The sequence below is a fragment of the Ambystoma mexicanum genome, unplaced genomic scaffold (assembly GCF_040938575.1).
Source record: "Ambystoma mexicanum isolate Mex_15411 unplaced genomic scaffold, UKY_AmexF1_1 Mex_scaf5, whole genome shotgun sequence".
NCBI lineage: Eukaryota > Metazoa > Chordata > Amphibia > Caudata > Ambystomatidae > Ambystoma > Ambystoma mexicanum.
The window spans coordinates 9,749,668-9,821,756 of NW_027182466.1; positions in this window are offsets into that span (position 1 = coordinate 9,749,668).

Below are 72,089 nucleotides of genomic sequence, written 5' to 3' on the forward strand. Positions count from 1 at the left end.
TACCAAACCTGAGATCCTACCTCTAACATGAAATGTGATATCCAACTCTTTCCCCTTCCAAACCTGAGAGCCTTACTATAGCATGAGATGTGATATCCAAGTCCTTTCCATTCCAATCCTGAGACCCTTCCTATAGCTTGAGATGTGATATCCAACTCCTTCCCATTCCAATTCTGAGACCCTTCCTATACTATGAGACTTGATATCTCAATGCTTCTAATACCAAACCTGAGACCCGTAATATAACATGAGATGTGATATCCAAATCCTTCCCCTTCCAAACCTTAGACCCTTCCTTTATCATGAGATGTGATATCCAACTCCTTCCCATTCCAATCCTGAGACCCTTCCGATATCATGAGATGTGATATCTCAAAGCTTCTAATATCAAACTTGAGACCCTCCCTATAGCATGAGATGTGATATCCAAGTCCTTCCCATTCCAATCCTGAGACCCTTCCTATAGCATGAGATGTGATATCTCAATGCTTCTAATACCAAACCTGAGACCCTTCTTATAACATGAGATGGGAATATCCAACTCCTTCCCATTCCAATCCTGAGACCCTTCCGATAGCAGAGATGTGATATCTCAATGCTTATACCAAACCTGAGATCCTTCCTATAACATGAGATGTGATATCCAACTCCTTCCCATTCCAATCCTGAGACACTTCCTATAGCATGAGATGTGATATCTCACTGCTTATACCAAACCTGAGACCCTTCCCATAGCATGAGATGTGATATACAAGTCCTTCCCATTCCAATCCTGAGACACTTCCTATAGCATGAGATGTGATATCTCAATGCTTCTAATACCAAACCTGAGACTCTTCCTATAACATGAGATGGGATATCCAACTCCTTCCCATTCCAATCCTGAGACCCTTTTGATAGCAGAGATGTGATATCTCAATGTTTATACCAAACCTGAGACCCTTCCTACGGCATGAGATGTCATATTCAACTCCTTCCCATTCCAATCCTGAGACCCTTCCTATAGCATGAGATGTGATATCCAACTCCTTCCCATTCCAATCCTGAGACCCTTCCTATAGCATGAGATGTGATGGCTCAATGCTTCTAATACCAAACCTGAGATCCTTCCTATAACATGAGATGTGATATCCAACTCCTTCCATTCCAATCCTGGACCCTTCCTATAGCATGAGATGTGATATCTCAATGCTTATACCAAACCTGAGAGCCTATCTATAGCATGAGATGTGATATCCAAGTCCTTCCCATTCCAATCCTTAGACCCTTCCTACAGCATGCAATATGATATCTCAATGATTCTAATAAAAAACCTGAGACCCGTCCTATAACATGAGATGGGATATCCAACTCCTTCCCATTCCAATCCTGAGACACTTCCGATAGCAGAGATGTGATATCTCAATGTTTATACCAAACCTGAGACCCTTCCTATAACATGAGATGTGATATCCAACTCCTTCCCGTTCCAAACCTGAGACCCTTCCTTTAGCATGAGATGTGATATCCAGCTCCTTCCCATTCCAATCCTGAGACACTTCCGATAGCATGAGATGTGATATCTCAATGCTTCTAATATCAAAACTGAGACCCTCCCTATAGCATGATATGTGATATCTAAGTCCTTCCCATTCCAATCCTGAGACCCTTCCTATAGCATGAGATGTGATATCTCAATGCTTCTACCAAACCTGAGACCCTTCCTTTAGCATGAGATGTGATATCCAACTCCTTCCCATTCCAATCCTGAGACCCTTCCTATAGCATGAGAGGTGATATCTCAATACTTCTAATACCAAACCTGAGATCCTTCCGATAACATGAGATGTGATATCTCAATACTTCTAATACCAAACCTGAGATCCATCCTATAACATGAGATGTGATATCCAAATCCTTCCCCTTCCAAACCTGAGACCCTCCCTTTAGCATGAGATGTGATATCCAAATCCTTCCCATTCCAATCCTGAGACCCTTCTGATAGCATAAGATATGATATCTCAATGCTTCTATACCAAACCTGAGATCCTTTTCCGATAGCATGAGATGTGATATCTCAATACTTCTAATACCAAACCTGAGATCCTTCCTATAACATGAGATGTGATATCCAAATCCTTATCTTCCAAACCTGAGACCCTCCCTTTAGCATGAGATGTGATATCCAACTCCTTCCCATTCCAATCCTGAGACTCTTCTGATAGCATAAGATATGATATCTCAATGCTTCTATACCAAACCTGAGATCCTTCTGATAGCATGAGATGTGATATCTCAATACTTCTAATACCAAACCTGAGATCCTACCTCTAACATGAAATGTGATATCCAACTCTTTCCCCTTGCAAACCTGAGAGCCTTCCTATAGCATGAGATGTGATATCCAAGTCCTTCCCATTCCAATCCTGAGACCCTTCCTATAACATGAGATGTGATATCCAACTCCTTCCCATTCCAACCTGAGACCCTTCCTATAGCATGAGATGGGATATCCAACTCCTTCCAAATCCAATCCCGATACCCTTCCGATAGCATGAGATCTGATATCCCAATGCTTCTACCAAACCTGAGACCCATACTATGGCATGAGATGTGATATCAAACTCCTTCCCATTCTAATCCTGAGACCCTTCCTATAGCTTGAGATGTGATATCCAACTCCTTCCCATTCCAATTCTGAGACCCTTCCTATACCATGAGACTTGATATCTCAATGCTTCTAATACCAAACCTGAGACCCGTCCTATAACATGAGATGTGATATCCAAATCCTTCCCCTTCCAAACCTTAGACCCTTCCGATAGCAGAGATGTGATATCTCAATGCTTATACCAAACCTGAGATCCTTCCTATAACATGAGATGTGATATCCAACTCCTTCCCATTCCAATCCTGAGACACTTCCTATAGCATGAGATGTGATATCTCACTGCTTATACCAAACCTGAGACCCTTCCTATAGCATGAGATGTGATATCCAACTCCTTCCCATTCCAATCCTGAGACCCTTCCTATAGCATGAGATGTGATATCTCAATGCTTCTAATATCAAACTTGAGACCCTCCCTATAGCATGAGATGTGATACCCAAGTCCTTCCCATTCCAATCCTGAGACACTTCCTATAGCATGAGATGTGATATCCAACTGCTTCCCATTCCAATCCTGAGACCCTTCCTATAGCATGAGATGTGATATCTCTATGCTTCTAATACCAAACCTGAGATCCTTCCTCTAACATGAAATGTGATATCCAACTCCTTCCCTTTCCAAACCTAAGAGCCTATCTATAGCATGAGATGTGATATCCAAGTCCTTCACATTCCAACCCTTAGACCCTTCCTACAGCATGCAATATGATATCTCAATGATTCTAATAACAAACCTGAGACCCGTCCTATAACATGAGATGGGATATTCAACTCCTTCCCATTCCAATCCTGAGACTCTTCCGATAGCAGAGATGTGATATCTCAATGCTTATACCAAACCTGAGACCCTTCCTATAACATGAGATGTGATATCCAAATCCTTCCCGTTCCAAACCTGAGACCCTTCCTTTAGCATGAGATGTGATATCCAGCTCCTTCCCATTCCAATCCTGAGACACTTCCGATAGCATGAGATGTGATATCTCAATGCTTCTAATATCAAAACTGAGACCCTCCCTATAGCATGATATGTGATATCTAAGTCCTTCCCATTCCAATCCTGAGACCCTCCCTATAGCATGAGATGTGATATCCAAGTCCTTCCCATTCCAATCCTGAGACCCTTCCTATAGCATGAGATATGATATCTCAATACTTCTAATACCAAACGTGAGATCCTTCCGATAACATGAGATGTGATATCCAAATCCTTCCCCTTCCAAACCTGAGACCCTCCCTTTAGCATGAGATGTGATATCCAACTCCTTCCTATTCCAATCCTGAGACTCTTCTGATAGCATGAGATGTGATATCTCAATGCTTCTAATACCAAACCTGAGATCCTTCCGATAGCATGAGATGTGATATCTCAATGCTTCTAATACCAAACCTGAGATCCTTCCTATAACATGAGATGTGATATCCAAATCCTTCCCCTTCCAAACCTGAGACCCTCCCTTTAGCATGAGATGTGATATCCAACTCCTTCCCATTCCATTCCTGAGACCCTTCTGATAGCATGAGATGTGATATCTCAATGCCTCTAATACCAAACCTGAGATCCTACCTCTAACATGAAATGTGATATCCAACTCTTTCCCCTTCCAAACCTGAGAGCCTTCCTATAGCATGAGATGTGATATCCAAGTCCTTCCCATTCCAATCCTGAGACCCTTCCTATAGCTTGAGATGTGATATCCAACTCCTTCCCATTCCAATTCTGAGACCCTTCCTATACTATGAGACTTGATATCTCAATGCTTCTACCAAACCTGAGACCCTTCCTTTAGCATGAGATGTGATATCCAACTCCTTCCCATTCCAATCCTGAGACCCTTCCTATAGCATGAGAGGTGATATCTCAATACTTCTAATACCAAACCTGAGATCCTTCCGATAACATGAGATGTGATATCTCAATACTTCTAATACCAAACCTGAGATCCATCCTATAACATGAGATGTGATATCCAAATCCTTCCCCTTCCAAACCTGAGACCCGCCCTTTAGCATGAGATGTGATATCCAACTCCTTCCCATTCCAATCCTGAGACCCTTCTGATAGCATAAGATATGATATCTCAATGCTTCTATACCAAACCTGAGATCCTTCCGATAGCATGAGATGTGATATCTCAATACTTCTAATACCAAACCTGAGATCCTTCCTATAACATGAGATGTGATATCCAAATCCTTATCTTCCAAACCTGAGACCCTCCCTTTAGCATGAGATGTGATATCCAACTCCTTCCCATTCCAATCCTGAGACTCTTCTGATAGCATAAGATATGATATCTCAATGCTTCTATACCAAACCTGAGATCCTTCTGATAGCATGAGATGTGATATCTCAATACTTCTAATACCAAACCTGAGATCCTACCTCTAACATGAAATGTGATATCCAACTCTTTCCCCTTGCAAACCTGAGAGCCTTCCTATAGCATGAGATGTGATATCCAAGTCCTTCCCATTCCAATCCTGAGACCCTTCCTATAACATGAGATGTGATACCCAACTCCTTCCCATTCCAACCTGAGACCCTTCCTATAGCATGAGATGGGATATCCAACTCCTTCCAAATCCAATCCCGATACCCTTCCGATAGCATGAGATCTGATATCCCAATGCTTCTACCAAACCTGAGACCCATACTATGGCATGAGATGTGATATCAAACTCCTTCCCATTCTAATCCTGAGACCCTTCCTATAGCTTGAGATGTGATATCCAACTCCTTCCCATTCCAATTCTGAGACCCTTCCTATACCATGAGACTTGATATCTCAATGCTTCTAATACCAAACCTGAGACCCGTCCTATAACATGAGATGTGATATCCAAATGCTTCCCCTTCCAAACCTTAGACCCTTCCTTTATCATGAGATGTGATAGCCAACTCCTTCCCATTCCAATCTTGAGACCCTTCCGATATCATGAAATGTGATATCTCAATGCTTCTAATATCAAACTTGAGACCCTCCCTATAACATGAGATGGGAATATCCAACTCCTTCCCATTCCAATCCTGAGACCCTTCCGATAGCAGAGATGTGATATCTCAATGCTTATACCAAACCTGAGATCCTTCCTATAACATGAGATGTGATATCCAACTCCTTCCCATTCCAATCCTGAGACACTTCCTATAGCATGAGATGTGATATCTCACTGCTTATACCAAACCTGAGACCCTTCCTATAGCATGAGATGTGATATCCAACTCCTTCCCATTCCAATCCTGAGACCCTTCCTATAGCATGAGATGTGATATCTCAATGCTTCTAATATCAAACTTGAGACCCTCCCTATAGCATGAGATGTAATTCCCAAGTCCTTCCCATTCCAATACTGAGACACTTCCTATAGCATGAGATGTGATATCCAACTGCTTCCCATTCCAATCCTGAGACCCTTCCTATAGCATGAGATGTGATATCTCTATGCTTCTAATACCAAACCTGAGATCCTTCCTCTAACATGAAATGTGATATCCAACTCCTTCCCTTTCCAAACCTAAGAGCCTATCTATAGCATGAGATGTGATATCCAAGTCCTTCACATTCCAACCCTTAGACCCTTCCTACAGCATGCAATATGATATCTCAATGATTCTAATAACAAACCTGAGACCCGTCCTATAACATGAGATGGGATATTCAACTCCTTCCCATTCCAATCCTGAGACTCTTCCGATAGCAGAGATGTGATATCTCAATGCTTATACCAAACCTGAGACCCTTCCTATAACATGAGATGTGATATCCAAATCCTTCCCGTTCCAAACCTGAGACCCTTCGTTTAGCATGAGATGTGATATCCAGCTCCTTCCCATTCCAATCCTGAGACACTTCCGATAGCATGAGATGTGATATCTCAATGCTTCTAATATCAAAACTGAGACCCTCCCTATAGCATGATATGTGATATCTAAGTCCTTCCCATTCCAATCCTGAGACCCTCCCTATAGCATGAGATGTGATATCCAACTCCTTCCCATTCCAATCCTGAGACCCTTCCTATAGCATGAGATATGATATCTCAATACTTCTAATACCAAACGTGAGATCCTTCCGATAACATGAGAAGTGATATCCAAATCCTTCCCCTTCCAAACCTGAGACCCTCCCTTTAGCATGAGATGTGATATCCAACTCCTTCCTATTCCAATCCTGAGACTCTTCTGATAGCATGAGATGTGATATCTCAATGCTTCTAATACCAAACCTGAGATCCTTCCGATAGCATGAGATGTGATATCTCAATGCTTCTAATACCAAACCTGAGATCCTTCCTATAACATGAGATGTGATATCCAAATCCTTCCCCTTCCAAACCTGAGACCCTCCCTTTAGCATGAGATGTGATATCCAACTCCTTCCCATTCCATTCCTGAGACCCTTCTGATAGCATGAGATGTGATATCTCAATGCCTCTAATACCAAACCTGAGATCCTACCTCTAACATGAAATGTGATATCCAACTCTTTCCCCTTCCAAACCTGAGAGCCTTCCTATAGCATGAGATGTGATATCCAAGTCCTTCCCATTCCAATCCTGAGACCCTTCCTATAGCTTGAGATGTGATATCCAACTCCTTCCCATTCCAATTCTGAGACCCTTCCTATACTATGAGACTTGATATCTCAATGCTTCTAATACCAAACCTGAGACCCGTAATATAACATGAGATGTGATATCCAAATCCTTCCCCTTCCAAACCTTAGACCCTTCCTTTATCATGAGATGTGATATCCAACTCCTTCCCATTCCAATCCTGAGACCCTTCCGATATCATGAGATGTGATATCTCAAAGCTTCTAATATCAAACTTGAGACCCTCCCTATAGCATGAGATGTGATATCCAAGTCCTTCCCATTCCAATCCTGAGACCCTTCCTATAGCATGAGATGTGATATCTCAATGCTTATACCAAACCTGAGACCCTTCCTATAGCATGAGATGTGATATCCAACTGCTTCCCATTCCAATCCTGAGACCCTTCCTATAGCATGAGATGTGATATCTCTATGCTTCTAATACCAAACCTGAGATCCTTCCTCTAACATGAAATGTGATATCCAACTCCTTCCCTTTCCAAACCTAAGAGCCTATCTATAGCATGAGATGTGATATCCAAGTCCTTCACATTCCAACCCTTAGACCCTTCCTACAGCATGCAATATGATATCTCAATGATTCTAATAACAAACCTGAGACCCGTCCTATAACATGAGATGGGATATCCAACTCCTTCCCATTCCAATCCTGAGACTCTTCCGATAGCAGAGATGTGATATCTCAATGCTTATACCAAACCTGAGACCCTTCCTATAACATGAGATGTGATATCCAAATCCTTCCCGTTCCAAACCTGAGACCCTTCCTTTAGCATGAGATGTGATATCCAGCTCCTTCCCATTCCAATCCTGAGACACTTCCGATAGCATGAGATGTGATATCTCAATGCTTCTAATATCAAAACTGAGACCGTCCCTATAGCATGATATGTGATATCTAAGTCCTTCCCATTCCAATCCTGAGACCCTCCCTATAGCATGAGATGTGATATCCAACTCCTTCCCATTCCAATCCTGAGACCCTTCCTATAGCATGAGATATGATATCTCAATACTTCTAATACCAAACGTGAGATCCTTCCGATAACATGAGATGTGATATCCAAATCCTTCCCCTTCCAAACCTGAGACCCTCCCTTTAGCATGAGATGTGATATACAACTCCTTCCTATTCCAATCCTGAGACTCTTCTGATAGCATGAGATGTGATATCTCAATGCTTCTAATACCAAAACTGAGATCCTTCCGATAGCATGAGATGTGATATCTCAATGCTTCTAATACCAAACCTGAGATCCTTCCTATAACATGAGATGTGATATCCAAATCCTTCCCCTTCCAAACCTGAGACCCTCCCTTTAGCATGAGATGTGATATCCAACTCCTTCCCATTCCATTCCTGAGACCCTTCTGATAGCATGAGATGTGATATCTCAATGCCTCTAATACCAAACCTGAGATCCTACCTCTAACATGAAATGTGATATCCAACTCTTTCCCCTTCCAAACCTGAGAGCCTTCCTATAGCATGAGATGTGATATCCAAGTCCTTCCCATTCCAATCCTGAGACCCTTCCTATAGCTTGAGATGTGATATCCAACTCCTTCCCATTCCAATTCTGAGACCCTTCCTATACTATGAGACTTGATATCTCAATGCTTCTAATACCAAACCTGAGACCCGTAATATAACATGAGATGTGATATCCAAATCCTTCCCCTTCCAAACCTTAGACCCTTCCTTTATCATGAGATGTGATATCCAACTCCTTCCCATTCCAATCCTGAGACCCTTCCGATATCATGAGATGTGATATCTCAAAGCTTCTAATATCAAACTTGAGACCCTCCCTATAGCATGAGATGTGATATCCAAGTCCTTCCCGTTCCAATCCTGAGACCCTTCCTATAGCATGAGATGTGATATCTCAATGCTTCTAATACCAAACCTGAGACCCTTCCTATAACATGAGATGGGAATATCCAACTCCTTCCCATTCCAATCCTGAGACCCTTCCGATAGCAGAGATGTGATATCTCAATGCTTATACCAAACCTGAGATCCTTCCTATAAAATGAGATGTGATATCCAACTCCTTCCCATTCCAATCCTGAGACACTTCCTATAGCATGAGATGTGATATCTCACTGCTTATACCAAACCTGAGACCCTTCCCATAGCATGAGATGTGATATCCAACTCCTTCCCATTCCAATCCTGAGACACTTCCTATAGCATGAGATGTGATATCTCAATGCTTCTAATACCAAACCTGAGACTCTTCCTATAACATGAGATGGGATATCCAACTCCTTCCCATTCCAATCCTGAGACCCTTTTGATAGCAGAAATGTGATATCTCAATGTTTATACCAAACCTGAGACCCTTCCTACGGCATGAGATGTCATATTCAACTCCTTCCCATTCCAATCCTGAGACCCTTCCTATAGCATGAGATGTGATATCCAACTCCTTCCCATTCCAATCCTGAGACCCTTCCTATAGCATGAGATGTGATGTCTCAATGCTTCTAATACCAAACCTGAGATCCTTCCTATAACATGAGATGTGATATCCAACTCCTTCCATTCCAATCCTGGACCCTTCCTATAGCATGAGATGTGATATCTCAATGCTTATACCAAACCTGAGACCCTTCCTATAGCATGAGATGTGATATCCAACTCCTTCCCATTCCAATCCTGAGACCCTTCCTATAGCCTGAGATGTGATATCTCAATGCCTCTAATACCAAACCTGAGATCCTTCCTCTAACATGAAATGTGATATCCAACTCCTTCACTTTCCAAACCTGAGAGCCTATCTATAGCATGAGATGTGATATCCAAGTCCTTCCCATTCCAATCCTTAGACCCTTCCTACAGCATGCAATATGATATCTCAATGATTCTAATAAAAAACCTGAGACCCGTCCTATAACATGAGATGGGATATCCAACTCCTTCCCATTCCAATCCTGAGACACTTCCGATAGCAGAGATGTGATATCTCAATGTTTATACCAAACCTGAGACCCTTCCTATAACATGAGATGTGATATCCAACTCCTTCCCGTTCCAAACCTGAGACCCTTCCTTTAGCATGAGATGTGATATCCAGCTCCTTCCCATTCCAATCCTGAGACACTACCGATAGCATGAGATGTGATATCTCAATGCTTCTAATATCAAAACTGAGACCCTCCCTATAGCATGATATGTGATATCTAAGTCCTTCCCATTCCAATCCTGAGACCCTTCCTATAGCATGAGATGTGATATCTCAATGCTTCTACCAAACCTGAGACCCTTCCTTTAGCATGAGATGTGATATCCAACTCCTTCCCATTCCAATCCTGAGACCCTTCCTATAGCATGAGAGGTGATATCTCAATACTTCTAATACCAAACCTGAGATCCTTCCGATAACATGAGATGTGATATCTCAAAACTTCTAATACCAAACCTGAGATCCATCCTATAACATGAGATGTGATATCCAAATCCTTCCCCTTCCAAACCTGAGACCCTCCCTTTAGCATGAGATGTGATATCCAACTCCTTCCCATTCCAATCCTGAGACCCTTCTGATAGCATAAGATATGATATCTCAATGCTTCTATACCAAACCTGAGATCCTTCCGATAGCATGAGATGTGATATCTCAATACTTCTAATACCAAACCTGAGATCCTTCCTATAACATGAGATGTGATATCCAAATCCTTATCTTCCAAACCTGAGACCCTCCCTTTAGCATGATATGTGATATCCAACTCCTTCCCATTCCAATCCTGAGACTCTTCTGATAGCATAAGATATGATATCTCAATGCTTCTATACCAAATCTGAGATCCTTCTGATAGCATGAGATGTGATATCTCAATACTTCTAATACCAAACCTGAGATCCTACCTCTAACATGAAATGTGATATCCAACTCTTTCCCCTTGCAAACCTGAGAGCCTTCCTATAGCATGAGATGTGATATCCAAGTCCTTCCCATTCCAATCCTGAGACCCTTCCTATAACATGAGATGTGATATCCAACTCCTTCCCATTCCAACCTGAGACCCTTCCTATAGCATGAGATGGGATATCCAACTCCTTCCAAATCCAATCCCGATACCCTTCCGATAGCATGAGATCTGATATCCCAATGCTTCTACCAAACCTGAGACCCATACTATGGCATGAGATGTGATATCAAACTCCTTCCCATTCTAATCCTGAGACCCTTCCTATAGCTTGAGATGTGATATCCAACTCCTTCCCATTCCAATTCTGTGACCCTTCCTATACCATGAGACTTGATATCTCAATGCTTCTAATACCAAACCTGAGACCCGTCCTATAACATGAGATGTGATATCCAAATCCTTCCCCTTCCAAACCTTAGACCCTTCCTTTATCATGAGATGTGATAGCCAACTCCTTCCCATTCCAATCTTGAGACCCTTCCGATATCATGAAATGTGATATCTCAATGCTTCTAATATCAAACTTGAGACCCTCCATATAACATGAGATGGGAATATCCAACTCCTTCCCATTCCAATCCTGAGACCCTTCTGATAGCAGAGATGTGATATCTCAATGCTTATACCAAACCTGAGATCCTTCCTATAACATAAGATGTGATATCCAACTCCTTCCCATTCCAATCCTGAGACACTTCCTATAGCATGAGATGTGATATCTCACTGCTTATACCAAACCTGAGACCCTTCCTATAGCATGAGATGTGATATCCAACTCCTTCCCATTCCAATCCTGAGACCCTTCTTATAGCATGAGATGTGATATCTCAATGCTTCTAATATCAAACTTGAGACCCTCCCTATAGCATGAGATGTGATACCCAAGTCCTTCCCATTCCAATCCTGAGACACTTCCTATAGCATGAGATGTGATATCCAACTGCTTCCCATTCCAATCCTGAGACCCTTCCTATAGCATGAGATGTGATATCTCTATGCTTCTAATACCAAACCTGAGATCCTTCCTCTAACATGAAATGTGATATCCAACTCCTTCCCTTTCCAAACCTAAGAGCCTATCTATAGCATGAGATGTGATATCCAAGTCCTTCACATTCCAACCCTTAGACCCTTCCTACAGCATGCAATATGATATCTCAATGATTCTAATAACAAACCTGAGACCCGTCCTATAACATGAGATGGGATATTCAACTCCTTCCCATTCCAATCCTGAGACTCTTCCGATACCAGAGATGTGATATCTCAATGCTTATACCAAACCTGAGACCCTTCCTATAATATGAGATGTGATATCCAAATCCTTCCCGTTCCAAACCTGAGACCCTTCCTTTAGCATGAGATGTGATATCCAGCTCCTTCCCATTCCAATCCTGAGACACTTCCGATAGCATGAGATGTGATATCTCAATGCTTCTAATACCAAACCTGAGACCCTTCCTATAACATGAGATGGGAATATCCAACTCCTTCCCATTCCAATCCTGAGACCCTTCCGATAGCAGAGATGTGATATCTCAATGCTTATACCAAACCTGAGATCCTTCCTATAAAATGAGATGTGATATCCAACTCCTTCCCATTCCAATCCTGAGACACTTCCTATAGCATGAGATGTGATATCTCACTGCTTATACCAAACCTGAGACCCTTCCCATAGCATGAGATGTGATATCCAACTCCTTCCCATTCCAATCCTGAGACACTTCCTATAGCATGAGATGTGATATCTCAATGCTTCTAATACCAAACCTGAGACTCTTCCTATAACATGAGATGGGATATCCAACTCCTTCCCATTCCAATCCTGAGACCCTTTTGATAGCAGAAATGTGATATCTCAATGTTTATACCAAACCTGAGACCCTTCCTACGGCATGAGATGTCATATTCAACTCCTTCCCATTCCAATCCTGAGACCCTTCCTATAGCATGAGATGTGATATCCAACTCCTTCCCATTCCAATCCTGAGACCCTTCCTATAGCATGAGATGTGATGTCTCAATGCTTCTAATACCAAACCTGAGATCCTTCCTATAACATGAGATGTGATATCCAACTCCTTCCATTCCAATCCTGGACCCTTCCTATAGCATGAGATGTGATATCTCAATGCTTATACCAAACCTGAGACCCTTCCTATAGCATGAGATGTGATATCCAACTCCTTCCCATTCCAATCCTGAGACCCTTCCTATAGCCTGAGATGTGATATCTCAATGCCTCTAATACCAAACCTGAGATCCTTCCTCTAACATGAAATGTGATATCCAACTCCTTCACTTTCCAAACCTGAGAGCCTATCTATAGCATGAGATGTGATATCCAAGTCCTTCCCATTCCAATCCTTAGACCCTTCCTACAGCATGCAATATGATATCTCAATGATTCTAATAAAAAACCTGAGACCCGTCCTATAACATGAGATGGGATATCCAACTCCTTCCCATTCCAATCCTGAGACACTTCCGATAGCAGAGATGTGATATCTCAATGTTTATACCAAACCTGAGACCCTTCCTATAACATGAGATGTGATATCCAACTCCTTCCCGTTCCAAACCTGAGACCCTTCCTTTAGCATGAGATGTGATATCCAGCTCCTTCCCATTCCAATCCTGAGACACTTCCGATAGCATGAGATGTGATATCTCAATGCTTCTAATATCAAAACTGAGACCCTCCCTATAGCATGATATGTGATATCTAAGTCCTTCCCATTCCAATCCTGAGACCCTTCCTATAGCATGAGATGTGATATCTCAATGCTTCTACCAAACCTGAGACCCTTCCTTTAGCATGAGATGTGATATCCAACTCCTTCCCATTCCAATCCTGAGACCCTTCCTATAGCATGAGAGGTGATATCTCAATACTTCTAATACCAAACCTGAGATCCTTCCGATAACATGAGATGTGATATCTCAATACTTCTAATACCAAACCTGAGATCCATCCTATAACATGAGATGTGATATCCAAATCCTTCCCCTTCCAAACCTGAGACCCTCCCTTTAGCATGAGATGTGATATCCAACTCCTTCCCATTCCAATCCTGAGACCCTTCTGATAGCATAAGATATGATATCTCAATGCTTCTATACCAAACCTGAGATCCTTCCGATAGCATGAGATGTGATATCTCAATACTTCTAATACCAAACCTGAGATCCTTCCTATAACATGAGATGTGATATCCAAATCCTTATCTTCCAAACCTGAGACCCTCCCTTTAGCATGATATGTGATATCCAACTCCTTCCCATTCCAATCCTGAGACTCTTCTGATAGCATAAGATATGATATCTCAATGCTTCTATACCAAACCTGAGATCCTTCTGATAGCATGAGATGTGATATCTCAATACTTCTAATACCAAACCTGAGATCCTACCTCTAACATGAAATGTGATATCCAACTCTTTCCCCTTGCAAACCTGAGAGCCTTCCTATAGCATGAGATGTGATATCCAAGTCCTTCCCATTCCAATCCTGAGACCCTTCCTATAACATGAGATGTGATATCCAACTCCTTCCCATTCCAACCTGAGACCCTTCCTATAGCATGAGATGGGATATCCAACTCCTTCCAAATCCAATCCCGATACCCTTCCGATAGCATGAGATCTGATATCCCAATGCTTCTACCAAACCTGAGACCCATACTATGGCATGAGATGTGATATCAAACTCCTTCCCATTCTAATCCTGAGACCCTTCCTATAGCTTGAGATGTGATATCCAACTCCTTCCCATTCCAATTCTGTGACCCTTCCTATACCATGAGACTTGATATCTCAATGCTTCTAATACCAAACCTGAGACCCGTCCTATAACATGAGATGTGATATCCAAATCCTTCCCCTTCCAAACCTTAGACCCTTCCTTTATCATGAGATGTGATAGCCAACTCCTTCCCATTCCAATCTTGAGACCCTTCCGATATCATGAAATGTGATATCTCAATGCTTCTAATATCAAACTTGAGACCCTCCCTATAACATGAGATTGGAATATCCAACTCCTTCCCATTCCAATCCTGAGACCCTTCTGATAGCAGAGATGTGATATCTCAATGCTTATACCAAACCTGAGATCCTTCCTATAACATGAGATGTGATATCCAACTCCTTCCCATTCCAATCCTGAGACACTTCCTATAGCATGAGATGTGATATCTCACTGCTTATACCAAACCTGAGACCCTTCCTATAGCATGAGATGTGATATCCAACTCCTTCCCATTCCAATCCTGAGACCCTTCTTATAGCATGAGATGTGATATCTCAATGCTTCTAATATCAAACTTGAGACCCTCCCTATAGCATGAGATGTGATACCCAAGTCCTTCCCATTCCAATCCTGAGACACTTCCTATAGCATGAGATGTGATATCCAACTGCTTCCCATTCCAATCCTGAGACCCTTCCTATAGCATGAGATGTGATATCTCTATGCTTCTAATACCAAACCTGAGATCCTTCCTCTAACATGAAATGTGATATCCAACTCCTTCCCTTTCCAAACCTAAGAGCCTATCTATAGCATGAGATGTGATATCCAAGTCCTTCACATTCCAACCCTTAGACCCTTCCTACAGCATGCAATATGATATCTCAATGATTCTAATAACAAACCTGAGACCCGTCCTATAACATGAGATGGGATATTCAACTCCTTCCCATTCCAATCCTGAGACTCTTCCGATACCAGAGATGTGATATCTCAATGCTTATACCAAACCTGAGACCCTTCCTATAACATGAGATGTGATATCCAAATCCTTCCCGTTCCAAACCTGAGACCCTTCCTTTAGCATGAGATGTGATATCCAGCTCCTTCCCATTCCAATCCTGAGACACTTCCGATAGCATGAGATGTGATATCTCAATGCTTCTAATATCAAAACTGAGACCCTCCCTATAGCATGATATGTGATATCTAAGTCCTTCCCATTCCAATCCTGAGACCCTCCCTATAGCATGAGATGTGATATCCAACTCCTTCCCATTCCAATCCTGAGACCCTTCCTATAGCATGAGATATGATATCTCAATACTTCTAATACCAAACGTGAGATCCTTCCGATAACATGAGATGTGATATCCAAATCCTTCCCCTTCCAAACCTGAGACCCTCCATTTAGCATGAGATGTGATATCCAACTCCTTCCTATTCCAATCCTGAGACTCTTCTGATAGCATGAGATGTGATATCTCAATGCTTCTAATACCAAACCTGAGATCCTTCCGATAGCATGAGATGTGATATCTCAATGCTTCTAATACCAAACCTGAGATCCTTCCTATAACATGAGATGTGATATCCAACTCCTTCCCATTCCAATTCTGAGACCCTTCTTATACCATGAGACTTGATATCTCAATGCTTCTAATACCAAACCTGAGACCCGTCCTATAACATGAGATGTGATATCCAAATCCTTCCCCTTCCAAACCTTAGACCCTTCCTTTATCATGAGATATGATATCCAACTCCTTCCCATTCCAATCCTGAGACCCTTCCGATATCATGAGATTTGTTATCTCAATGCTTCTAATATCAAACTTGAGACCCTCCCTATAGCATGAGATGTGACATCCAAGTCCTTCCCATTCCAATCCTGAGACCCTTCCTATAGCATGAGATGTGATATCTCTATGCTTCTAATACCAAACCTGAGACCCTTCCTATAACATGAGATGGGATATCCAACTCCTTCCCATTCCAATCCTGAGACCTTTCCGATAGCAGAGATGTGATATCTCAATGCTTATACCAAACCTGAGAACCTTCCTATGGCCTGAGATGTGATATCTCAATGCTTATACCAAATCTGAGACCCTTCCTATAGCATGAGATGTGATATCCAATTCCTTCCCATTCCAATCCTGAGACCCTTCCTATAGCATGAGATGTGATATCTCAATGCTTATACCAAACCTGAGAGCCTACCTATAGCATGAGATCTGATATCCAAGTCCATCCCATTCCAATCCTTAGACCCTTCCTACAGCATGCGATGTGATATCTCAATGATTCTAATACCAAACCAGAGACTCTTCCTATAACATGAGATGGGATATCCAACTCCTTCCCATTCCAATCCTGAGCCGCTTCCGATAGCAGAGATGTGATATCTCAATGCTTATACCAAACCTGAGACCCTTCCTATAACATGAGATGTGATATCCAACTCCTTCCCGTTCCAAACCTGAGACACTAACTATAGCATATGTGATATCCAACTCCTTCCCATTCCAAACATGAGACCCTTCCTATAGCAAGAAAGTAATATCCAACTCCTACCCATTCCAATCCTGAGACCCTTCCTATAGCAAGAGATGTGATATCCAAATCCTTCCCATTCCAATCCTGAGACCCTTCCTATAACATGAGATGTGATATCCAACTCCTTCCCATTCCAACCTGAGACACTTCCTATAGCATGAGAAGGGATATCCAACTCCTTCCCAATCCAATCCTGAGACCCTTCCGATAGCAGAGATGTGATATCTCAATGCTTATACCAAACCTGAGACCCTTCCTATGGCATGAGATGTGATATCCAACTCCTTGCCATTCAAATCCTGAGACCCTTCCTATAGAATGAGAAGGGATATCCAACTCCTTCCCAATCCAATCCTGAGACCCTTCCGATAGCAGAGACGTGATATCTCAATGCTTCTACCAAACCTGAGACCCTTCCTTTAGCATGAGATGTGATATCCAAATCCTTCACATTCCAATCCTGAGACCCTTCCTATAGCATGAGATGTGATATCTCAATGCTTCTAATACCAAACCTGAGATCCTTCCTATAACATGAGATGTGATATCCAATTCCTTCCTATTCCAAACCTGAGACCCTTCCTATTGGATGAGATTTGATATCCAACTCCTTCCCATTCCAACCCTGAGACCCTTCCTATAGCATGAGATGTGATGTCTCAATGCTTCTAATACCAATCCTGAGATCCTTCCTATAACATGAGATGTGATATCCAACTCCTTCCATTCCAATCCTGAGACCCGTCCTATAGCATGAGATGTGATATCTCAATGCTTTTACCAAACCTGAGACCCTTCCTATAGCATGAGATGTGATATCCAACTGCTTCCCATTCCAATCCTGAGACCCTTCCTTTAGCATGAGATGTGATATCTCAATGCTTCTAATACCAAACCTGAGATCCTTCCTATAACATGAGATGTGATATCCAATTCCTTCATATTCCAAACCTGAGACCCTTCCTATTGGATGAGATGTGATATCCAACTCCTTCCCATTCCAACCCTGAGACCCTTCCTATAGCATGAGATGTGATGTCTCAATGCTTCTAATACCAAACCTGAGATCCTTCCTATAACATGAGATGTGATATCCAACTCCTTCCATTCCAATCCTGAGACCCTTCCTATAGCATGAGATGTGATATCTCAATGCTTCTAATACCAAACCTGAGATCCTTCCTATAACATGAGATGTGATATCCAACTCCTTCCCGTTCCAAACCTGAGACACTAACTATAGCATATGTGATATCCAACTCCTTCCCATTCCAAACATGAGACACTTCCTATAGCAAGAAAGTAATATCCAACTCCTACCCATTCCAATCCTGAGACCCTTCCTATAGCAAGAGATGTGATATCCAAATCCTTCCCATTGCAATCCTGAGACCCGTCCTATAACATGAGATGTGATATCCAAATCCTTCCCCTTCCAAACCTTAGACCCTTCCTTTATCATGAGATATGATATCCAACTCCTTCCCATTCCAATCCTGAGACCCTTCCGATATCATGAGATTTGTTATCTCAATGCTTCTAATATCAAACTTGAGACCCTCCCTATAGCATGAGATGTGACATCCAAGTCCTTCCCATTCCAATCCTGAGACCCTTCCTATAGCATGAGATGTGATATCTCTATGCTTCTAATACCAAACCTGAGACCCTTCCTATAACATGAGATGGGATATCCAACTCCTTCCCATTCCAATCCTGAGACCTTTCCGATAGCAGAGATGTGATATCTCAATGCTTATACCAAACCTGAGAACCTTCCTATGGCCTGAGATGTGATATACAACTCCTTCCCATTCCAATCCTGAGACCCTTCCTTTAGCATGAGATGTGATATCTCAATGCTTATACCAAATCTGAGACCCTTCCTATAGCATGAGATGTGATATCCAATTCCTTCCCATTCCAATCCTGAGACCCTTCCTATAGCATGAGATGTGATATCTCAATGCTTATACCAAACCTGAGAGCCTACCTATAGCATGAGATGTGATATCCAAGTCCATCCCATTCCAATCCTTAGACCCTTCCTACAGCATGCGATGTGATATCTCAATGATTCTAATACCAAACCAGAGACTCTTCCTATAACATGAGATGGGATATCCAACTCCTTCCCATTCCAATCCTGAGCCGCTTCCGATAGCAGAGATGTGATATCTCAATGCTTATACCAAACCTGAGACCCTTCCTATAACATGAGATGTGATATCCAACTCCTTCCCGTTCCAAACCTGAGACACTAACTATAGCATATGTGATATCCAACTCCTTCCCATTCCAAACATGAGACCCTTCCTATAGCAAGAAAGTAATATCCAACTCCTACCCATTCCAATCCTGAGACCCTTCCTATAGCAAGAGATGTGATATCCAAATCCTTCCCATTCCAATCCTGAGACCCTTCCTATAACATGAGATGTGATATCCAACTCCTTCCCATTCCAACCTGAGACACTTCCTATAGCATGAGAAGGGATATCCAACTCCTTCCCAATCCAATCCTGAGACCCTTCCGATAGCAGAGATGTGATATCTCAATGCTTATACCAAACCTGAGACCCTTCCTATGGCATGAGATGTGATATCCAACTCCTTGCCATTCAAATCCTGAGACCCTTCCTATAGCATGAGAAGGGATATCCAACTCCTTCCCAATCCAATCCTGAGACCCTTCTGATAGCAGAGACGTGATATCTCAATGCTTCTACCAAACCTGAGACCCTTCCTTTAGCATGAGATGTGATATCCAAATCCTTCACATTCCAATCCTGAGACCCTTCCTATAGCATGAGATGTGATATCTCAATGCTTCTAATACCAAACCTGAGATCCTTCCTATAACATGAGATGTGATATCCAATTCCTTCCTATTCCAAACCAGAGACCCTTCCTATTGGATGAGATGTGATATCCAACTCCTTCCCATTCCAACCCTGAGACCCTTCCTATAGCATGAGATGTGATGTCTCAATGCTTCTAATACCAAACCTGAGATCCTTCCTATAACATGAGATGTGATATCCAACTCCTTCCATTCCAATCCTGAGACCCGTCCTATAGCATGAGATGTGATATCTCAATGCTTATACCAAACCTGAGACCCTTCCTATAGCATGAGATGTGATATCCAACTGCTTCCCATTCCAATCCTGAGACCCTTCCTATAGCATGAGATGTGATATCTCAATGCTTCTAATACCAAACCTGAGATCCTTCCTATAACATGAGATGTGATATCCAATTCCTTCCTATTCCAAACCTGAGAACCTTCCAATTGGATGAGATGTGATATCCAACTCCTTCCCATTCCAACCCTGAGACCCTTCCTATAGCATGAGATGTGATGTCTCAATGCTTCTAATACCAAACCTGAGATCCTTCCTATAACATGAGATGTGATATCCAACTCCTTCCATTCCAATCCTGAGACCCTTCCTATAGCATGAGATGTGATATCTCAATGCTTCTAATACCAAACCTGAGATCCTTCCTATAACATGAGATGTGATATCCAATTCCTTCCCGTTCCAAACCTGAGACACTAACTATAGCATATGTGATATCCAACTCCTTCCCATTCCAAACATGAGACCCTTCCTATAGCAAGAAAGTAATATCCAACTCCTACCCATTCCAATCCTGAGACCCTTCCTATAGCAAGAGATGTGATATCCAAATCCTTCCCATTCCAATCCTGAGACCCTTCCTATAACATGAGATGTGATATCCAACTCCTTCCCATTCCAACCTGAGACACTTCCTATAGCATGAGAAGGGATATCCAACTCCTTCCCAATCCAATCCTGAGACCCTTCCGATAGCAGAGATGTGATATCTCAATGCTTATACCAAACCTGAGACCCTTCCTATGGCATGAGATGTGATATCCAACTCCTTGCCATTCAAATCCTGAGACCCTTCCTATAGCATGAGAAGGGATATCCAACTCCTTCCCAATCCAATCCTGAGACCCTTCCGATAGCAGAGACGTGATATCTCAATGCTTCTACCAAACCTGAGACCCTTCCTTTAGCATGAGATGTGATATCCAAATCCTTCACATTCCAATCCTGAGACCCTTCCTATAGCATGAGATGTGATATCTCAATGCTTCTAATACCAAACCTGAGATCCTTCCTATAACATGAGATGTGATATCCAATTCCTTCCTATTACAAACCTGAGACCCTTCCTATTGGATGAGATGTGATATCCAACTCCTTCCCATTCCAACCCTGAGACCCTGCCTATAGCATGAGATGTGATGTCTCAATGCTTCTAATACCAAACCTGAGATCCTTCCTATAACATGAGATGTGATATCCAACTCCTTCCATTCCAATCCTGAGACCCGTCCTATAGCATGAGATGTGATATCTCAATGCTTATACCAAACCTGAGACCCTTCCTATAGCATGAGATGTGATATCCAACTGCTTCCCATTCCAATCCTGAGACCCTTCCTATAGCATGAGATGTGATATCTCAATGCTTCTAATACCAAACCTGAGATCCTTCCTATAACATGAGATGTGATATCCAAATCCTTCCCCTTCCAAACCTGAGACCCTCCCTTTAGCATGAGATGTGATATCCAACTCCTTCCCATTCCATTCCTGAGACCCTTCTGATAGCATGAGATGTGATATCTCAATGCCTCTAATACCAAACCTGAGATCCTACCTCTAACATGAAATGTGATATCCAACTCTTTCCCCTTCCAAACCTGAGAGCCTTCCTATAGCATGAGATGTGATATCCAAGTCCTTCCCATTCCAATCCTGAGACCCTTCCTATACTATGAGACTTGATATCTCAATGCTTCTAATACCAAACCTGAGACCCGTAATATAACATGAGATGTGATATCCAAATCCTTCACATTCCAATCCTGAGACCCTTCCTATAGCATGAGATGTGATATCTCAAAGCTTCTAATATCAAACTTGAGACCCTCCCTATAGCATGAGATGTGATATCCAAGTCCTTCCCATTCCAATCCTGAGACCCTTCCTATAGCATGAGATGTGATATCTCAATGCTTATACCAAACCTGAGACCCTTCCTATAGCATGAGATGTGATATCCAACTGCTTCCCATTCCAATCCTGAGACCCTTCGTATAGCATGAGATGTGATATCTCTATGCTTCTAATACCAAACCTGAGATCCTTCCTCTAACATGAAATGTGATATCCAACTCCTTCCCTTTCCAAACCTAAGAGCCTATCTATAGCATGAGATGTGATATCCAAGTCCTTCACATTCCAACCCTTAGACCCTTCCTACAGCATGCAATATGATATCGCAATGATTCTAATAACAAACCTGAGACCCGTCCTATAACATGAGATGGGATATCCAACTCCTTCCCATTCCAATCCTGAGACTCTTCCGATAGCATGAGATGTGATATCTCAATGCTTATACCAAACCTGAGACCCTTCCTATAACATGAGATGTGATATCCAAATCCTTCCCGTTCCAAACCTGAGACCCTTCCTTTAGCATGAGATGTGATATCCAGCTCCTTCCCATTCCAATCCTGAGACACTTCCGATAGCATGAGATGTGATATCTCAATGCTTCTAATATCAAAACTGAGACCCTCCCTATAGCATGATATGTGATATCTAAGTCCTTCCCATTCCAATCCTGAGACCCTCCCTATAGCATGAGATGTGATATCCAACTCCTTCCCATTCCAATCCTGAGACCCTTCCTATAGCATGAGATATGATATCTCAATACTTCTAATACCAAACGTGAGATCCTTCCGATAACATGAGATGTGATATCCAAATCCTTCCCCTTCCAAACCTGAGACCCTCCCTTTAGCATGAGATGTGATATCCAACTCCTTCCTATTCCAATCCTGAGACTCTTCTGATAGCATGAGATGTGATATCTCAATGCTTCTAATACCAAACCTGAGATCCTTCCGATAGCATGAGATGTGATATCTCAATGCTTCTAATACCAAACCTGAGATCCTTCCTATAACATGAGATGTGATATCCAAATCCTTCCCCTTCCAAACCTGAGACCCTCCCTTTAGCATGAGATGTGATATCCAACTCCTTCCCATTCCATTCCTGAGACCCTTCTGATAGCATGAGATGTGATATCTCAATGCCTCTAATACCAAACCTGAGATCCTACCTCTAACATGAAATGTGATATCCAACTCTTTCCCCTTCCAAACCTGAGAGCCTTCCTATAGCATGAGATGTGATATCCAAGTCCTTCCCATTCCAATCCTGAGACCCTTCCTATAGCTTGAGATGTGATATCCAACTCCTTCCCATTCCAATTCTGAGACCCTTCCTATACTATGAGACTTGATATCTCAATGCTTCTAATACCAAACCTGAGACCCGTAATATAACATGAGATGTGATATCCAAATCCTTCCCCTTCCAAACCTTAGACCCTTCCTTTATCATGAGATGTGATATCCAACTCCTTCCCATTCCAATCCTGAGACCCTTCCGATATCATGAGATGTGATATCTCAAAGCTTCTAATATCAAACTTGAGACCCTCCCTATAGCATGAGATGTGATATCCAAGTCCTTCCCATTCCAATCCTGAGACCCTTCCTATAGCATGAGATGTGATATCTCAATGCTTCTAATACCAAACCTGAGACCCTTCCTATAACATGAGATGGGAATATCCAACTCCTTCCCATTCCAATCCTGAGACCCTTCCGATAGCAGAGATGTGATATCTCAATGCTTATACCAAACCTGAGATCCTTCCTATAACATGAGATGTGATATCCAACTCCTTCCCATTCCAATCCTGAGACACTTCCTATAGCATGAGATGTGATATCTCACTGCTTATACCAAACCTGAGACCCTTCCCATAGCATGAGATGTGATATCCAACTCCTTCCCATTCCAATCCTCAGACCCTTCCTATAGCATGAGATGTGATATCTCAATGCTTCTAATATCAAACTTGAGACCCTACCTATAGCATGAGATGTGATATCCAAGTCCTTCCCATTCCAATCCTGAGACACTTCCTATAGCATGAGATGTGATATCTCAATGCTTCTAATACCAAACCTGAGACTCTTCCTATAACATGAGATGGGATATCCAACTCCTTCCCATTCCAATCCTGAGACCCTTTTGATAGCAGAGATGTGATATCTCAATGTTTATACCAAACCTGAGACCCTTCCTACGGCATGAGATGTCATATTCAACTCCTTCCCATTCCAATCCTGAGACCCTTCCTATAGCATGAGATGTGATATCCAACTCCTTCCCATTCCAATCCTGAGACCCTTCCTATAGCATGAGATGTGATGTCTCAATGCTTCTAATACCAAACCTGAGATCCTTCCTATAACATGAGATGTGATATCCAACTCCTTCCATTCCAATCCTGGACCCTTCCTATAGCATGAGATGTGATATCTCAATGCTTATACCAAACCTGAGACCCTTCCTATAGCATGAGATAAGATATCCAACTCCTTCCCATTCCAATCCTGAGACCCTTCCTATAGCCTGAGATGTGATATCTCAATGCCTCTAATACCAAACCTGAGATCCTTCCTCTAACATGTAATGTGATATCCAACTCCTTCACTTTCCAAACCTGAGAGCCTATCTATAGCATGAGATGTGATATCCAAGTCCTTCCCATTCCAATCCTTAGACCCTTCCTACAGCATGCAATATGATATCTCAATGATTCTAATAAAAAACCTGAGACCCGTCCTATAACATGAGATGGGATATCCAACTCCTTCCCATTCCAATCCTGAGACACTTCCGATAGCAGAGATGTGATATCTCAATGTTTATACCAAACCTGAGACCCTTCCTATAACATGAGATGTGATATCCAACTCCTTCCCGTTCCAAACCTGAGACCCTTCCTTTAGCATGAGATGTGATATCCAGCTCCTTCCCATTCCAATCCTGAGACACTTCCGATAGCATGAGATGTGATATCTCAATGCTTCTAATATCAAAACTGAGACCCTCCCTATAGCATGATATGTGATATCTAAGTCCTTCCCATTCCAATCCTGAGACCCTTCCTATAGCATGAGATGTGATATCTCAATGCTTCTACCAAACCTGAGACCCTTCCTTTAGCATGAGATGTGATATCCAACTCCTTCCCATTCCAATCCTGAGACCCTTCCTATAGCATGAGAGGTGATATCTCAATACTTCTAATACCAAACCTGAGATCCTTCCGATAACATGAGATGTGATATCTCAATACTTCTAATACCAAACCTGAGATCCATCCTATAACATGAGATGTGATATCCAAATCCTTCCCCTTCCAAACCTGAGACCCGCCCTTTAGCATGAGATGTGATATCCAACTCCTTCCCATTCCAATCCTGAGACCCTTCTGATAGCATAAGATATGATATCTCAATGCTTCTATACCAAACCTGAGATCCTTCCGATAGCATGAGATGTGATATCTCAATACTTCTAATACCAAACCTGAGATCCTTCCTATAACATGAGATGTGATATCCAAATCCTTATCTTCCAAACCTGAGACCCTCCCTTTAGCATGAGATGTGATATCCAACTCCTTCCCATTCCAATCCTGAGACTCTTCTGATAGCATAAGATATGATATCTCAATGCTTCTATACCAAACCTGAGATCCTTCTGATAGCATGAGATGTGATATCTCAATACTTCTAATACCAAACCTGAGATCCTACCTCTAACATGAAATGTGATATCCAACTCTTTCCCCTTGCAAACCTGAGAGCCTTCCTATAGCATGAGATGTGATATCCAAGTCCTTCCCATTCCAATCCTGAGACCCTTCCTATAACATGAGATGTGATACCCAACTCCTTCCCATTCCAACCTGAGACCCTTCCTATAGCATGAGATGGGATATCCAACTCCTTCCAAATCCAATCCCGATACCCTTCCGATAGCATGAGATCTGATATCCCAATGCTTCTACCAAACCTGAGACCCATACTATGGCATGAGATGTGATATCAAACTCCTTCCCATTCTAATCCTGAGACCCTTCCTATAGCTTGAGATGTGATATCCAACTCCTTCCCATTCCAATTCTGAGACCCTTCCTATACCATGAGACTTGATATCTCAATGCTTCTAATAACAAACCTGAGACCCGTCCTATAACATGAGATGTGATATCCAAATGCTTCCCCTTCCAAACCTTAGACCCTTCCTTTATCATGAGATGTGATAGCCAACTCCTTCCCATTCCAATCTTGAGACCCTTCCGATATCATGAAATGTGATATCTCAATGCTTCTAATATCAAACTTGAGACCCTCCCTATAACATGAGATGGGAATATCCAACTCCTTCCCATTCCAATCCTGAGACCCTTCCGATAGCAGAGATGTGATATCTCAATGCTTATACCAAACCTGAGATCCTTCCTATAACATGAGATGTGATATCCAACTCCTTCCCATTCCAATCCTGAGACACTTCCTATAGCATGAGATGTGATATCTCACTGCTTATACCAAACCTGAGACCCTTCCTATAGCATGAGATGTGATATCCAACTCCTTCCCATTCCAATCCTGAGACCCTTCCTATAGCATGAGATGTGATATATCAATGCTTCTAATATCAAACTTGAGACCCTCCCTATAGCATGAGATGTAATACCCAAGTCCTTCCCATTCCAATACTGAGACACTTCCTATAGCATGAGATGTGATATCCAACTGCTTCCCATTCCAATCCTGAGACCCTTCCTATAGCATGATATGTGATATCTCTATGCTTCTAATACCAAACCTGAGATCCTTCCTCTAACATGAAATGTGATATCCAACTCCTTCCCTTTCCAAACCTAAGAGCCTATCTATAGCATGAGATGTGATATCCAAGTCCTTCACATTCCAACCCTTAGACTACAGCATGCAATATTAACTACAGCATGCAATATGATATCTCAATGATTCTAATAACAAACCTGAGACCCGTCCTATAACATGAGATGGGATATTCAACTCCTTCCCATTCCAATCCTGAGACTCTTCCGATAGCAGAGATGTGATATCTCAATGCTTATACCAAACCTGAGACCCTTCCTATAACATGAGATGTGATATCCAAATCCTTCCCATTCCAAACCTGAGACCCTTCCTTTAGCATGAGATGTGATATCCAGCTCCTTCCCATTCCAATCCTGAGACACTTCCGATAGCATGAGATGTGATATCTCAATGCTTCTAATATCAAAACTGAGACCCTCCCAATAGCATGATATGTGATATCTAAGTCCTTCCCATTCCAATCCTGAGACCCTCCCTATAGCATGAGATGTGATATCCAACTCCTTCCCATTCCAATCCTGAGACCCTTCCTATAGCATGAGATATGATATCTCAATACTTCTAATACCAAACGTGAGATCCTTCCGATAACATGAGATGTGATATCCAAATCCTTCCCCTTCCAAACCTGAGACCCTCCCTTTAGCATGAGATGTGATATCCAACTCCTTCCTATTCCAATCCTGAGACTCTTCTGATAGCATGAGATGTGATATCTCAATGCTTCTAATACCAAACCTGAGATCCTTCCGATAGCATGAGATGTGATATCTCAATGCTTCTAATACCAAACCTGAGATCCTTCCTATAACATGAGATGTGATATCCAAATCCTTCCCCTTCCAAACCTGAGACCCTCCCTTTAGCATGAGATGTGATATCCAACTCCTTCCCATTCCATTCCTGAGACCCTTCTGATAGCATGAGATGTGATATCTCAATGCCTCTAATACCAAACCTGAGATCCTACCTCTAACATGAAATGTGATATCCAACTCTTTCCCCTTCCAAACCTGAGAGCCTTCCTATAGCATGAGATGTGATATCCAAGTCCTTCCCATTCCAATCCTGAGACCCTTCCTATAGCTTGAGATGTGATATCCAACTCCTTCCCATTCCAATTCTGAGACCCTTCCTATACTATGAGACTTGATATCTCAATGCTTCTAATACCAAACCTGAGACCCGTAATATAACATGAGATGTGATATCCAAATCCTTCCCCTTCCAAACCTTAGACCCTTCCTTTATCATGAGATGTGATATCCAACTCCTTCCCATTCCAATCCTGAGACCCTTCCGATATCATGAGATGTGATATCTCAAAGCTTCTAATATCAAACTTGAGACCCTCCCTATAGCATGAGATGTGATATCCAAGTCCTTCCCATTCCAATCCGGAGACCCTTCCTATAGCATGAGATGTGATATCTCAATGCTTATACCAAACCTGAGACCCTTCCTATAGCATGAGATGTGATATCCAACTGCTTCCCATTCCAATCCTGAGACCCTTCCTATAGCATGAGATGTGATATCTCTATGCTTCTAATACCAAACCTGAGATCCTTCCTCTAACATGAAATGTGATATCCAACTCCTTCCCTTTCCAAACCTAAGAGCCTATCTATAGCATGAGATGTGATATCCAAGTCCTTCACATTCCAACCCTTAGACCCTTCCTACAGCATGCAATATGATATCTCAATGATTCTAATAACAAACCTGAGACCCGTCCTATAACATGAGATGGGATATCCAAATCCTTCCCGTTCCAAACCTGAGACCCTTCCTTTAGCATGAGATGTGATATCCAGCTCCTTCCCATTCCAATCCTGAGACACTTCCGATAGCATGAGGTGTGATATCTCAATGCTTCTAATATCAAAACTGAGACCCTCCCTATAGCATATGTGATATCTAAGTCCTTCCCATTCCAATCCTGAGACCCTCCCTATAGCATGAGATGTGATATCCAACTCCTTCCCATTCCAATCCTGAGACCCTTCCTATAGCATGAGATATGATATCTCAATACTTCTAATACCAAACGTGAGATCCTTCCGATAACATGAGATGTGATATCCAAATCCTTCCTCTTGCAAACCTGAGACCTTCCCTTTAGCATGAGATGTGATATCCAACTCCTTCCTATTCCAATCCTGAGACTCTTCTGATAGCATGAGATGTGATATCTCAATGCTTCTAATACCAAACCTGAGATCCTTCCGATAGCATGAGATGTGATATCTCAATGCTTCTAATACCAAACCTGAGATCCTTCCTATAACATGAGATGTGATATCCAAATCCTTCCCCTTCCAAACCTGAGACCCTCCCTTTAGCATGAGATGTGATATCCAACTCCTTCCCATTCCATTCCTGAGACCCTTCTGATAGCATGAGATGTGATATCTCAATGCCTCTAATACCAAACCTGAGATCCTACCTCTAACATGAAATGTGATATCCAACTCTTTCCCCTTCCAAACCTGAGAGTCTTCCTATAGCATGAGATGTGATATCCAAGTCCTTCCCATTCCAATCCTGAGACCCTTCCTATAGCTTGAGATGTGATATCCAACTCCTTCCCATTCCAATTCTGAGACCCTTCCTATACTATGAGACTTGATATCTCAATGCTTCTAATACCAAACCTGAGACCCGTAATATAACATGAGATGTGATATCCAAATCCTTCCCCTTCCAAACCTTAGACCCTTCCTTTATCATGAGATGTGATATCCAACTCCTTCCCATTCCAATCCTGAGACCCTTCCGATATCATGAGATGTGATATCTCAAAGCTTCTAATATCAAACTTGAGACCCTCCCTATAGCATGAGATGTGATATCCAAGTCCTTCCCATTCCAATCCTGAGAACCTTCCTATAGCATGAGATGTGATATCTCAATGCTTCTAATACCAAACCTGAGACCCTTCCTATAACATGAGATGGGAATATCCAACTCCTTCCCATTCCAATCCTGAGACCCTTCCGATAGCAGAGATGTGATATCTCAATGCTTATACCAAACCTGAGACTCTTCCTATAACATGAGATGCGATATTCAACTCCTTCCCATTCCAATCCTGAGACCCTTTTGATAGCAGAAATGTGATATCTCAATGTTTATACCAAACCTGAGACCCTTCCTACGGCATGAGATGTCATATTCAACTCCTTCCCATTCCAATCCTGAGACCCTTCCTATAGCATGAGATGTGATATCCAACTCCTTCCCATTCCAATCCTGAGACCCTTCCTATAGCATGAGATGTGATGTCTCAATGCTTCTAATACCAAACCTGAGATCCTTCCTATAACATGAGATGTGATATCCAACTCCTTCCATTCCAATCCTGGACCCTTCCTATAGCATGAGATGTGATATCTCAATGCTTCTAATACCAAACCTGAGACCCTTCTTATAACATGAGATGGGAATATCCAACTCCTTCCCATTCCAATCCTGAGACCCTTCCGATAGCAGAGATGTGATATCTCAATGCTTATACCAAACCTGAGATCCTTCCTATAACATGAGATGTGATATCCAACTCCTTCCAATTCCAATCCTGAGACACTTCCTATAGCATGAGATGTGATATCTCACTGCTTATACCAAACCTGAGACCCTTCCCATAGCATGAAATGTGATATCCAACTCCTTCCCATTCCAATCCTCAGACCCTTCCTATAGCATGAGATGTGATATCTCAATGCTTCTAATATCAAACTTGAGACCCTACCTATAGCATGAGATGTGATATCCAAGTCCTTCCCATTCCAATCCTGAGACACTTCCTATAGCATGAGATGTGATATCTCAATGCTTCTAATACCAAACCTGAGACTCTTCCTATAACATGAGATGGGATATCCAACTCCTTCCCATTCCAATCCTGAGACCCTTTTGATAGCAGAGATGTGATATCTCAATGTTTATACCAAACCTGAGACCCTTCCTACGGCATGAGATGTCATATTCAACTCCTTCCCATTCCAATCCTGAGACCCTTCCTATAGCATGAGATGTGATATCCAACTCCTTCCCATTCCAATCCTGAGACCCTTCCTATAGCATGAGATGTGATGTCTCAATGCTTCTAATACCAAACCTGAGATCCTTCCTATAACATGAGATGTGATATCCAACTCCTTCCATTCCAATCCTGGACCCTTCCTATAGCATGAGATGTGATATCTCAATGCTTATACCAAACCTGAGACCCTTCCTATAGCATGAGATGTGATATTCAACTCCTTCCCATTCCAATCCTGAGACCCTTCCTATAGCCTGAGATGTGATATCTGAATGCCTCTAATACCAAACCTGAGATCCTTCCTCTAACATGAAATGTGATATCCAACTCCTTCACTTTCCAAACCTGAGAGCCTATCTATAGCATGAGATGTGATATCCAAGTCCTTCCCATTCCAATCCTTAGACCCTTCCTACAGCATGCAATATGATATCTCAATGATTCTAATAAAAAACCTGAGACCCGTCCTATAACATGAGATGGGATATCCAACTCCTTCCCATTCCAATCCTGAGACACTTCCGAAAGCAGAGATGTGATATCTCAATGTTTATACCAAACCTGAGACCCTTCCTATCACATGAGATGTGATATCCAACTCCTTCCCGTTCCAAACCTGAGACCCTTCCTTTAGCATGAGATGTGATATCCAGCTCCTTCCCATTCCAATCCTGAGACACTTCCGATAGCATGAGATGTGATATCTCAATGCTTCTAATATCAAAACTGAGACCCTCCCTATAGCATGATATGTGATATCTAAGTCCTTCCCATTCCAATCCTGAGACCCTTCCTATAGCATGAGATGTGATATCTCAATGCTTCTACCAAACCTGAGACCCTTCCTTTAGCATGAGATGTGATATCCAACTCCTTCCCATTCCAATCCTGAGACCCTTCCTATAGCATGAGAGGTGATATCTCAATACTTCTAATACCAAACCTGAGATCCTTCCGATAACATGAGATGTGATATCTCAATACTTCTAATACCAATCCTGAGATCCATCCTATAACATGAGATGTGATATCCAAATCCTTCCCCTTCCAAACCTGAGACCCTCCCTTTAGCATGAGATGTGATATCCAAATCCTTCCCATTCCAATCCTGAGACCCTTCTGATAGCATAAGATATGATATCTCAATGCTTCTATACCAAACCTGAGATCCTTCCGATAGCATGAGATGTGATATCTCAATACTTCTAATACCAAACCTGAGATCCTTCCTATAACATGAGATGTGATATCCAAATCCTTATCTTCCAAACCTGAGACCCTCCCTTTAGCATGAGATGTGATATCCAACTCCTTCCCATTCCAATCCTGAGACTCTTCTGATAGCATAAGATATGATATCTCAATGCTTCTATACCAAACCTGAGATCCTTCTGATAGCATGAGATGTGATATCTCAATACTTCTAATACCAAACCTGAGATCCAACCTCTAACATGAAATGTGATATCCAACTCTTTCCCCTTGCAAACCTGAGAGCCTTCCTATAGCATGAGATGTGATATCCAAGTCCTTCCCATTCCAATCCTGAGACCCTTCCTATAACATGAGATGTGATATCCAACTCCTTCCCATTCCAACCTGAGACCCTTCCTATAGCATGAGATGGGATATCCAACTCCTTCCAAATCCAATCCCGATACCCTTCCAATAGCATGAGATCTGATATCCCAATGCTTCTACCAAACCTGAGACCCATACTATGGCATGAGATGTGATATCAAACTCCTTCCCATTCTAATCCTGAGACCCTTCCTATAGCTTGAGATGTGATATCCAACTCCTTCCCATTCCAATTCTGAGACCCTTCCTATACCATGAGACTTGATATCTCAATGCTTCTAATACCAAACCTGAGACCCGTCCTATAACATGAGATGTGATATCCAAATCCTTCCCCTTCCAAACCTTAGACCCTTCCGATAGCAGAGATGTGATATCTCAATGCTTATACCAAACCTGAGATCCTTCCTATAACATGAGATGTGATATCCAACTCCTTCCCATTCCAATCCTGAGACACTTCCTATAGCATGAGATGTGATATCTCACTGCTTATACCAAACCTGAGACCCTTCCTATAGCATGAGATGTGATATCCAACTCCTTCCCATTCCAATCCTGAGACCCTTCCTATAGCATGAGATGTGATATCTCAATGCTTCTAATATCAAACTTGAGACCCTCCCTATAGCATGAGATGTGATACCCAAGTCCTTCCCATTCCAATCCTGAGACACTTCCTATAGCATGAGATGTGATATCTCAATGCTTCTAATACCAAACCTGAGACTCTTCCTATAACATGAGATGGGATATCCAACTCCTTTCCATTCCAATCCTGAGACCCTTTCGATAGCAGAGATGTGATATCTCAATGTTTATACCAAACCTGAGACCCTTCCTACGGCATGAGATGTCATATTCAACTCCTTCCCATTCCAATCCTGAGACCCTTCCTATAGCATGAGATGTGATATCCAACTCCTTCCCATTCCAATCATGAGACCCTTCCTATAGCATGAGATGTGATGTCTCAATGCTTCTAATACCAAACCTGAGATCCTTCCTATAACATGAGATGTGATATCCAACTCCTTCCATTCCAATCCTGGACCCTTCCTATAGCATGAGATGTGATATCTCAATGCTTATACCAAACCTGAGACCCTTCCTATAGCATGAGATGTGATATCCAACTCCTTCCCATTCCAATCCTGAGACCCTTCCTATAGCCTGAGATGTGATATCTCAATGCCTCTAATACCAAACCTGAGATCCTTCCTCTAACATGAGATGTGATATCCAACTCCTTCCCATTCCAACCTGAGACCCTTCCTATAGCATGAGATGGGATATCCAACTCCTTCCAAATCCAATCCCGATACCCTTCCGATAGCATGAGATCTGATATCCCAATGCTTCTACCAAACCTGAGACCCATACTATGGCATGAGATGTGATATCAAACTCCTTCCCATTCTAATCCTGAGACCCTTCCTATAGCTTGAGATGTGATATCCAACTCCTTCCCATTCCAATTCTGAGACCCTTCCTATACCATGAGACTTGATATCTCAATGCTTCTAATACCAAACCTGAGACCCGTCCTATAACATGAGATGTGATATCCAAATCCTTCCCCTTCCAAACCTTAGACCCTTCCTTTATCATGAGATGTGATAGCCAACTCCTTCCCATTCCAATCTTGAGACCCTTCCGATATCATGAAATGTGATATCTCAATGCTTCTAATATCAAACTTGAGACCCTCCCTATAACATGAGATGGGAATATCCAACTCCTTCCCATTCCAATCCTGAGACCCTTCCGATAGCACAGATGTGATGTCTCAATCCTTATACCAAACCTGAGATCCTTCCTATAACATGAGATGTGATATCCAACTCCTTCCCATTCCAATCCTGAGACACTTCCTATAGCATGAGATGTGATATCTCACTGCTTATACCAAACCTGAGACCCTTCCTATAGCATGAGATGTGATATCCAACTCCTTCCCATTCCAATCCTGAGACCCTTCCTATAGCATGAGATGTGATATCTCAATGCTTCTAATATCAAACTTGAGACCCTTCCTATAGCTTGAGATGTGATATCCAACTCCTTCCCATTCCAATTCTGAGACCCTTCCTATACTATGAGACTTGATATCTCAATGCTTCTAATACCAAACCTGAGACCCGTAATATAACATGAGATGTGATATCCAAATCCTTCCCCTTCCAAACCTTAGACCCTTCCTTTATCATGAGATGTGATATCCAACTCCTTCCCATTCCAATCCTGAGACCCTTCCGATATCATGAGATGTGATATCTCAAAGCTTCTAATATCAAACTTGAGACCCTCCCTATAGCATGAGATGTGATATCCAAGTCCTTCCCATTCCAATCCGGAGACCCTTCCTATAGCATGAGATGTGATATCTCAATGCTTATACCAAACCTGAGACCCTTCCTATAGCATGAGATGTGATATCCAACTGCTTCCCATTCCAATCCTGAGACCCTTCCTATAGCATGAGATGTGATATCTCTATGCTTCTAATACCAAACCTGAGATCCTTCCTCTAACATGAAATGTGATATCCAACTCCTTCCCTTTCCAAACCTAAGAGCCTATCTATAGCATGAGATGTGATATCCAAGTCCTTCACATTCCAACCCTTAGACCCTTCCTACAGCATGCAATATGATATCTCAATGATTCTAATAACAAACCTGAGACCCGTCCTATAACATGAGATGGGATATCCAACTCCTTCCCATTCCAATCCTGAGACTCTTCCGATAGCAGAGATGTGATATCTCAATGCTTATACCAAACCTGAGACCCTTCCTATAACATGAGATGTGATATCCAAATCCTTCCCGTTCCAAACCTGAGACCCTTCCTTTAGCATGAGATGTGATATCCAGCTCCTTCCCATTCCAATCCTGAGACACTTCCGATAGCATGAGGTGTGATATCTCAATGCTTCTAATATCAAAACTGAGACCCTCCCTATAGCATATGTGATATCTAAGTCCTTCCCATTCCAATCCTGAGACCCTCCCTATAGCATGAGATGTGATATCCAACTCCTTCCCATTCCAATCCTGAGACCCTTCCTATAGCATGAGATATGATATCTCAATACTTCTAATACCAAACGTGAGATCCTTCCGATAACATGAGATGTGATATCCAAATCCTTCCTCTTGCAAACCTGAGACCTTCCCTTTAGCATGAGATGTGATATCCAACTCCTTCCTATTCCAATCCTGAGACTCTTCTGATAGCATGAGATGTGATATCTCAATGCTTCTAATACCAAACCTGAGATCCTTCCGATAGCATGAGATGTGATATCTCAATGCTTCTAATACCAAACCTGAGATCCTTCCTATAACATGAGATGTGATATCCAAATCCTTCCCCTTCCAAACCTGAGACCCTCCCTTTAGCATGAGATGTGATATCCAACTCCTTCCCATTCCATTCCTGAGACCCTTCTGATAGCATGAGATGTGATATCTCAATGCCTCTAATACCAAACCTGAGATCCTACCTCTAACATGAAATGTGATATCCAACTCTTTCCCCTTCCAAACCTGAGAGTCTTCCTATAGCATGAGATGTGATATCCAAGTCCTTCCCATTCCAATCCTGAGACCCTTCCTATAGCTTGAGATGTGATATCCAACTCCTTCCCATTCCAATTCTGAGACCCTTCCTATACTATGAGACTTGATATCTCAATGCTTCTAATACCAAACCTGAGACCCGTAATATAACATGAGATGTGATATCCAAATCCTTCCCCTTCCAAACCTTAGACCCTTCCTTTATCATGAGATGTGATATCCAACTCCTTCCCATTCCAATCCTGAGACCCTTCCGATATCATGAGATGTGATATCTCAAAGCTTCTAATATCAAACTTGAGACCCTCCCTATAGCATGAGATGTGATATCCAAGTCCTTCCCATTCCAATCCTGAGAACCTTCCTATAGCATGAGATGTGATATCTCAATGCTTCTAATACCAAACCTGAGACCCTTCCTATAACATGAGATGGGAATATCCAACTCCTTCCCATTCCAATCCTGAGACCCTTCCGATAGCAGAGATGTGATATCTCAATGCTTATACCAAACCTGAGACTCTTCCTATAACATGAGATGCGATATTCAACTCCTTCCCATTCCAATCCTGAGACCCTTTTGATAGCAGAAATGTGATATCTCAATGTTTATACCAAACCTGAGACCCTTCCTACGGCATGAGATGTCATATTCAACTCCTTCCCATTCCAATCCTGAGACCCTTCCTATAGCATGAGATGTGATATCCAACTCCTTCCCATTCCAATCCTGAGACCCTTCCTATAGCATGAGATGTGATGTCTCAATGCTTCTAATACCAAACCTGAGATCCTTCCTATAACATGAGATGTGATATCCAACTCCTTCCATTCCAATCCTGGACCCTTCCTATAGCATGAGATGTGATATCTCAATGCTTCTAATACCAAACCTGAGACCCTTCTTATAACATGAGATGGGAATATCCAACTCCTTCCCATTCCAATCCTGAGACCCTTCCGATAGCAGAGATGTGATATCTCAATGCTTATACCAAACCTGAGATCCTTCCTATAACATGAGATGTGATATCCAACTCCTTCCAATTCCAATCCTGAGACACTTCCTATAGCATGAGATGTGATATCTCACTGCTTATACCAAACCTGAGACCCTTCCCATAGCATGAAATGTGATATCCAACTCCTTCCCATTCCAATCCTCAGACCCTTCCTATAGCATGAGATGTGATATCTCAATGCTTCTAATATCAAACTTGAGACCCTACCTATAGCATGAGATGTGATATCCAAGTCCTTCCCATTCCAATCCTGAGACACTTCCTATAGCATGAGATGTGATATCTCAATGCTTCTAATACCAAACCTGAGACTCTTCCTATAACATGAGATGGGATATCCAACTCCTTCCCATTCCAATCCTGAGACCCTTTTGATAGCAGAGATGTGATATCTCAATGTTTATACCAAACCTGAGACCCTTCCTACGGCATGAGATGTCATATTCAACTCCTTCCCATTCCAATCCTGAGACCCTTCCTATAGCATGAGATGTGATATCCAACTCCTTCCCATTCCAATCCTGAGACCCTTCCTATAGCATGAGATGTGATGTCTCAATGCTTCTAATACCAAACCTGAGATCCTTCCTATAACATGAGATGTGATATCCAACTCCTTCCATTCCAATCCTGGACCCTTCCTATAGCATGAGATGTGATATCTCAATGCTTATACCAAACCTGAGACCCTTCCTATAGCATGAGATGTGATATCCAACTCCTTCCCATTCCAATCCTGAGACCCTTCCTATAGCCTGAGATGTGATATCTGAATGCCTCTAATACCAAACCTGAGATCCTTCCTCTAACATGAAATGTGATATCCAACTCCTTCACTTTCCAAACCTGAGAGCCTATCTATAGCATGAGATGTGATATCCAAGTCCTTCCCATTCCAATCCTTAGACCCTTCCTACAGCATGCAATATGATATCTCAATGATTCTAATAAAAAACCTGAGACCCGTCCTATAACATGAGATGGGATATCCAACTCCTTCCCATTCCAATCCTGAGACACTTCCGAAAGCAGAGATGTGATATCTCAATGTTTATACCAAACCTGAGACCCTTCCTATCACATGAGATGTGATATCCAACTCCTTCCCGTTCCAAACCTGAGACCCTTCCTTTAGCATGAGATGTGATATCCAGCTCCTTCCCATTCCAATCCTGAGACACTTCCGATAGCATGAGATGTGATATCTCAATGCTTCTAATATCAAAACTGAGACCCTCCCTATAGCATGATATGTGATATCTAAGTCCTTCCCATTCCAATCCTGAGACCCTTCCTATAGCATGAGATGTGATATCTCAATGCTTCTACCAAACCTGAGACCCTTCCTTTAGCATGAGATGTGATATCCAACTCCTTCCCATTCCAATCCTGAGACCCTTCCTATAGCATGAGAGGTGATATCTCAATACTTCTAATACCAAACCTGAGATCCTTCCGATAACATGAGATGTGATATCTCAATACTTCTAATACCAATCCTGAGATCCATCCTATAACATGAGATGTGATATCCAAATCCTTCCCCTTCCAAACCTGAGACCCTCCCTTTAGCATGAGATGTGATATCCAAATCCTTCCCATTCCAATCCTGAGACCCTTCTGATAGCATAAGATATGATATCTCAATGCTTCTATACCAAACCTGAGATCCTTCCGATAGCATGAGATGTGATATCTCAATACTTCTAATACCAAACCTGAGATCCTTCCTATAACATGAGATGTGATATCCAAATCCTTATCTTCCAAACCTGAGACCCTCCCTTTAGCATGAGATGTGATATCCAACTCCTTCCCATTCCAATCCTGAGACTCTTCTGATAGCATAAGATATGATATCTCAATGCTTCTATACCAAACCTGAGATCCTTCTGATAGCATGAGATGTGATATCTCAATACTTCTAATACCAAACCTGAGATCCAACCTCTAACATGAAATGTGATATCCAACTCTTTCCCCTTGCAAACCTGAGAGCCTTCCTATAGCATGAGATGTGATATCCAAGTCCTTCCCATTCCAATCCTGAGACCCTTCCTATAACATGAGATGTGATATCCAACTCCTTCCCATTCCAACCTGAGACCCTTCCTATAGCATGAGATGGGATATCCAACTCCTTCCAAATCCAATCCCGATACCCTTCCAATAGCATGAGATCTGATATCCCAATGCTTCTACCAAACCTGAGACCCATACTATGGCATGAGATGTGATATCAAACTCCTTCCCATTCTAATCCTGAGACCCTTCCTATAGCTTGAGATGTGATATCCAACTCCTTCCCATTCCAATTCTGAGACCCTTCCTATACCATGAGACTTGATATCTCAATGCTTCTAATACCAAACCTGAGACCCGTCCTATAACATGAGATGTGATATCCAAATCCTTCCCCTTCCAAACCTTAGACCCTTCCGATAGCAGAGATGTGATATCTCAATGCTTATACCAAACCTGAGATCCTTCCTATAACATGAGATGTGATATCCAACTCCTTCCCATTCCAATCCTGAGACACTTCCTATAGCATGAGATGTGATATCTCACTGCTTATACCAAACCTGAGACCCTTCCTATAGCATGAGATGTGATATCCAACTCCTTCCCATTCCAATCCTGAGACCCTTCCTATAGCATGAGATGTGATATCTCAATGCTTCTAATATCAAACTTGAGACCCTCCCTATAGCATGAGATGTGATACCCAAGTCCTTCCCATTCCAATCCTGAGACACTTCCTATAGCATGAGATGTGATATCTCAATGCTTCTAATACCAAACCTGAGACTCTTCCTATAACATGAGATGGGATATCCAACTCCTTTCCATTCCAATCCTGAGACCCTTTCGATAGCAGAGATGTGATATCTCAATGTTTATACCAAACCTGAGACCCTTCCTACGGCATGAGATGTCATATTCAACTCCTTCCCATTCCAATCCTGAGACCCTTCCTATAGCATGAGATGTGATATCCAACTCCTTCCCATTCCAATCATGAGACCCTTCCTATAGCATGAGATGTGATGTCTCAATGCTTCTAATACCAAACCTGAGATCCTTCCTATAACATGAGATGTGATATCCAACTCCTTCCATTCCAATCCTGGACCCTTCCTATAGCATGAGATGTGATATCTCAATGCTTATACCAAACCTGAGACCCTTCCTATAGCATGAGATGTGATATCCAACTCCTTCCCATTCCAATCCTGAGACCCTTCCTATAGCCTGAGATGTGATATCTCAATGCCTCTAATACCAAACCTGAGATCCTTCCTCTAACATGAGATGTGATATCCAACTCCTTCCCATTCCAACCTGAGACCCTTCCTATAGCATGAGATGGGATATCCAACTCCTTCCAAATCCAATCCCGATACCCTTCCGATAGCATGAGATCTGATATCCCAATGCTTCTACCAAACCTGAGACCCATACTATGGCATGAGATGTGATATCAAACTCCTTCCCATTCTAATCCTGAGACCCTTCCTATAGCTTGAGATGTGATATCCAACTCCTTCCCATTCCAATTCTGAGACCCTTCCTATACCATGAGACTTGATATCTCAATGCTTCTAATACCAAACCTGAGACCCGTCCTATAACATGAGATGTGATATCCAAATCCTTCCCCTTCCAAACCTTAGACCCTTCCTTTATCATGAGATGTGATAGCCAACTCCTTCCCATTCCAATCTTGAGACCCTTCCGATATCATGAAATGTGATATCTCAATGCTTCTAATATCAAACTTGAGACCCTCCCTATAACATGAGATGGGAATATCCAACTCCTTCCCATTCCAATCCTGAGACCCTTCCGATAGCACAGATGTGATGTCTCAATCCTTATACCAAACCTGAGATCCTTCCTATAACATGAGATGTGATATCCAACTCCTTCCCATTCCAATCCTGAGACACTTCCTATAGCATGAGATGTGATATCTCACTGCTTATACCAAACCTGAGACCCTTCCTATAGCATGAGATGTGATATCCAACTCCTTCCCATTCCAATCCTGAGACCCTTCCTATAGCATGAGATGTGATATCTCAATGCTTCTAATATCAAACTTGAGACCCTCCCTATAGCATGAGATGTGATACCCAAGTCCTTCCCATTCCAATCCTGAGACACTTCCTATAGCATGAGATGTGATATCTCTATGCTTCTAATACCAAACCTGAGATCCTTCCTCTAACATGAAATGTGATATCCAACTCCTTCCCTTTCCAAACCTAAGAGCCTATCTATAGCATGAGATGTGATATCCAAGTCCTTCACATTCCAACCCTTAGACCCTTCCTACAGCATGCAATATGATATCTCAATGATTCTAATAACAAACCTGAGACCCGTCCTATAACATGAGATGGGATATTCAACTCCTTCCCATTCCAATCCTGAGACTCTTCCGATAGCAGAGATGTGATATCTCAATGCTTATACCAAACCTGAGACCCTTCCTATAACATGAGATGTGATATCCAAATCCTTCCCGTTCCAAACCTGAGACCCTTCCTTTAGCATGAGATGTGATATCCAGCTCCTTCCCATTCCAATCCTGAGACACTTCCGATAGCATGAGATGTGATATCTCAATGCTTCTAATATCAAAACTGAGACCCTCCCTATAGCATGATATGTGATATCTAAGTCCTTCCCATTCCAATCCTGAGACCCTCCCTATAGCATGAGATGTGATATCCAACTCCTTCCCATTCCAATCCTGAGACCCTTCCTATAGCATGAGATATGATATCTCAATACTTCTAATACCAAACGTGAGATCCTTCCGATAACATGAGATGTGATATCCAAATCCTTCCCCTTCCAAACCTGAGACCCTCCCTTTAGCATGAGATGTGATATCCAACTCCTTCCTATTCCAATCCTGAGACTCTTCTGATAGCATGAGATGTGATATCTCAATGCTTCTAATACCAAACCTGAGATCCTTCCGATAGCATGAGATGTGATATCTCAATGCTTCTAATACCAAACCTGAGATCCTTCCTATAACATGAGATGTGATATCCAAATCCTTCCCCTTCCAAACCTGAGACCCTCCCTTTAGCATGAGATGTGATATCCAACTCCTTCCCATTCCATTCCTGAGACCCTTCTGATAGCATGAGATGTGATATCTCAATGCCTCTAATACCAAACCTGAGATCCTACCTCTAACATGAAATGTGATATCCAACTCTTTCCCCTTCCAAACCTGAGAGCCTTCCTATAGCATGAGATGTGATATCCAAGTCCTTCCCATTCCAATCCTGAGACCCTTCCTATAGCTTGAGATGTGATATCCAACTCCTTCCCATTCCAATTCTGAGACCCTTCCTATACTATGAGACTTGATATCTCAATGCTTCTAATACCAAACCTGAGACCCGTAATATAACATGAGATGTGATATCCAAATCCTTCCCCTTCCAAACCTTAGACCCTTCCTTTATCATGAGATGTGATATCCAACTCCTTCCCATTCCAATCCTGAGACCCTTCCGATATCATGAGATGTGATATCTCAAAGCTTCTAATATCAAACTTGAGACCCTCCCTATAGCATGAGATGTGATATCCAAGTCCTTCCCATTCCAATCCGGAGACCCTTCCTATAGCATGAGATGTGATATCTCAATGCTTATACCAAACCTGAGACCCTTCCTATAGCATGAGATGTGATATCCAACTGCTTCCCATTCCAATCCTGAGACCCTTCCTATAGCATGAGATGTGATATCTCTATGCTTCTAATACCAAACCTGAGATCCTTCCTCTAACATGAAATGTGATATCCAACTCCTTCCCTTTCCAAACCTAAGAGCCTATCTATAGCATGAGATGTGATATCCAAGTCCTTCACATTCCAACCCTTAGACCCTTCCTACAGCATGCAATATGATATCTCAATGATTCTAATAACAAACCTGAGACCCGTCCTATAACATGAGATGGGAATATCCAACTCCTTCCCATTCCAATCCTGAGACCCTTCCGATAGCAGAGATGTGATATCTCAATGCTTATACCAAACCTGAGACTCTTCCTATAACATGAGATGCGATATTCAACTCCTTCCCATTCCAATCCTGAGACCCTTTTGATAGCAGAAATGTGATATCTCAATGTTTATACCAAACCTGAGACCCTTCCTACGGCATGAGATGTCATATTCAACTCCTTCCCATTCCAATCCTGAGACCCTTCCTATAGCATGAGATGTGATATCCAACTCCTTCCCATTCCAATCCTGAGACCCTTCCTATAGCATGAGATGTGATGTCTCAATGCTTCTAATACCAAACCTGAGATCCTTCCTATAACATGAGATGTGATATCCAACTCCTTCCATTCCAATCCTGGACCCTTCCTATAGCATGAGATGTGATATCTCAATGCTTCTAATACCAAACCTGAGACCCTTCTTATAACATGAGATGGGAATATCCAACTCCTTCCCATTCCAATCCTGAGACCCTTCCGATAGCAGAGATGTGATATCTCAATGCTTATACCAAACCTGAGATCCTTCCTATAACATGAGATGTGATATCCAACTCCTTCCAATTCCAATCCTGAGACACTTCCTATAGCATGAGATGTGATATCTCACTGCTTATACCAAACCTGAGACCCTTCCCATAGCATGAAATGTGATATCCAACTCCTTCCCATTCCAATCCTCAGACCCTTCCTATAGCATGAGATGTGATATCTCAATGCTTCTAATATCAAACTTGAGACCCTACCTATAGCATGAGATGTGATATCCAAGTCCTTCCCATTCCAATCCTGAGACACTTCCTATAGCATGAGATGTGATATCTCAATGCTTCTAATACCAAACCTGAGACTCTTCCTATAACATGAGATGGGATATCCAACTCCTTCCCATTCCAATCCTGAGACCCTTTTGATAGCAGAGATGTGATATCTCAATGTTTATACCAAACCTGAGACCCTTCCTACGGCATGAGATGTCATATTCAACTCCTTCCCATTCCAATCCTGAGACCCTTCCTATAGCATGAGATGTGATATCCAACTCCTTCCCATTCCAATCCTGAGACCCTTCCTATAGCATGAGATGTGATGTCTCAATGCTTCTAATACCAAACCTGAGATCCTTCCTATAACATGAGATGTGATATCCAACTCCTTCCATTCCAATCCTGGACCCTTCCTATAGCATGAGATGTGATATCTCAATGCTTATACCAAACCTGAGACCCTTCCTATAGCATGAGATGTGATATCCAACTCCTTCCCATTCCAATCCTGAGACCCTTCCTATAGCCTGAGATGTGATATCTGAATGCCTCTAATACCAAACCTGAGATCCTTCCTCTAACATGAAATGTGATATCCAACTCCTTCACTTTCCAAACCTGAGAGCCTATCTATAGCATGAGATGTGATATCCAAGTCCTTCCCATTCCAATCCTTAGACCCTTCCTACAGCATGCAATATGATATCTCAATGATTCTAATAAAAAACCTGAGACCCGTCCTATAACATGAGATGGGATATCCAACTCCTTCCCATTCCAATCCTGAGACACTTCCGAAAGCAGAGATGTGATATCTCAATGTTTATACCAAACCTGAGACCCTTCCTATCACATGAGATGTGATATCCAACTCCTTCCCGTTCCAAACCTGAGACCCTTCCTTTAGCATGAGATGTGATATCCAGCTCCTTCCCATTCCAATCCTGAGACACTTCCGATAGCATGAGATGTGATATCTCAATGCTTCTAATATCAAAACTGAGACCCTCCCTATAGCATGATATGTGATATCTAAGTCCTTCCCATTCCAATCCTGAGACCCTTCCTATAGCATGAGATGTGATATCTCAATGCTTCTACCAAACCTGAGACCCTTCCTTTAGCATGAGATGTGATATCCAACTCCTTCCCATTCCAATCCTGAGACCCTTCCTATAGCATGAGAGGTGATATCTCAATACTTCTAATACCAAACCTGAGATCCTTCCGATAACATGAGATGTGATATCTCAATACTTCTAATACCAATCCTGAGATCCATCCTATAACATGAGATGTGATATCCAAATCCTTCCCCTTCCAAACCTGAGACCCTCCCTTTAGCATGAGATGTGATATCCAAATCCTTCCCATTCCAATCCTGAGACCCTTCTGATAGCATAAGATATGATATCTCAATGCTTCTATACCAAACCTGAGATCCTTCCGATAGCATGAGATGTGATATCTCAATACTTCTAATACCAAACCTGAGATCCTTCCTATAACATGAGATGTGATATCCAAATCCTTATCTTCCAAACCTGAGACCCTCCCTTTAGCATGAGATGTGATATCCAACTCCTTCCCATTCCAATCCTGAGACTCTTCTGATAGCATAAGATATGATATCTCAATGCTTCTATACCAAACCTGAGATCCTTCTGATAGCATGAGATGTGATATCTCAATACTTCTAATACCAAACCTGAGATCCAACCTCTAACATGAAATGTGATATCCAACTCTTTCCCCTTGCAAACCTGAGAGCCTTCCTATAGCATGAGATGTGATATCCAAGTCCTTCCCATTCCAATCCTGAGACCCTTCCTATAACATGAGATGTGATATCCAACTCCTTCCCATTCCAACCTGAGACCCTTCCTATAGCATGAGATGGGATATCCAACTCCTTCCAAATCCAATCCCGATACCCTTCCAATAGCATGAGATCTGATATCCCAATGCTTCTACCAAACCTGAGACCCATACTATGGCATGAGATGTGATATCAAACTCCTTCCCATTCTAATCCTGAGACCCTTCCTATAGCTTGAGATGTGATATCCAACTCCTTCCCATTCCAATTCTGAGACCCTTCCTATACCATGAGACTTGATATCTCAATGCTTCTAATACCAAACCTGAGACCCGTCCTATAACATGAGATGTGATATCCAAATCCTTCCCCTTCCAAACCTTAGACCCTTCCGATAGCAGAGATGTGATATCTCAATGCTTATACCAAACCTGAGATCCTTCCTATAACATGAGATGTGATATCCAACTCCTTCCCATTCCAATCCTGAGACACTTCCTATAGCATGAGATGTGATATCTCACTGCTTATACCAAACCTGAGACCCTTCCTATAGCATGAGATGTGATATCCAACTCCTTCCCATTCCAATCCTGAGACCCTTCCTATAGCATGAGATGTGATATCTCAATGCTTCTAATATCAAACTTGAGACCCTCCCTATAGCATGAGATGTGATACCCAAGTCCTTCCCATTCCAATCCTGAGACACTTCCTATAGCATGAGATGTGATATCTCAATGCTTCTAATACCAAACCTGAGACTCTTCCTATAACATGAGATGGGATATCCAACTCCTTTCCATTCCAATCCTGAGACCCTTTCGATAGCAGAGATGTGATATCTCAATGTTTATACCAAACCTGAGACCCTTCCTACGGCATGAGATGTCATATTCAACTCCTTCCCATTCCAATCCTGAGACCCTTCCTATAGCATGAGATGTGATATCCAACTCCTTCCCATTCCAATCATGAGACCCTTCCTATAGCATGAGATGTGATGTCTCAATGCTTCTAATACCAAACCTGAGATCCTTCCTATAACATGAGATGTGATATCCAACTCCTTCCATTCCAATCCTGGACCCTTCCTATAGCATGAGATGTGATATCTCAATGCTTATACCAAACCTGAGACCCTTCCTATAGCATGAGATGTGATATCCAACTCCTTCCCATTCCAATCCTGAGACCCTTCCTATAGCCTGAGATGTGATATCTCAATGCCTCTAATACCAAACCTGAGATCCTTCCTCTAACATGAGATGTGATATCCAACTCCTTCCCATTCCAACCTGAGACCCTTCCTATAGCATGAGATGGGATATCCAACTCCTTCCAAATCCAATCCCGATACCCTTCCGATAGCATGAGATCTGATATCCCAATGCTTCTACCAAACCTGAGACCCATACTATGGCATGAGATGTGATATCAAACTCCTTCCCATTCTAATCCTGAGACCCTTCCTATAGCTTGAGATGTGATATCCAACTCCTTCCCATTCCAATTCTGAGACCCTTCCTATACCATGAGACTTGATATCTCAATGCTTCTAATACCAAACCTGAGACCCGTCCTATAACATGAGATGTGATATCCAAATCCTTCCCCTTCCAAACCTTAGACCCTTCCTTTATCATGAGATGTGATAGCCAACTCCTTCCCATTCCAATCTTGAGACCCTTCCGATATCATGAAATGTGATATCTCAATGCTTCTAATATCAAACTTGAGACCCTCCCTATAACATGAGATGGGAATATCCAACTCCTTCCCATTCCAATCCTGAGACCCTTCCGATAGCACAGATGTGATGTCTCAATCCTTATACCAAACCTGAGATCCTTCCTATAACATGAGATGTGATATCCAACTCCTTCCCATTCCAATCCTGAGACACTTCCTATAGCATGAGATGTGATATCTCACTGCTTATACCAAACCTGAGACCCTTCCTATAGCATGAGATGTGATATCCAACTCCTTCCCATTCCAATCCTGAGACCCTTCCTATAGCATGAGATGTGATATCTCAATGCTTCTAATATCAAACTTGAGACCCTCCCTATAGCATGAGATGTGATACCCAAGTCCTTCCCATTCCAATCCTGAGACACTTCCTATAGCATGAGATGTGATATCTCTATGCTTCTAATACCAAACCTGAGATCCTTCCTCTAACATGAAATGTGATATCCAACTCCTTCCCTTTCCAAACCTAAGAGCCTATCTATAGCATGAGATGTGATATCCAAGTCCTTCACATTCCAACCCTTAGACCCTTCCTACAGCATGCAATATGATATCTCAATGATTCTAATAACAAACCTGAGACCCGTCCTATAACATGAGATGGGATATTCAACTCCTTCCCATTCCAATCCTGAGACTCTTCCGATAGCAGAGATGTGATATCTCAATGCTTATACCAAACCTGAGACCCTTCCTATAACATGAGATGTGATATCCAAATCCTTCCCGTTCCAAACCTGAGACCCTTCCTTTAGCATGAGATGTGATATCCAGCTCCTTCCCATTCCAATCCTGAGACACTTCCGATAGCATGAGATGTGATATCTCAATGCTTCTAATATCAAAACTGAGACCCTCCCTATAGCATGATATGTGATATCTAAGTCCTTCCCATTCCAATCCTGAGACCCTCCCTATAGCATGAGATGTGATATCCAACTCCTTCCCATTCCAATCCTGAGACCCTTCCTATAGCATGAGATATGATATCTCAATACTTCTAATACCAAACGTGAGATCCTTCCGATAACATGAGATATGATATCCAAATCCTTCCCCTTCCAAACCTGAGACCCTCCCTTTAGCATGAGATGTGATATCCAACTCCTTCCTATTCCAATCCTTAGACTCTTCTGATAGCATGAGATGTGAGATCTCAATGCTTCTAATACCAAACCTGAGATCCTTCCGATAGCATGAGATGTGATATCTCAATGCTTCTAATACCAAACCTGAGATCCTTCCTATAACATGAGATGTGATATCCAAATCCTTCCCCTTCCAAACCTGAGACCCTCCCTTTAGCATGAGATGTGATATCCAACTCCTTCCCATTCCATTCCTGAGACCCTTCTGATAGCATGAGATGTGATATCTCAATGCCTCTAATACCAAACCTGAGATCCTACCTCTAACATGAAATGTGATATCCAACTCTTTCCCCTTCCAAACCTGAGAGCCTTCCTATAGCATGAGATGTGATATCCAAGTCCTTCCCATTCCAATCCTGAGACCCTTCCTATAGCTTGAGATGTGATATCCAACTCCTTCCCATTCCAATTCTGAGACCCTTCCTATACTATGAGACTTGATATCTCAATGCTTCTAATACCAAACCTGAGACCCGTAATATAACATGAGATGTGATATCCAAATCCTTCCCCTTCCAAACCTTAGACCCTTCCTTTATCATGAGATGTGATATCCAACTCCTTCCCATTCCAATCCTGAGACCCTTCCAATATCATGAGATGTGATATCTCAAAGCTTCTAATATCAAACTTGAGACCCTCCCTATAGCATGAGATGTGATATCCAAGTCCTTCCCATTCCAATCCTGAGACCCTTCCTATAGCATGAGTTGTGATATCTCAATGCTTCTAATACCAAACCTGAGACCCTTCTTATAACATGAGATGGGAATATCCAACTCCTTCCCATTCCAATCCTGAGACCCTTCCGATAGCAGAGATGTGATATCTGAATGCTTATACCAAACCTGAGATCCTTCCTATAACATGAGATGTGATATCCAACTCCTTCCCATTCCAATCCTGAGACACTTCCTATAGCATGAGATGTGATATCTCACTGCTTATACCAAACCTGAGACCCTTCCCATAGCATGAGATGTGATATCCAACTCCTTCCCATTCCAATCCTCAGACCCTTCCTATAGCATGAGATGTGATATCTCAATGCTTCTAATATCAAACTTGAGACCCTACCTATAGCATGAGATGTGATATCCAAGTCCTTCCCATTCCAATCCTGAGACACTTCCTATAGCATGAGATGTGATATCTCAATGCTTCTAATACCAAACCTGAGACTCTTCCTATAACATGAGATGGGATATCCAACTCCTTCCCCTTCCAATCCGGAGACCCTTTTGATAGCAGAGATGTGATATCTCAATGTTTATACCAAACCTGAGACCCTTCCTACGGCATGAGATGTCATATTCAACTCCTTCCCATTCCAATCCTGAGACCCTTCCTATAGCATGAGATGTGATATCCAACTCCTTCCCATTCCAATCCTGAGACCCTTCCTATAGCATGAGATGTGATGTCTCAATGCTTCTAATACCAAACCTGAGATCCTTCCTATAACATGAGATGTGATATCCAACTCCTTCCATTCCAATCCTGGACCCTTCCTATAGCATGAGATGTGATCTCAATGCTTATACCAAACCTGAGACCCTTCCTATAGCATGAGATGTGATATCCAACTCCTTCCCATTCCAATCCTGAGACCCTTCCTATAGCCTGAGATGTGATATCTGAATGCCTCTAATACCAAACCTGAGATCCTTCCTCTAACATGAAATGTGATATCCAACTCCTTCACTTTCCAAACCTGAGAGCCTATCTATAGCATGAGATGTGATATCCAAGTCCTTCCCATTCCAATCCTTAGACCCTTCCTACAGCATGCAATATGATATCTCAATGATTCTAATAAAAAACCTGAGACCCGTCCTATAACATGAGATGGGATATCCAACTCCTTCCCATTCCAATCCTGAGACACTTCCGATAGCAGAGATGTGATATCTCAATGTTTATACCAAACCTGAGACCCTTCCTATAACATGAGATGTGATATCCAACTCCTTCCCGTTCCAAACCTGATACCCTTCCTTTAGCATGAGATGTGATATCCAGCTCCTTCCCATTCCAATCCTGAGACACTTCCGATAGCATGAGATGTGATATCTCAATGCTTCTAATATCAAAACTGAGACCCTCCCTATAGCATGATATGTGATATCTAAGTCCTTCCCATTCCAATCCTGAGACCCTTCCTATAGCATGAGATGTGATATCTCAATGCTTCTACCAAACCTGAGACCCTTCCTTTAGCATGAGATGTGATATCCAACTCCTTCCCATTCCAATCCTGAGACCCTTCCTATAGCATGAGAGGTGATATCTCAATACTTCTAATACCAAACCTGAGATCCTTCCGATAACATGAGATGTGATATCTCATTACTTCTAATACCAAACCTGAGATCCATCCTATAACATGAGATGTGATATCCAAATCCTTCCCCTTCCAAACCTGAGACCCTCCCTTTAGCATGAGATGTGATATCCAAATCCTTCCCATTCCAATCCTGAGACCCTTCTGATAGCATAAGATATGATATCTCAATGCTTCTATACCAAACCTGAGATCCTTCCGATAGCATGAGATGTGATATCTCAATACTTCTAATACCAAACCTGAGATCCTTCCTATAACATGAGATGTGATATCCAAATCCTTATCTTCCAAACCTGAGACCCTCCCTTTAGCATGAGATGTGATATCCAACTCCTTCCCATTCCAATCCTGAGACTCTTCTGATAGCATAAGATATGATATCTCAATGCTTCTATACCAAACCTGAGATCCTTCTGATAGCATGAGATGTGATATCTCAATACTTCTAATACCAAACCTGAGATCCTACCTCTAACATGAAATGTGATATCCAACTCTTTCCCCTTGCAAACCTGAGAGCCTTCCTATAGCATGAGATGTGATATCCAAGTCCTTCCCATTCCAATCCTGAGACCCTTCCTATAACATGAGATGTGATATCCAACTCCTTCCCATTCCAACCTGAGACCCTTCCTATAGCATGAGATGGGATATCCAACTCCTTCCAAATTCAATCCCGATACCCTTCCGATAGCATGAGATCTGATATCCCAATGCTTCTACCAAACCTGAGACCCATACTATGGCATGAGATGTGATATCAAACTCCTTCCCATTCTAATCCTGAGACCCTTCCTATAGCTTGAGATGTGATATCCAACTCCTTCCCATTCCAATTCTGAGACCCTTCCTATACCATGAGACTTGATATCTCAATGCTTCTAATACCAAACCTGAGACCCGTCCTATAACATGAGATGTGATATCCAAATCCTTCCCCTTCCAAACCTTAGACCCTTCCGATAGCAGAGATGTGATATCTCAATGCTTATACCAAACCTGAGATCCTTCCTATAACATGAGATGTGATATCCAACTCCTTCCCATTCCAATCCTGAGACACTTCCTATAGCATGAGATGTGATATCTCACTGCTTATAACAAACCTGAGACCCTTCCTATAGCATGAGATGTGATATCCAACTCCTTCCCATTCCAATCCTGAGACCCTTCCTATAGCATGAGAAGTGATATCTCAATGCTTCTAATACCAAACCTGAGACTCTTCCTATAACATGAGATGGGATATCCAACTCCTTTCCATTCCAATCCTGAGACCCTTTCGATAGCAGAGATGTGATATCTCAATGTTTATACCAAACCTGAGACCCTCCCTACGGCATGAGATGTCATATACAACTCCTTCCCATTCCAATCCTGAGACCCTTCCTATAGCATGAGATGTGATATCTCAAGACCCTTCCTATAGCATGAGATGTGATATCCAACTCCTTCACTTTCCAAACCTGAGAGCCTATCTATAGCATGAGATGTGATATCCAAGTCCTTCCCATTCCAATCCTTAGACCCTTCCTACAGCATGCAATATATCTCAATGATTTTAATAAAAAACCTGAGACCCGTCCTATAACATGAGATGGGATATCCAACTCCTTCCCATTCCAATCCTGAGACACTTCCGATAGCAGAGATGTGATATCTCAATGTTTATACGAAACCTGAGACCCTTCCTATAACATGAGATGTGATATCCAACTCCTTCCCGTTCCAAACCTGAGACCCTTCCTTTAGCATGAGATGTGATATCCAGCTCCTTCCCATTCCAATCCTGAGACACTTCCGATAGCATGAGATGTGATATCTCAATGCTTCTAATATCAAAACTGAGACCCTCCCTATAGCATATGTGATATCTAAGTCCTTCCCATTCCAATCCTGAGACCCTTCCTATAGCATGAGATGTGATATCCAACTCCTTCCCGTTCCAAACCTGAGACCCTTCCTTTAGCATGAGATGTGATATCCAGCTCCTTCCCATTCCAATCCTGAGACACTTCCGATAGCATGAGATGTGATATCTCAATGCTTCTAATATCAAAACTGAGACCCTCCCTATAGCATATGTGATATCTAAGTCCTTCCCATTCCAATCCTGAGACCCTTCCTATAGCATGAGATGTGATATCTCAATGCTTATCCTTGATTCCTGTAGTAAATTGCTTTCCTTTGCAGGCCGACTCCTCTCACGAATGCCTTGTCTGCATGCATTCTCTCCTGGCCATTCTCTCACCGTGGCTATTTGCCTACCCCCTTCCTCTCTCAGTGGATGGACTTCTCCATCCTAGCCTCCTACCACTCAACTCCGCCTACTTGGAGAATTCAACATGAACCTGTATGCTTCCTGACCTGGACTTTTACGAGATCTGCAACTCTTCATGTCGCTGGCCCTACACACTGCAGGGAATACTCAGGATTTTCTGATCTCAGACCTCCCCCTCTGTAGCCCTCTCAACAATCCTCTCCCGTGGTGATCAAGTTCTCATCTCTAAAGAAGGCTAACTGCCAGCTGTTCCTCCTCAGAGGAGTTCTCCCTTTCTGTCCCTGCTCCCTGCGCGTTGCAAACACTCGCTTCCCTGCTCTCTGGTTTAGACGCTTTTCCTTCTCAGAGGCCTTCTTCCTTTCTGCCCTTTTCGCGTTGCAAGTACTCGCTTCCCAGCTCTCTGGTTTAGACGCGTGTTCCCTGCCTTCTCTCCTCTTCCCGCTGCCTTCAAATCAAAAAATGAGCTCCAAAAGATACACAGTGCTCAGAATGCTCTATAACACCCATTATTCAACATATAGCCGTAACCCGCTAGACGTATTGAAACGTGCTGTAAACTAGCAAAAACAGCTAGAAAATGTACTTTCCTCGCGTTTTTGTAAATGCTAATTCTGATGGGTTCCCATGTATGTACTTACTGTCCGTGCGTTTGTTGTCGAATCCTGAAGTTTTTAACCACTGTTCTCCCATACAAGGGGGGGGGGGGGTCAACGTCTACTGCTGTTCACAGTCTGAATGTATACGGTTGAAATCTTCAAGGCATTATCAGCTTTCCTGACTGTTTTGGAACGTGTATTTGCCATCTGTTAATGCAGTCGCCCTGTGTTCATCGTCCCTTCTACTTTACAGGCTGCATTCCCCTGGTGATCACATTCTCCTCTCCAGAGCAGGCTGACTACCAGCTGCTCCTCCTCATAGGCGTTCATCCTTTCTGTCCCTGCTCCCTGCACCGTTTCGCATTTGCATGTACTCGCTTCCCAGCTCTCTGGTTTAGATGCGTGTTCCCTGCCTTCTCTCCTCTTCCTACAGCCTTCCAATGAGCTCCACAAGATACAGTGTTCAGAATGCTTTATAACACCCATTATTCAACATATAGCTGTAACCCGCTAGACGTATTGAAACGTGCTAAAAACGAGCAGAAACAGCTAGAAAATGTACTTTCCTCGCGTTTTGGTAAATGCGAATTCTGGTGGATTCCCATTTTATACTCTGTTCGTGCGTTTGTTCAGCCGAATCCTGGTCTTTTGAACCACTCTTCTCCCATACAAGGGAGGGTCAAAATGTGTTGTTCACAGGCTGAAATTATACTGCTGAAATGCTCGCTTGCCTGCTCTCTGGTTTAGACGCGTGTACCCTGCATTTACCAAAACGCGAGGGAAGTACATTTTCTAGCTGTTTTTGCTAGTTTTTAGCACGTTTCAATACGTCTAGCTGGTTACAGCTATATGTTGAATAATGGGTGTTATAAAGCATTCTGAACACTGTATCTTGTGGAGCAAATTGGAAGGCTGTAGGAAGAGGAGAGAATGCAGGGAACACGCATCTAAACCAGAGAGCTGGGAAGCGAGTACATGCAACGCGAAACGGTGCAGGGAGCAGGGACAGAAAGGATGAACGCCTATGAGGAGGAGCAGCTGGTAGTCAGCCTGCTCTGGAGAGGAGAATGTGATCACCAGGGGAGTGCAGCCTGTAAAGTAGAAGGGACGATGAACACAGGGCGACTGCATTAACAGATGGCAAATACACGTTCCAAAACAGTCAGGAAAGCTGATAATGCCTTGAAGATTTCAGCCGTATACATTCAGCCTGTGAACAGCAGTAGATGTTGACCCCCCCTCCCTAGTATGGGAGAACAGTGGTTAAAAACTTCAGGATTCGACACAAACGCACGGACACAGTACATACAACATGGGAACCCACCAGAATTCGCATTTACAAAAACGCGAGGGAAGTACATTTTCTAGCTATTTTTGCTAGTTTTTAGCACGTTTCAATACGTCTAGCGGGTTACAGCTATATGTTGAATAATGGGGTTATAAAGCATTCTGAACACTATCTTGTGGAGCTCATTGGAAGGCTGTAGGATGAGGAGAGAAGGCAGGGAACACACATCTAAACCAGAGAGCTGGGAAGCGAGTACATGCAACGCGAAACGGTGCAGGGAGCAGGGACAGAAAGGTGGAACGCCTCTGAGGAGGAGCAGCTGGTAGTTAGCCTGCTCTGGAGAGGAGAATGTGATCACCACGGGAGTACAGCCTTGAAACAAGAAGGGACGATGAAAACATGCTGACTGGAATAACAGATGGCAAATACACTTTCCAGAACAGTCGGTTTACCCGATAATGCATTGACGATTTCAGCAGTATACATTCAGCCTGTGAACAGTAGATTTTGATCCCCCCCTTGTATGGGTGACGAGTGGTTAAAAACATCAGGATTCGAATGAACAAATGCACGGAGTACAACATGGGAATCCACCAGAATTCGTATTTACCAAAACGCGAGGAAAGAACATTTTCTAGCTATTTTGCTAGTTTTTAGCACTTTTCAATACGTCTAGCGGGTTACAGCTATATCTTGAATAATGGGTGTTATAAAGCATTCTGAGCACCGTGTATCTTTTGAAGCTCATTTGTTGATTTGAAGGCAGCGGGAAGAGGAGAGAAGGCAGGGAACACACGTCTAAACCAGAGAGCTGGGAAGCGAGTTGTTTTCTGCAACGCGAAACGATGCAGAGAACAGGCACAGAAAGGAAGAAGGAAAAGCGTCTAAACCAGAGAGCAGGGAAGCGAGTGTTTGCAACGCGAAACGGTGCAGAGAGCAGGGACAGAAAGGGAGAACTCCACTGAGGAGGAACAGCTGGTAGTTAGCCTTCTTTGGAGATGAGAACTTGATCACCACGGGAGAGGATTGTTGAGAGGGTTACATAGGGGGATGTCTGAGATCAGAAAATCCTGAGTATTCCCTGCAGTGTGTAGGGCCAGAGACATGAAGAGTTGCAGATCTCGTAAAAGTCCAGGTCAGGAAGCATACAGGTTCATTTTGAATTCTCCAAGTAGGCGGAGTTGAGTGGTAGGAGGCTAGGATGGAGAAGTCCATCCACTGAGAGAGGAAGGGGGTAGGCAAATAGCCACGGTGAGAGAATGGCCAGGAAAGAGAGAATGCATGCAGACAAGGCATTCGTGAGAGGAGTCGGCCTGCAAAGAAAAGCAATTTACTACAGGAATCAAGGATACTCCCCCTCATGAACGTTTGGATCTGGGCATGGAGAGGAACTTGTCATCAGGGAGGAAAGTGTCAGAGCTCGAGACAGCGCTGGCCGTCATCCATGTCTCGGTTAGACCAAGGACATCAAGGTCGGGTTCTTCCAGGAAATGGCAGATGTCAGATGAGTGTTAACTGAGTGAGAGTTGAGAGTGGGGAGGGGTACAAATCAGTAATCCTTGCGGAGGTGTAGAAGGAGCCTGACCTAGGGCACATGAGGAAGGAGAGAGGAAAGGAAGCAGAAGAAGGGAGAGAAGACACAGCAGGAGTGCATTATCAATCCGGGAGCTAGGAGTGGTGAGGTTAGACGGGGAGGTCTGAGTCTCAGGATTTGAATGGGAAGTTTGATATCACATGTCATGCTATAGGAAGAGTGTCAGGATTGGAATGGGAAGGAGTTGGATATGATATCTCTTGTTATAGGGAGGATCTCAGGTTTGGTATTAGAAGCACTGAGATATCAAATCACATCCTATTGGAAGGGTCTCGGGTTTGGTATTGGAAGAAATGAGATTTCAAATCTCAGGCTGTGGGAATGGTCTAGGCTAGGGTATGGTATTGGAAGGGGTGAAAAATCACATTTCATGCTACAGGAAGGGTCACAAGTTTGGAATGGGAAGGAGTTGGATTTCACATATACTACGGGAAGGGCCTCAGGTTTGGTATTAGAAGCCTCGCATCTCATGTTATAGGAAGGGTCTCGATTGGAATGGGAAGGAGTTGGATATCACATCTCATGTTATAGGGAGGGTCTCAGTTTTGATATTAGAAGCATTGAGATATCACATATGCTATTGGAAGGGTCTCAGTATTGGAATGGGAAGGAGTTGGATATCACATCTCATGTTAGAGGGAGGGTCTCAGTTTTGATATTAGAAGCATTGAGATATCACATATGCTATTGGAAGGGTCTCAGTATTGGAATTGGAAGGAGTTGGATATCACATATGCTAAAGGAAAGGTCTCAGGTTTGGAATGGGAAGGAGTTGGATATCACGTCTCATGTTATAGGAAGGGTCTCAGGTTTGGAATGGGAAGGAGTTTGATATTTCATCTCAAGCTATAGGAAGGGTCTCAGGTTTGGAAAGGGAAGGATTTGGATTTCACATCTCATGTTATAGGATGGTTCTCATGTTTCGTTTTAGAAGCATTGAGATATCACATCTCATGCTATAGGAAGGGTCTAAGGTTTGGAAGGGGACGGATTTGGGTATCACATCTCATGTTATAGGACCGGTCTCAGGTTTGGTATTTGAAGCATTGAGATATCAAGTCTCATGGTATAGGACGGGTCTCAGAATTGGAATGAGAAGGAGTTGGATATCACATCTCAAGCTATAGGAAGGGTCTCATGATTGGAATCGGAAGGAGTTGGATATCACATCTCATGTTATAGGAAGGGTCTCAGGATTGGAATGGGAAGGACTTGGATATCACATCTCATTCTATAGGAAGGCTCTCAGGGTTGGAAGGGGAAGGAGTTGGTTATCACATTTCATGTTAGAGGTAGGATCTCAGGTTTGGTTTTAGAGGCATTGAGATATCACATCTCATGCCATCAGAAGGGCCTCAGGATTGGAATGGGAAGGAGTTGGATATCAAATCTCATGCTAAAGGGATGGTCTAAGGTTTGGAAGGGGAGGGATTTGGACATCATATCTCATGTTATTGGAAGGATCTCAGGTTTGGTATTAGAAGCATTGAGATATCACATCTCATGCTATCGGAAGGGTCTTAGGTTTGGTATAAGCATTGAGATATCACATCTCTGCTATCGGAAGGGTCTCAGGATTGGAATGGGAAGGATTTGGATATCACAATTCATGTTATAGGAAGGGTCTCAGGTTTGGTATTAGAAGCATTGAGATATCACATCTCATGCTATAGGAAGGGTCTCAGGATTGGAATGGGAAGGACTTGGATATCACATCTCATGTTATAGGAAGGGTCTCAGGTTTGGTATTAGAAGCATTTAGATATCACATCTCATGCTATAGGAAGGGTCTCAGGAATGGAATGGGAAGGACTTGGATATCACATCTCATGATAAAGGAAGGGTCTAAGGTTTGGAAGGGGAAGGATTTGGATATCACATCTCATGTTATTGGACCGGTCTCAGGTTTGGTATTAGAAGCTTTGAGATATCAAGTCTCATGGTATAGGACGGGAGTTTGATATCACATCTCATGCCATGGTATGGGTCTCAGGTTTTGTAGAAGCATTTGGATATCACATCTCATGCTATCGGAAGGGTATCAGGATTGGATTTGGAAGGAGTTGGATATCCCATCTCATGCTATAGGAAGGGTCTCAGGTTGGAATAGAAGGAGTTGGATATTACATCTCATGTTATAGGAAGGGTCTCAGGATTGGAATGGGAAGGACTTGGATATCACATCTCATGCTGTAGGAAGGGTCTCAGGTTTGGAAAAGGAAGGAGTTGGATATCACATTTCATGTTAGAGGTAGGATCTCAGGTTTGGTATTAGAGGCATTGAGATATCACATCTCATGCTATCAGAAGGGTATCAGGATTGGAATGGGAAGGAGTTGGATATCACATCTCATGCTAAAGGGAGGGTCTCAGGTTTGGAATGGGAAGGATTTGGATATCACATCTCATGTTATAGGAAGGACCTTAGGTTTGGTATTAGAAGCATTGAGATATCACATCTCATGCTATAGGAAGGGTCTCGGGATTGGAATGGGAAGGAGTTGGATATCACATCTCATGTTATAGGAAGGATCTCAGGTTTGGTATTAGAAGCATTGAGATATCACATCTCATGCTATAGGAAGGGTCTCAGGATTCGAATGGGAAGGAGTTGGATATCACATCTCATGCTATGGGAAGGGTCTCAGGTTTGGTATAAGCATTGAAATATCACATCTCTGCTATCGGAAGGGTCTCAGGATTGGAATGGGAGGAGCTGGATATCACATCTCATGCTATGGGAAGGGTCTCAGGTTTGGTATAAGCATTGAAATATCACATCTCTGCTATCGGAAGGGTCTCAGGATTGGAATGGGAGGAGCTGGATATCACATCTCATGCTAAAGGAAGGGTCTCAGGTTTGGAAGGGGAAGGAGTTGGATATCACATCTCATGCTAAAGGGAGGGTCTCAGGTTTGGAATGGGAAGGATTTGGATATCACATCTCATGTTATAGGAAGGACCTTAGGTTTGGTATTAGAAGCATTGAGATATCACATCTCATGCTATAGGAAGGGTCTCGGGATTGGAATGGGAAGGAGTTGGATATCACATCTCATGTTATTGGAAGGATCTCAGGTTTGGTATTAGAAGCATTGAGATATCACATCTCATGCTATCGGAAGGGTCTTAGGTTTGGTATAAGCATTGAGATATCACATCTCTGCTATCGGAAGGGTCTCAGGATTGGAATGGGAAGGATTTGGATATCATAATTCATGTTATAGGAAGGGTCTCAGGTTTGGTATTAGAAGCATTGAGATATCACATCTCATGCTATAGGAAGGGTCTCAGGATTGGAATGGGAAGGACTTGGATATCACATCTCATGTTATAGGAAGGGTCTCAGGTTTGGTATTAGAAGCATTGAGATATCACATCTCATGCTATAGGAAGGGTCTCAGGAATGGAATGGGAAGGACTTGGATATCACATCTCATGATAAAGGAAGGGTCTAAGGTTTGGAAGGGGAAGGATTTGGATATCACATCTCATGTTATTGGACCGGTCTCAGGTTTGGTATTAGAAGCATTGAGATATCAAGTCTCATGGTATAGGACGGGAGTTTGATATCACATCTCATGCCATGGTATGGGTCTCAGGTTTTGTAGAAGCATTGGTATATCACATCTCATGCTATCGGAAGGGTATCAGGATTGGATTTGGAAGGAGTTGGATATCCCATCTCATGCTATAGGAAGGGTCTCAGGTTGGAATAGAAGGAGTTGGATATCACATCTCATGTTATAGGAAGGGTCTCAGGATTGGAATGGGAAGGACTTGGATATCACATCTCATGCTGTAGGAAGGGTCTCAGGTTTGGAAAAGGAAGGAGTTGGATATCACATTTCATGTTAGAGGTAGGATCTCAGGTTTGGTATTAGAGGCATTGAGATATCAGATCTCATGCTATCAGAAGGGTATCAGGATTGGAATGGGAAGGAGTTGGATATCACATCTCATGCTAAAGGGAGGGTCTCAGGTTTGGAATGGGAAGGATTTGGATATCACATCTCATGTTATAGGAAGGACCTTAGGTTTGGTATTAGAAGCATTGAGATATCACATCTCATGCTATAGGAAGGGTCTCGGGATTGGAATGGGAAGGATTTGGATATCACATCTCATGTTATAGGAAGGATCTCAGGTTTGGTGTTAGAAGCATTGAGATATCACATCTCATGCTATAGGAAGGGTCTCAGGATTGGAATGGGAGGAGCTATATATCACATCTCATGCTCAAGGAAGGGTCTCAGGTTTGGAAGGGGAAGGATTTGGATATCACATCTCATGTTATAGGACGGGTCTCAGGTTTGGTATTAGAAGCATTGTGATATCACATCTCATGCTATAGGATGTGTCTCAGGATTGGAATGGGAAGGAGTTGGATATCCCATCTCATGCTATAGGAAGGGTCTCAGGTTGGAATAGAAGGAGTTGGATATCACATCTCATGTTATAGGAAGGGTCTCAGGATTGGAATGGGAAGGACTTGGATATCACATCTCATGCTGTAGGAAGGGTCTCAGGTTTGGAAAAGGAAGGAGTTGGATATCACATTTCATGTTAGAGGTAGTATCTCAGGTTTGGTATTAGAGGCATTGAGATATCACATCTCATGCTATCAGAAGGGTATCAGGATTGGAATGGGAAGGAGTTGGATATCACATCTCATGCTAAAGGGAGGGTCTCAGGTTTGGAATGGGAAGGATTTGGATATCACATCTCATGTTATAGGAAGGACCTTAGGTTTGGTATTAGAAGCATTGAGATATCACATCTCATGCTATAGGAAGGGTCTCGGGATTGGAATGGGAAGGAGTTGGATATCACATCTCATGTTATAGGAAGGATCTCAGGTTTGGTATTAGAAGCATTGAGATATCACATCTCATGCTATAGGAAGGGTCTCAGGATTGGAATGGGAAGGAGTTGGATATCACATCTCATGCTATGGGAAGGGTCTCAGGTTTGGTATAAGCATTGAAATATCACATCTCTGCTATCGGAAGGGTCTCAGGATTGGAATGGGAGGAGCTGGATATCACATCTCATGCTATGGGAAGGGTCTCAGGTTTGGTATAAGCATTGAAATATCACATCTCTGCTATCGGAAGGGTCTCAGGATTGGAATGGGAGGAGCTGGATATCACATCTCATGCTAAAGGAAGGGTCTCAGGTTTGGAAGGGGAAGGAGTTGGATATCACATCTCATGCTAAAGGGAGGGTCTCAGGTTTGGAATGGGAAGGATTTGGATATCACATCTCATGTTATAGGAAGGACCGTAGGTTTGGTATTAGAAGCATTGAGATATCACATCTCATGCTATAGGAAGGGTCTCGGGATTGGAATGGGAAGGAGTTGGATATCACATCTCATGTTATTGGAAGGATCTCAGGTTTGGTATTAGAAGCATTGAGATATCACATCTCATGCTATCGGAAGGGTCTTAGGTTTGGTATAAGCATTGAGATATCACATCTCTGCTATCGGAAGGGTCTCAGGATTGGAATGGGAAGGATTTGGATATCATAATTCATGTTATAGGAAGGGTCTCAGGTTTGGTATTAGAAGCATTGAGATATCACATCTCATGCTATAGGAAGGGTCTCAGGATTGGAATGGGAAGGACTTGGATATCACATCTCATGTTATAGGAAGGGTCTCAGGTTTGGTATTAGAAGCATTGAGATATCACATCTCATGCTATAGGAAGGGTCTCAGGAATGGAATGGGAAGTACTTGGATATCACATCTCATGATAAAGGAAGGGTCTAAGGTTTGGAAGGGGAAGGATTTGGATATCACATCTCATGTTATTGGACCGGTCTCAGGTTTGGTATTAGAAGCATTGAGATATCAAGTCTCATGGTATAGGAAGGGTCTCAGGATTGGAATGGGAAGGAGTTGGATATCACATCTCATGCTATGGGAAGGGTCTCAGGTTTGGTATAAGCATTGAAATATCACATCTCTGCTATCGGAAGGGTCTCAGGATTGGAATGGGAGGAGCTGGATATCACATCTCATGCTATGGGAAGGGTCTCAGGTTTGGTATAAGCATTGAAATATCACATCTCTGCTATTGGAAGGGTCTCAGTATTGGAATGGGAAGGAGTTGGATATCACATCTCATGTTAGAGGGAGGGTCTCAGTTTTGATATTAGAAGCATTGAGATATCACATATGCTATTGGAAGGGTCTCAGTATTGGAATTGGAAGGAGTTGGATATCACATATGCTAAAGGAAAGGTCTCAGGTTTGGAATGGGAAGGAGTTGGATATCACGTCTCATGTTATAGGAAGGGTCTCAGGTTTGGAATGGGAAGGAGTTTGATATTTCATCTCAAGCTATAGGAAGGGTCTCAGGTTTGGAAAGGGAAGGATTTGGATTTCACATCTCATGTTATAGGAAGGACCTTAGGTTTGGTATTAGAAGCATTGAGATATCACATCTCATGCTATAGGAAGGGTCTCGGGATTGGAATGGGAAGGAGTTGGATATCACATCTCATGTTATAGGATGGTTCTCATGTTTGGTTTTAGAAGCATTGAGATATCACATCTCATGCTATAGGAAGGGTCTAAGGTTTGGAAGGGGACGGATTTGGGTATCACATCTCATGTTATAGGACCAGTCTCAGGTTTGGTATTTGAAGCATTGAGATATCAAGTCTCATGGTATAGGACGGGTCTCAGAATTGGAATGAGAAGGAGTTGGATATCACATCTCAAGCTATAGGAAGGGTCTCATGATTGGAATCGGAAGGAGTTGGATATCACATCTCATGTTATAGGAAGGGTCTCAGGATTGGAATGGGAAGGACTTGGATATCACATCTCATTCTATAGCAAGGCTCTCAGAGTTGGAAGGGGAAGGAGTTGGTTATCACATTTCATGTTAGAGGTAGGATCTCAGGTTTGGTTTTAGAGGCATTGAGATATCACATCTCATGCCATCAGAAGGGCCTCAGGATTGGAATGGGAAGGAGTTGGATATCAAATCTCATGCTAAAGGTATGGTCTAAGGTTTGGAAGGGGAGGGATTTGGACATCATATCTCATGTTATTGGAAGGATCTCAGGTTTGGTATTAGAAGCATTGAGATATCACATCTCATGCAATCGGAAGGGTCTTAGGTTTGGTATAAGCATTGAGATATCACATCTCTGCTATCGGAAGGGTCTCAGGATTGGAATGGGAAGGATTTGGATATCACAATTCATGTTATAGGAAGGGTCTCAGGTTTGGTATTAGAAGCATTGAGATATCACATCTCATGCTATAGGAAGGGTCTCAGGATTGGAATGGGAAGGACTTGGATATCACATCTCATGTTATAGGAAGGGTCTCAGGTTTGGTATTAGAAGCATTTAGATATCACATCTCATGCTATAGGAAGGGTCTCAGGAATGGAATGGGAAGGACTTGGATATCACATCTCATGATAAAGGAAGGGTCTAAGGTTTGGAAGGGGAAGGATTTGGATATCACATCTCATGTTATTGGACCGGTCTCAGGTTTGGTATTAGAAGCTTTGAGATATCAAGTCTCATGGTATAGGACGGGAGTTTGATATCACATCTCATGCCATGGTATGGGTCTCAGGTTTTGTAGAAGCATTTGGATATCACATCTCATGCTATCGGAAGGGTATCAGGATTGGATTTGGAAGGAGTTGGATATCCCATCTCATGCTATAGGAAGGGTCTCAGGTTGGAATAGAAGGAGTTGGATATCACATCTCATGTTATAGGAAGGGTCTCAGGATTGGAATGGGAAGGACTTGGATATCACATCTCATGCTGTAGGAAGGGTCTCAGGTTTGGAAAAGGAAGGAGTTGTATATCACATTTCATGTTAGAGGTAGGATCTCAGGTTTGGTATTAGAGGCATTGAGATATCACATCTCATGCTATCAGAAGGGTATCAGGATTGGAATGGGAAGGAGTTGGATATCACATCTCATGCTAAAGGGAGGGTCTCAGGTTTGGAATGGGAAGGATTTGGATATCACATCTCATGTTATAGGAAGGACCTTAGGTTTGGTATTAGAAGCATTGAGATATCACATCTCATGCTATAGGAAGGGTCTCGGGATTGGAATGGGAAGGAGTTGGATATCACATCTCATGTTATAGGAAGGATCTCAGGTTTGGTATTGGAAGCATTGAGATATCACATCTCATGCTATAGGAAGGGTCTCAGGATTCGAATGGGAAGGAGTTGGATATCACATCTCATGCTATGGGAAGGGTCTCAGGTTTGGTATAAGCATTGAAATATCACATCTCTGCTATCAGAAGGGTCTCAGGATTGGAATGGGAGGAGCTGGATATCACATCTCATGCTATGGGAAGGGTCTCAGGTTTGGTATAAGCATTGAAATATCACATCTCTGCTATCGGAAGGGTCTCAGGATTGGAATGGGAGGAGCTGGATATCACATCTCATGCTAAAGGAAGGGTCTCAGGTTTGGAAGGGGAAGGAGTTGGATATCACATCTCATGCTAAAGGGAGGGTCTCAGGTTTGGAATGGGAAGGATTTGGATATCACATCTCATGTTATAGGAAGGACCTTATGTTTGGTATTAGAAGCATTGAGATATCACATCTCATGCTATAGGAAGGGTCTCGGGATTGGAATGGGAAGGAGTTGGATATCACATCTCATGTTATTGGAAGGATCTCAGGTTTGGTATTAGAAGCATTGAGATATCACATCTCATGCTATCGGAAGAGTCTTAGGTTTGGTATAAGCATTGAGATATCACATCTCTGCTATCGGAAGGGTCTCAGGATTGGAATGGGAAGGATTTGGATATCATAATTCATGTTATAGGAAGGGTCTCAGGTTTGGTATTAGAAGCATTGAGATATCACATCTCATGCTATAGGAAGGGTCTCAGGATTGGAATGGGAAGGACTTGGATATCACATCTCATGTTATAGGAAGGGTCTCAGGTTTGGTATTAGAAGCATTGAGATATCACATCTCATGCTATAGGAAGGGTCTCAGGAATGGAATGGGAAGGACTTGGATATCACATCTCATGATAAAGGAAGGGTCTAAGGTTTGGAAGGGGAAGGATTTGGATATCACATCTCATGTTATTGGACCGGTCTCAGGTTTGGTATTAGAAGCATTGAGATATCAAGTCTCATGGTATAGGACGGGAGTTTGATATCACATCTCATGCCATGGTATGGTTCTCAGGTTTTGTAGAAGCATTGGTATATCACATCTCATGCTATCGGAAGGGTATCAGGATTGGATTTGGAAGGAGTTGGATATCCCATCTCATGCTATAGGAAGGGTCTCAGGTTGGAATAGAAGGAGTTGGATATCACATCTCATGTTATAGGAAGGGTCTCAGGATTGGAATGGGAAGGACTTGGATATCACATCTCATGCTGTAGGAAGGGTCTCAGGTTTGGAAAAGGAAGGAGTTGGATATCACATTTCATGTTAGAGGTAGGATCTCAGGTTTGGTATTAGAGGCATTGAGATATCAGATCTCATGCTATCAGAAGGGTATCAGGATTGGAATGGGAAGGAGTTGGATATCACATCTCATGCTAAAGGGAGGGTCTCAGGTTTGGAATGGGAAGGATTTGGATATCACATCTCATGTTATAGGAAGGACCTTAGGTTTGGTATTAGAAGCATTGAGATATCACATCTCATGCTATAGGAAGGGTCTCGGGATTGGAATGGGAAGGATTTGGATATCACATCTCATGTTATAGGAAGGATCTCAGGTTTGGTATTAGAAGCATTGAGATATCACATCTCATGCTATAGGAAGGGTCTCAGGATTGGAATGGGAGGAGCTATATATCACATCTCATGCTCAAGGAAGGGTCTCAGGTTTGGAAGGGGAAGGATTTGGATATCACATCTCATGTTATAGGACGGGTCTCAGGTTTGGTATTAGAAGCATTGTGATATCACATCTCATGCTATAGGATGTGTCTCAGGATTGGAATGGGAAGGAGTTGGATATCCCATCTCATGCTATAGGAAGGGTCTCAGGTTGGAATAGAAGGAGTTCGATATCACATCTCATGTTATAGGAAGGGTCTCAGGATTGGAATGGGAAGGACTTGGATATCACATCTCATGCTGTAGGAAGGGTCTCAGGTTTGGAAAAGGAAGGAGTTGGATATCACATTTCATGTTAGAGGTTGTATCTCAGGTTTGGTATTAGAGGCATTGAGATATCACATCTCATGCTATCAGAAGGGTATCAGGATTGGAATGGGAAGGAGTTGGATATCACATCTCATGCTAAAGGGAGGGTCTCAGGTTTGGAATGGGAAGGATTTGGATATCACATCTCATGTTATAGGAAGGACCTTAGGTTTGGTATTAGAAGCATTGAGATATCACATCTCATGCTATAGGAAGGGTCTCGGGATTGGAATGGGAAGGAGTTGGATATCACATCTCATGTTATAGGAAGGATCTCAGGTTTGGTATTAGAAGCATTGAGATATCACATCTCATGCTATAGGAAGGGTCTCAGGATTGGAATGGGAAGGAGTTGGATATCACATCTCATGCTATGGGAAGGGTCTCAGGTTTGGTATAAGCATTGAAATATCACATCTCTGCTATCGGAAGGGTCTCAGGATTGGAATGGGAGGAGCTGGATATCACATCTCATGCTATGGGAAGGGTCTCATGTTTGGTATAAGCATTGAAATATCACATCTCTGCTATCGGAAGGGTCTCAGGATTGGAATGGGAGGAGCTGGATATCACATCTCATGCTAAAGGAAGGGTCTCAGGTTTGGAAGGGGAAGGAGTTGGATATCACATCTCATGCTAAAGGGAGGGTCTCAGGTTTGGAATGGGAAGGATTTGGATATCACATCTCATGTTATAGGAAGGACCGTAGGTTTGGTATTAGAAGCATTGAGATATCACATCTCATGCTATAGGAAGGGTCTCGGGATTGGAATGGGAAGGAGTTGGATATCACATCTCATGTTATTGGAAGGATCTCAGGTTTGGTATTAGAAGCATTGAGATATCACATCTCATGCTATCGGAAGGGTCTTAGGTTTGGTATAAGCATTGAGATATCACATCTCTGCTATCGGAAGGGTCTCAGGATTGGAATGGGAAGGATTTGGATATCATAATTCATGTTATAGGAAGGGTCTCAGGTTTGGTATTAGAAGCATTGAGATATCACATCTCATGCTATAGGAAGGGTCTCAGGATTGGAATGGGAAGGACTTGGATATCACATCTCATGTTATAGGAAGGGTCTCAGGTTTGGTATTAGAAGCATTGAGATATCACATCTCATGCTATAGGAAGGGTCTCAGGAATGGAATGGGAAGGACTTGGATATCACATCTCATGATAAAGGAAGGGTCTAAGGTTTGGAAGGGGAAGGATTTGGATATCACATCTCATGTTATTGGACCGGTCTCAGGTTTGGTATTAGAAGCATTGAGATATCAAGTCTCATGGTATAGGACGGGAGTTTGATATCACATCTCATGCCATGGTATGGGTCTCAGGTTTTGTAGAAGCATTGGTATATCACATCTCATGCTATCGGAAGGGTATCAGGATTGGAATGGGAAGGACTTGGATATCACATCTCATGCTGTAGGAAGGGTCTCAGGTTTGGAAAAGGAAGGAGTTGGATATCACATTTCATGTTAGAGGTAGGATCTCAGGTTTGGTATTAGAGGCATTGAGATATCAGATCTCATGCTATCAGAAGGGTATCAGGATTGGAATGGGAAGGAGTTGGATATCACATCTCATGCTAAAGGGAGGGTCTCAGGTTTGGAATGGGAAGGATTTGGATATCACATCTCATGTTATAGGAAGGACCTTAGGTTTGGTATTAGAAGCATTGAGATATCACATCTCATGCTATAGGAAGGGTCTCGGGATTGAAATGGGAAGGATTTGGATATCACATCTCATGTTATAGGAAGGATCTCAGGTTTGGTATTAGAAGCATTGAGATATCACATCTCATGCTATAGGAAGGGTCTCAGGATTGGAATGGGAGGAGCTATATATCACATCTCATGCTCAAGGAAGGGTCTCAGGTTTGGAAGGGGAAGGATTTGGATATCACATCTCATGTTATAGGACGGGTCTCAGGTTTGGTATTAGAAGCATTGTGATATCACATCTCATGCTATAGGATGTGTCTCAGGATTGGAATGGGAAGGAGTTTGATATCACATCTCATGCTATAGGAAGGGTTTCAGGTTTGGTAGAAGCATTGAGATATCACATCTCATGCTATAGGAAGAGTCTCAGGTTTGGGAAGGGAAGGATTTGGATTTCACATCTCATGTTATAGGATGGTTCTCATGTTTGGTTTTTGAAGCATTGAGATATCACATCTCATGCTATCGGAAGGGTCTCAGGTTTGGAATGGGAAGGAGTTGGATATCAGATCTCATGTTATAGGAAGGGTCTCAGGTTTGGAATGGGAAGGAGTTGGATATGACATCTCTTGTTATAGGGAGGGTCTCAGAATTTGAATGGTAAGGAGTTGGATATCACATCTCATGCTATAGGAAGGGTCTCAGGTTGGAATGGGAAGGAGTTGGATATCACATCTCATGTTATATACAGGAAGGGTCTCAGGATTGGAATGGGAAGGATTTGGATATCACATCTCTTGCTATAGGAAGGGTCTCAGGTTTTTTATTAGAAACATTGAGATATCACATCTCATGCTATAGGAAGGGTTTTAGGATTGGAATGGGAAGTATTTGGATATCACATCTCATGCTAAAGGAAGGGTCTCAGGTTTGGAAGGGGAAGGATTTGGATATCACATCTCATCCAATAGGAAGGGTCTCAGGTTTGGAATGGGAAGGAATTGGATATCACATCTCATGTTATAGGAAGGGTCTCAGGTTTTTTATTAGAAACATTGAGATATCACATCTCATGTTATAGGACGGTTCCCAGGTTTGGTATTAGAAGCATTGAGATATCACATCTCATGGTATAGGAAGGGTCTCAGGGTTGGAATGGGAAGGAGTTGGATATCACATCTCATCCAATAGGAAGGGTCTCAGGTTTGGAATGGGAAGGAATTGGATATCACATCTCATGTTATAGGAAGGATCTCAGGTTTGGTATTAGAAGCATTGAGATATCACATCTCATGCTATAGGAAGGGTCTCAGGATTGGAATGTGAAGGATTTGGATATCACATCTCATGCTAAAGGAAGGGTCTCAGGTTTGGTAGAAGCATTGAGATATCACATCTCATGCTATAGGAAGGGTCTCAGGATTTGAATGGCAAGGAGTTGGATATCACATCTCATGCCATAGGAAGCGTCTCAGGTTTGGTATAAGCATTGAGATATCACATCTCTGCTATCGGAAGGTTCTCAGGATTGGATTGGGAAGGAGTTGGATATCCCTTCCCATGCTATAGGAAGTGTCTCAGGTTGGAATGGGAAGGAGTTGAATATCACATCTCATGTTATAGGAAGGGTCTCAGGATTGGAATGGGAAGGATTTGGATATCACATCTCTTGCTATAGGAAGGGTCTCAGGATTGGAATGGGAAGGATTTGGATATCACATCTCATGTCATAGGAAGGATCTCAGGTTTGGTATTAGAAGCATTGATATATCACATCTCATGCTATAGGAATGGTCTCAGGATTGGAATGGGTAGGAGTTGGATATTACATTCTTGCTATAGTAAGGGTCTCATGTTTGGAATGGGAAGGAGTTGGATATCACATATGCTATAGGAAGTGTCTCAGGTCTGGAACGGGAAGGAGTTGGATATCACATCTCATGTTATAGGAAGGGTCTCAGGTTTGGTATAAGCATTGAGATATCACATCTCTGCTATCAGGAGTGGCTCAGGATTGGAATGGGAAGGAGTTGGATATCCCATCTCATGTTAAAGGACGGGTCTCTGGTTTGGTATTAGAATCATTGAGATATCACATCGCATGCTGTAGGAAGGGTCTAAGGATTGGAATGGGATGGACTTGGATATCACATCTCATGCTATAGGTAGGCTCTCAGATTTGGTATAAGCATTGAGATATCACATCTCATGCTATAGGAAGGGTCTCAGGATTGGAATGGGAAGGATTTGGATATCACATCTCATGCTATAGGAAGGGTCTCAGATTTGGTATAAGCATTGAGATATCACATCTCATGCTATAGGAAGTGTCTCAGGATTGGAATGGGAAGGAGTTGTATATGACATCTCAAGCCTTAGGAAGGGTCTCAGGTTTGGTATAAGCATTGAGATATCACATCTCTGCTATCGGAAGGGTCTCAGGATTGGAATGGGAAGGAGTTGGATATCCAATCTCATGTTATAGGAAGGGTCTCAGGTTTGGTATTAGAAGCATTGAGATATCACATCTCATGCTATAGGAAGGGTCTCAGGATTGGAATGGGAAGGAGTTGGATATCACATCTCATTATAAAGGAAGGGTCTAAGGTTTGGAAGGGGAAGGATTTGGATATCACATCTCATGTTATAGGACGGGTCTCAGGTTTGGTATTAGAAGCATTGAGATATCAAGTCTCATGGTATAAGAAGGGTCTCAGAATTGGAATGGGAAGGAGTTGGATATCACATCTCAAGCTATAGGAAGCGTCTCAGGATTGGAATGGGAAGGAGTTTGATATCACATCTCATGCCATAGTATGGGTCTCAGGTTTGGTAGAAGCATTGGGATATCACATCTCATGCTATAGGAAGGGTCTCAGGATTGGAATGGGAAGAAGTTGGATATCACATCTCAAGCTATAGGAAGGGTCTCAGGTTTGGTAT